Here is a 72,089-nt window from a genome sequence, read left to right on the forward strand (position 1 = left end):
TCAGCAGGCAAACACTCAAATCGTCATCCGCAAAGCAGTCCACTCTGTGCGTACAGGATATTTAGTAAGTGAATTAACATTTTTTTGTTTTCCATGTTTATGAATGATACCATTCGTAATAACGAGGGTGAGGCAATTATTATCGGCAATTTAGTTATATTTTTATTTTGGTAGTACTGTCGTTTTACGTTGATGACGCATGCTTTGTTTATTTGCAATTTTCAATCTGCTACGTTAGTTTCGTTATTACTGCCGTGCTGTTAATCATGGCAGCTCCCTGTCTGTTTGCACCAAAGAAGAGCAACGTTCGGTGAACCTTTTTTTGTGGTTGGAAGGGGTATCAACGGCCGAAGTTCATCGAAGACTTTCGCTACAGTACGGGAACAGTATTTTGCCACAACAGAGTGTCTACGAATGGACTGAAAAATTCCGAAAAGGTCGCACAAGTGTTACACACGATGAAGGAGCCGGACTACTGCAAATAAAGAAACCATTGAGCGTTCACGCGAAATGATTCTCTTAGACAGACGATTAACTATTGATGAAGTGGCACATCGTCTCCAAATTAGTCACAGTTCTGCCTACAAAATCATCCACAATAGACTTGGGTTTCATAAAGTTTGTGCAAGATGTGTCCCAAAACAACTCACACAGTTACATAAACAAACGCGCATGGACATCAGCAAAAAACATTTTGGATTCCTATGGTAACGAAGGGGACAACGTCCCACAGAGGACCATTACTGGTGACGAAACTTGGATCCATCATTACGAGCCGGAGAGCAAACGGCAGAGTATGGAATGGAAACATCCAAATTCGCCGTGCAAGAAAAAATTCAAGACCCAACAGTCCGTAGCAAAACTCGTGCTTACGGTATTTTGAGAGTCACAAGGTCCAGTACTGGAACAGTGTGGAGAAAGGGGCGCAGCAATAAACAGTGCACGTTACAGCGAGATGCTTATTGCCAGGCTAAAGCCTGCATTCGAAGCAAACCCCGATGATTGCTGTAAAAAGGTGTTGTAATGTTGCACGACAATGCTCGTTCGCATACTGCTGCCCCCACTGCTGAAACGCTCCACAAACTCAAATTTGAAGTACTGGATCAGCCTCCATATAGTCCCGATCTTGCCCCATCTATCACTTGTTTGGCCCACTCAAACAGGCATTAAGGGGCCATCGATTAGCCTTGGACGAAGCAGTGAAAGAAACGGTGAATTCCTGGCTCGCAGCTCAACCGAGAACCTTCTTGTATGAGGGCCTCAAGAAGCTTGTACAACGATGGACCAAGTGTGTTGAAACGCAAGGAGACTATGTCGAAAAATGATGTTCTTGTAAGTTTCCTACTTGATTACAATAAAATTTTATAACTACTCTGCGGATAATAATTAACTTACCCTCGTACTTTCAAGTTTATATTATACATTTATTCTTCGCTGCAGTCGTAGAGGCAAATAATATTCTTACACTCATACCTCCAGATGTCAGACACTCAGTTCGGTACCAAACGTTGTATGTCGATAGATTATCAACCAAAAGACCTATTTACTTCGTGCTATGTGCTGTCGTTTTGTAGAATATTCGCAAACGGCAATTAAAAGCAACACCAGAACTACGAAGCACAGGAAAAGCGTATTTGTGAGAAGTCATTTTGTAGATCTCTCGTAAGTGAGTTGGTTGAGCTTCATACCAAATGTCCTGCGTTTGAACGTCTGCAGACGACAACTTTTTTTAACAGTTTACGCATGAAACTCTTATATGGGAGAACATTTTCCTGGCATGTGAAAGAACTTTCGGAGTTTGTAGCAGTGTTCATTTGGCAGTCTGCTTTCACTTCGTTAGTTGAATGTAGCAAACCTGTAGAGTAAATTTGTATAGATAGGTGTGATGTTCTGTCGGACTTGTGGGACAGAACAGACACCATTCATGATGAAGCAAGTAGTGCATTTGCAGTTTCACAGAATAAACGTAAGGAATCGGAAAATTGGAAAAGTTGCATCACACATGCAGAAGTATGAATAATAATAATAATAATAATAATAGTAATAGTAATAATAAAAGACTGGAGATGGCAGCGCCGCCGTACATCAGATGCGCACGTTATGGCTAGAGTCCCGTGTTTGTGCACACAGACAAATGGGTCTGCAGTTGCTACCAGTTTGCACGCAACAGCTACAGTTGTTGTGCGACATGAATCCATGGAACGTTATTGACAGTCCGGTCGAACTGTTACAAAGCAACTGTTAGGTATGTTAGACAACGGAAATAACTCAGGATGAGAGAAACTGAACGGCATTCCTAATGGGCGTAGATGATCAACGAATGCGTCGAACGTCATCGAGGAGGAAACATTAGATACTGACGAGCTCACACCAGGTAAAGCGGAAACGTTCATTTGTGACCAAGTGAATGGACTAGAGTTGATGTCTTGGATATTGTCACTAGAAGGCTCCTCAGGCGATGGAAATGATGAAATACCACAGAAGGAGAAAATGGTAGTGTCTTACTCAAGAAACGATGAAGTTAAAATGCTCAGATATTGGCTTAACATCAAAATGCAGTCGAAGCCAAGCCAGAAATTGGCACATCACACTATTCTGCAATGAAAAGAAGATTTCGCAAAATATTTCCTTCCACGGTGTATGTTGTATGAATGGGAACAGCAGTGAGCAAGTGGACAATTAATGTGTGTGAAGGAGAAGTACAAACATTTTACAATGCATGTGATGGAGACCTTCGAACACCATCGCCAGGTAGATCGACGAGTTACGATGTAGACATCAAATTGCGGGCTAAAACAGAAGCAAGCCATTTACATTTCACAAGATTTGACACGCGTGACATTTGTGTCTTGAGCTGCAACGCTAAAAACAATATTGTAAGCCGTAAAGTCAAATCTTTTTTCCGCAGTGAACATGTGTCACAACTGAAACCACATGCAGAAAACGGTAGAGACATGGCAACAAGAATCTCGTGCACTCATGACTGCCTATACAGAGGCAAATATCTACAACGCCGAAGAAAGTGGATTCAAAAAGGAGATGGCTGTTGGCCGCACTCTTGCAACTAGATGTTCTACAGATATTGTACGAGTAGGTGTTGTACAGTCCGTTCACAAGTAAACGCATACGTACACAATTATTCATTGCTTCCACAGACGTAAAAAATTGCTCCAAAGCTGTTTTTGGTCCTTCACGACTCTCGTTCTTTGAGTACTCATACACATCAGTCCATGTTCCCAGCACCAGATTTAATCGTCGACTCTCTCTCCTCCGGAAAAATGACGAAAAAACTGTTCAGGACATTTCTGCAAGAAGTGATAGTGGAACAAACCAGTGGAGAGAAACTTCTACAAATGCTGGACTCTTACGGGGTACACACATACCCAAGTGTTCTTCAGGACCTGCACGCACAAAATAACCTACTGGAAGACAAAATCACAATTTACGTAATTCCAGCAAACAAAACTTCCATTTTTAAACCACTTGATCTTCATGTCTTCAGAATGTACAACCATATGACTCGTAAAATGTCCGTTGCTGCTCGAGATTCTTCGGAAAAGATTTGTCTATAACAATGGAATAACGTTCTTAAGCTACAGTCCCTCAGATGCAATCAGTTGTCTGCTCCAAGTTTCTATAACTGTCACCGTCACGGTTGGATAGTGGCTAAATCCGTTGATGAACTCAGAGCCTCTGAAACTTCGACTAAGTTCCATTTCAGACACGAGCTTTCACTCTGCAGCCTACAGGATGGATGCCCAAATGTGGGATTCTTCAAATGTGTTTGGTGTACGAAAGTAATTTGTTTCATACACTTTTTCGTATGCAACCATTATTGTGAAGCGTTTGTTGGTGAGTGAATGACAGTGTGTGTGAGTGTATTTGTCTGGTAGTGTTTGCGTTGATTTTTGAACCTTATGTTCTTATTATTCATCTTATTAGTTTGTTTATTATTACGAGTATTAGTTTTATTATGTGCATTATTGGTTCAAATGGTTCTGAGGATTATGGGACTTAACATCTGAGGTCATCAGTCCCCTAGAACTTAGAACTACTGAAACCTAACCTAAGGACATCACACACATCCATGCCCGGGGCAGGATTCGACACTGCGACCGTAGCAGTCGCGCGGTTCCGGACTAAAGCGCCTAGAGCCTCTCGGACACAGCGGCCGGCCTTTATGTGCATTATTATTAGTGTTATTATTACTATTACTTCCAGACAGCCGACCGCTGTCACCGAGCGGTTATAGGCGCTTCAGTCCGGAAACGCGCTGCTGCTACGGTCGCAGGCTCTAATCCTGCCTCGGACATGGATGTGTGTGATGTCCTTAGGTTAGTTAGGTTTAAGTAGTTCTAAGTGTAGGGAACTGATGACCTCAGGTGTTGAGTCCCATAATGCTTAGAGCCATTTGAACCATTTGAATTTCCGAACATATGATGCAATTGTTTTCTTATTTTTCTGTTCTGATTGTATATTGTGTGAAACTGCAAATGTACCCTATAGATCTTCTACTTTCAAGGAACGGAGCGAAAGCACACTGCCAAGAGAACATCGTCGCAAACTACAAACAGCCCTTTTACATGTCTTAAGCATGTTGTACCAAATAACGCTTTCATGCACAATACAGTAAACAAATTTTTTTTCACAGGGATTTGAACTTAGCGCCCCTGGTAGGACGATCTAACGCTCTACCAACTTCCCTACGGAGTCCCTACAGTTCAGTAATTCACAGATTCCCAGATATTGGAAAATTGATTATTCTGTTCATATCTGTTGTTGGGATTTGCACAATAGTATCCTATTTTCCTAATGTGATCTCCTGCTTATAGACTGGAAATTCTGTCCGTTACTGTCTCTGTATCTATTTCACGAGTAAAATTCCTCACCGTCAACTTAGAATTCTTGCAGTAAATTTTTAAAAGCCTCAATGTCACCTTTACAGCGGTCAGCCAAAATAATGGGTCGCAAGCGTGTCGGTAGTTTAATCAAACGAATTGTTATTAATTCTTGTGCATCATGTGCTGAAAATAGTCCACCAGTTTACAAAAGTCCGATTGTTCAAAATGCTGTAGCGCAATAATACTGTTCAAATGGTTCAAATGGCTCTGAGCACTATGGGACTCAACTGCTGTGGTCATCAGTCCCCTAGAACTTAGAACTACTTAAACCTAACTAACCTAAGGACATCACACACATCCATGCCCGAGGCAGGATTCGAACCTGCGACCGTAGCAGTCGCACGGTTCCGGACTGCGCGCCTAGAACCGCGAGACCACCGCGGCCGGCCAATAATACTGTTTTTGACTCTGTCTTGTGTTGTTTCAGATCGATATGCCGACAAAAATGCGTGATAAAATTCACCTTTCGTTTGGCCTACTTGTACGACTGCTCTCGTTCTTGTGACTGGCACAGATTCTAAAAAGCAACATACATAATCAAGTTTATGACCAATTGACCATGAAGTTGGGAGTCAATATTGAAACTGATGTAGCCATTCTTTGGCCTGCATGTCATTAGGACAATTTCGAAAAATTTTAAACTTTCTAACTGCAAGAAATAATTTGTAATCAAATGAATCATTCTGGTGGGAGGATAAGATATTTTTCGCTCTGTGTGAGACATCCGCACTATCTTGTCATAGGCGGAGGTTCGAGTCCTCCCTCGGGCATATGTGTGTGTATTAGTCCTTAGGATAATTTAGGTTAAGTAGTGTGTAAGCTTAGCGACTGATGACCTTGGCAGTTAAGTCCCATAAGATTTCACACACATTTGAACATTTTTTTATCTTGTCATAACGCACTGTGTTTACTTCACAGATCATCTACATAGCACAAATCAGAAAGTTCGTCAGGAGTATTAAAACACAAAGTATGGCAATCGGTATCATCATTCCCGTTACTGATTTTCCGTTCAGTGGGCGATAATCGGTCAACGAGTTTCTTTACAACAGACTTGTGCTCTTGATTAATGGTCATCTGTCACTGTTTAAAACGTTGAAGAGAAAGACATTCTTCTGAATCGGCTAAAGGAACAGGCAGTGTGACATCAGAATTTTTGTCCGCAGCTGTCTAGTTGGGTCACGGTTAAAGAAAGTTCGCCTACCTGTTGGGTAAATGTATTTACAGAGTGACCGTTATTTAACTACATGAAATATAATCTTCGTAACTTCTGAACGGCTTGCGTTAGGAATTTCAAACTGCACCGTTGGGCGAGGGGTATGATGGGAATTAGTATGAACTGTATGGTTTGGTTTAGCGACGAAGCTGACTTTCATTTAAATGGGTTCGTCAATAAGCAAAACTCGTGCGTTTGTGGCGCTGAGAACCTGCATTTCGTGATCGAGGAGTCTTTTCACCCTCAACGGGTGGCTGTGTGTTGTGCAATGTCCAGTCACGAAATAATCGGTGCGATATTCCTTGATGGTACGGTGACTACCCAACGATACGTGAAGGTTTTGGAAGATGATCTCATCCCCATTGTCCAAAGTAACTCTGATTTCAACACGATGTGGTTCATACAAGACGGAACTCGATCCTGTCGAAGCAGGAGAGTGTTTGATGTCCTGGAGGAGCACTCTGACGACCGCATTTCTGCTCTAGGGTTCCCAGAGGCCACTGGCATGGGCCTCGATTGTCCGCCACATTCTCCGTGACTCCTTTTTTTGAAGCTATATTAAAGACAAGATGTGCAGCAATAACCTCAAAACCGTTGCTGAGCTGAAAAGAGCCATTCAGGAGGTCATCGACAGCTTCGATGTTCCGACTCTGATAATACCTTCAGAATACCTTGCAAAAGATCACTGTTCCCATCTGTAGTATTACGTCAAGAATTGGGGAGATTGGATCCGTTTGGTCAATACAAAACCTAAATCTTTAACTCTCAGTTAGAAAGGTGGATCCTATACCACCAACACACAGTTGAAGTGCAGTACACTACACACCAATGCCTGCATCTATCCTGCCTCATTGATGTTCCGTACAAGACCACTACTACTTCGTTGTATTACGTTTCGTTTCTTTTTCACACTTTATTTTAGCTTTAGAACATTTTACAATGAACAAATTAAGTATTTTGACAACGTTTTACAATGAACAACTTATGTATCTGTACAACATTTGACAATGAACACATTAGCGCTTACATAATAAAACCAACACACACTAAACATCCAAGAATTAGAGAATTAGAGAGGAAGGTTTGGCCGATTTAAACGAGAAAACTAAACAGATTAAGCAAGATGTTCGTAAGGAGTTCAACCCTGTCAAGAGACGAACTCCCTGAAACGGCCGAAATTCCACAGTTGTAACGGCAAGACAGTCAGTTTGAAACTCACATATAATGTCTAGAAGAGCAGTGTCCATCGCTTAAGGCTAGAGAGGCAGAATTTGCTACCCAAGAACACTTACTGGGTGACAATTGTTGAACTGTACGAAAAAACAGATCTGTGTTCGTCCTTCGCTACAGTCCTGCCGTCAGTTGGCATGTGCTTCAGCTTCAAGGTCGCAGTAATAACAAAGGAAGATCATGTGTTCGGCGAGACAAATGTATTGACTACAGGTTTTGCATACATAGTTCGTCTTTCTGTCCTTCTTGCGGCCGCACATCCCAAACCTTGATTGAATTCTTCTTCGCCATATTTGGGGGAGGAGGTGTGACGGCTTGGTTGCTGGAACTAGGAAAGAAGTCCCAGTCCCTGAAGCGCTGCTGCAACGTTTTATAAGGTGCCTGGATGCATCCTGGTGCTTGTAAAGCTGCCCTCGAAGAAGGGTGAGGGCGAAGGTTTTGAGGAACTGAGGACGTGTAAAGGTTACCCGAGGCGAGTTTCAGAGATGGATTAATTGCGCATTGATTCCACTGACGTTGAGTATCGAGGAGAACTTCCTGAGTGGCCATCTTCTGCAAGTTTGGCTCACCTCAAGTTCCGCACAACTGTCGATACTGCCTTTGCTCTTATTGTAGCGGGCAGTCACCTCAGGCTTCTTCTTGTCCCCAGCCGATTCATCTATATGATCATAGTGGTGAAAGGTGGAGGGAAGAATCACAACCTTCTCCTTTTTTAGAAAGTAGGACGCCAAGATATCTGATTACTGAATCCGAACATGCTGCAGCAGACTGGGCGGTCAGTGGGGTTCCTTTTCTGTTTTTCCTAACCGCTCCAACCAGAGTCATCTTGTGCTTGCGTAGCAGTGTACTTCCAGATCCAGGTATTTTGGTTATGAAGTGTTCACACATCAGATGGGGAGTTTCTCTCGTGGAAAGCTCCGTCAGGTTGCTCTCCGATGTACACCTCCATGCATGAGGTGCAAAACACCTTTTACTCCCACAGGGCCTTGATGCCGTACCTGGCTGGCTTTGTCAGGAGGTATTAAATGAATATGCGTCGGCCACGGAACCTCTCCAGTTTCTCATCGATCGTAATGTTGCTAGTGAAGATGTAACTGTCCTGATAGTTCCTCTTGAACTGGTAGAAGACTTCACGGATTGGACAGAGCTTATACTGTTCCCTCCGAGTCTGTTGGGTACTGAGATCGTGAAACCTGAGACATCACAGGAGGAATCTGACTCGAGTCACCGTCATCGTCAGGGGGAAGATCTCAACACCATTTCCATCGGTGGTTCAGAAGCTTCCAAGCTCCTTTCGTCCAGCTTTGAATCCCCCAATTAGATCGAGAAGCACTAGGAGAACCATGACCTCAGGTTTGCCCGTCTCCCCACACAGGCTATCTGTCTTGTAGTTTTCGATACGCATCGCTATTTCCTTTTTGGTACAGTCGACGATGATCCGGACAGTAACTGGTGTAATTGAAAGTCTTCGCCCTCCTTGCGTTTCTCGTCGGTCCAGGAGCTTCTTTGGGGTGTTCCAACATCTGGTCCTAGCCTTCTGTGGGCCTGGGGGATTCTTCATCACTTGGTGGCCCCATCCGTTCCGACATAGATGTCGTCACATTTAATATGGCAGTCGATTCCATCGTCGCTGGCGTCCTCATGTGAGTCAGTGTCGTGTTCATTCTCTGCAGTTTCACCGTCAGACTCCTCGCACCTATCAACAGTTAGCGGTTCTTGTAGTTGGTGACGCTCCACTTTTTCGGCTTCCTCCTGCCCTTCCTCCACGTTTCGCAGTAGCCTCTTAATCCTAGCTCTTTCCCATCCATATGACGGCATCCAAGCCGGCCGCGGTGGTCTCGCGGTTCTAGGCGCGCAGTCCGGAACCGCGCGACTGCTACGGTCGCAGGTTCGAATCCTGCCTCGGGCATGGATGTGTGTGATGTCTTTAGGTTAGTTAGGTTTAAGTAGTTCTAAGTTCTAGGGGACTGATGACCACAGCTGTTAAGTCCCATAGTGCTCAGAGCCATTTGAACCATTTTTGAACGGCATCCAAAATACATATATTGTAATACACTACAATAAAGTAATTATAATATAATATTATACAACAGTGGCCCAGTTATAAAACAACAACTGTTATTTTCATCGGAAAGTATAAGACTGTTGCAATAATGTATTATAGTATTACAGGTCTGTAGAGTATCTGTCACTTATTCTAAACACAATATAACACTACAAATGCATAAAAAGAAAGAATATCACTTGCATTACACTCTGTAGTGTTTTAGTAGTTCACAATTGAGAATATAGTACTTTCCGTAACATTGGTGTTCAAAGATGCACAGAATACACAGTAGTTCTATTCCTACTCACCAAAACTTTAATTGTTCTTCAGAAAACTTAACTTAAGTTTGCCTGGTAATAAATATGTAAAGTGAACTGTGTTGCTGTAAAGGCACACAGTGTATAATTACATCAGTTGTCTCACGTATCTTGGAAGTAACTGCTAAGTCAAAGCCTATAATTGAAATTTTAGTATGTATAGTTGCAAAATAAAATTTTATCTGACTACAAAAATCAGCAGACTAACATGTAATTATGCATCCTGATCGGATAAACAGGTGAAGATTTCTTACATATTTTTAAGATGCGTGTTCATAAGTATCAGACTGGTATCTGAGGAACGCGTGAAAATTATTTTGAGAATTCAATTACGTAAATCTCGGTGCAGGACAGGAGAACTATGTGAAAATTTAATTTTAGGAGGAAATATGTCAACTCATGATACATGATGCGAAATCCTGACTAGCCAATACATCAAACAATTCCTCTGTGAGAAAGAAATCCATTTTTAATGTAATTTGTACGTGCCATCTACCTGCAAAAAATGACTCAGATTAAAATGTTGGCCCTGATTATTGCTAATCTCTATCTTTAGTCCTGCAAACGATCACTGTATCACGACTGTTAACGTTATTGCGTAGCAAATGAGCGTAAAATTTAATCCATCTGACTTTCTGATAAAGCTCCTTAAAAATTCACAAGGTTGCACATTCCTGAAATCTTCTACTGTATTAAGCATCTGAAAAATATGATACTTTTTTCACAAATACGCTCCGACAGTCACTGTGCCCTACAGTGGCCCTGAACTTTGATGATAAATTTATTGGTCTACGTCTGCGCACCGAAAGCTCCTCTGCTCTGTAACTCGTTGCCATTAGAAATAATGAGGTGACCATCAAACAATTAAATTTTATTTACCGTAATTCCCAAGTGCGATGCGAGACGGTATCTTACCAATTTTCATAAAATGCTTCTCATTACACAACCCGCGAAGTGCAATGCGAGTGCGCAAACAGAATCATGAAACTAAAAACGAAAATGGGAACTAATCTTAACGACTTATAAATGAGAATGACTCCGAGTTAAACTATGCTTCATGAAGCTATGAGAACAGTACACCTTTTCACAAAGTTCTCACACCTAGACAAGTTAGCAAAAATTTCCAAATAACTCTCCTGTGTGTAACTGCTTTCCTTGACACTTGTTTCAACTAAAAGACAACGACATATGCTACGTTACAGAATTTCTGCACCAAACTTCAATCATCCACAATGTTCTAACAATAAGAAGCTACACAGTTACAAATATTAAAAAAAAACTGGATTATCTTAAAAGCTGACATTTATCATTCTTCCATTAACATAACCTCATTTGCTCAATACCTTACCTCAAAACTACTATTACGAAATTCTTTTTAAATATTGCTGTCTCCGCTACATGGCATGCCAGCTTCCATCCTTTATAAACCAAATACATTCCCAGACTGCCCAACACACACTGCAGCTGTTCTCTGACCAACATCACTGTCGCAAACACAGGCTTACTAAGAATATGGTTATATCGACACTACAGAGACTGAGTACATTATCAAATTCTCAACTTCATTCTCCTTTATGAGCAAAACTTCCTGAACATCGTCGTGGCAAATAGGACAGCCCCCTTTCAAACTGTACTTCGATCCCGCGACAGAGGATGGTATCCTGTGGCTGCGAAATAGCAGAGTGATCTCCGTGATAAAAATAATTTTTTCGGCTCAGAAACCTTCATTCTTTGCCTTGTCCGCTCGTGTGTTTTCTGAGTTAGAAAGTGTAATGATATGCAAAGATTTTTAATGGAATCCATGGTCATTGCAGCAGCAAGGGTAAACGTTTTGGGTAAATACTCTTACTGCCTGCTGAGAGTAGTAGTCTTGTATATTTCAGTAAACCGACGGTTTCTGAAAATCACACGCAAAAATATTATTGCTTGACTTGAACGGAAGTAATGGCCTCAAACTGCTTACAGTTACTTTTTTATAGCGTATCTGGGTGATTTTGGCGATGGACGCAATGACAGTAATAGCTGAAAATAAAAGAATTCGAGAGGCAGAGAATATTCTCGGTTGTTACATCCTGACGGCGGGATACAAGATCTCGCGCGCTATTGCTCACGGAACCTATCGTAAATAAAGTGTGTTCATACGTCACAGGATAGAGTAATGATTTCTCAGATGTTACCCAAATTAACTTCGTAGTTTTCTTAACATCTTTCTCGTTGGAAGTTTCTAGAAGTTCCAACACAATGCAAATTCATAAGTGACGATATTTTTCGTTCCACAAGCAGAATAGTTTCAATCCTCTTACGGTATTTTATTTTCTACCTCGGAATGCTTTCACCTTTTCACGATAAAATATATATCTCACCGATCTACAAACTTGGAGAAGTATTTTTCTTCAAACTTGCTTGCAAAGTTAGTTTTTCTCCTTTTGGTAGCTACTGGCTAGACTGTTCTTTTGTAAAATTCTTCATCATATTCTAGACTGAACATACAGGTGTCTAGCATTCTTTACGCGATTTTTACTAACATTTTAATTAGTACTAACTGAGAATGCTGTAGGACGATGAAATGATCTCGAGATGACAGCAGCTAGAGTAGTGGTACAAGGTGCCTTCCACCATGCACCATACGGTTGCTTGCTGAGTGTGTACTTAAACGTAGACGTAGAGTCTCAGATCCCGTTTTATAACATGTAACTATCCCCGGAATGTTATATCAATGATGCAAGAATTATGTTACGTATATGATTCTCCAAATATGTTTCTTCTGTTGCAGGTGCACCTCCAGGACAGACTGACTCAAGAGTTGTGAACGGCACAGAGGCTGGAGATAATGAATTTCCTTTCATGGTAAAATGTCAGCGTTAATGGGCTATTTATTGCCTTCATTTAAGCGTTCAAATGCAAATCCCAAATGGCTGTACTTACAAAGCTACTGAGAGAGCACCCTGTAAGTGGCTAATTTAAACGTGATGGTCTGCTCACGTGACATTAGTGATAATCAAAATCACAGGGCAAGGTTAGAAGACTAGTCAGTCAGCAGAGTATCATCCTCTCAAACGACGCCACTGCAGGAGTGACTGCAGCTATCATAATTACATAGCCCATGAGTAGGTGCCAATCTTGATAGAAATTGAACGTCAGCACTATAATAATAATCCACATTTGACAGTTGGTACTAGAGGCGAACGTGCTATAATCAGTCATTACTACGATCGTTCAAACTGTATTTACTCCCTCTATAAATTGTGTAATCACGGGACCGTGCATTTACTACGCTCTGACACACCATCTCCTTAAACACTAACTCCCGAGTCTTCATAATATTTCTCACATTATCTGGTGTAATTATTGAATTGCGCTTATCCTGAGTGTCAGACTACCGTTTCCGAGACAGGGAGGTGCACCGGCCCTGGATAGAATCCACCCGGCGGACTAACCACGAGCGTCACTGAGCTGATCAGATTGGATGCGGTTTTTGAGGGGTTAGTCGCAACCCCCAAAAGATGATTACCTTGCTGGTACCTATGTCCTGCTTCAGTTACGCGATTAGCAAACATTTCGAAAACATTTGCTCACATTCCCACGAATTACACTACATGCAAACAGTTTGGGTACATATATTTCATCCCGCGGAGTACAAGGGTGACGACAGGAAGGACATATAGTCACCCATTAAACTAACCATCCCAGATCCGTTAATAATCACGCAGACCCTGCCCCAATGTGGGACAATGGCGAAAGAAAAATAAATCTATGAACCTATAGGAGTGGCATTCAATAAGTAATGCAACACATTTTCTCCTGAAAGTAGGTCTGTTTTATTCAGGATTCCAATACACCATACGATTTCTAGCTCTCTTGGCTACAAAACCCTATCTTTCAACACAATTTCCATCCAGTGCGACAGCCTTACGCCACCTTGCTGTGAGGGCCTGTATGCCCGCATGGCACCACTCCTGATTGATGTCGGAGCCAACGCGCCGCTGCTTCAATAACTTCCCCATCATTCACGTACGGCTTCCAACAGAGTGCATCCTTCATTGCACCAAACATATGGAACTTCTTCAGAAATAAAACTCTCAAATTGGCATGTCACGTATTAAACTATTTAATTGTTTGATTCTTAGTTTAATACGTGACATGCCTATTTGAGAATTCTATTTCTGAAAAAGGCATTCACAGCAGTGGCGAAACCTGGCTCAAAAGACTCCTTTTCGCAACCGAGGATTGCTGTTGCTGTTAATTTCACAGTGCTCTTGTTCACTGTCAGGTCTCCGCACACAGTCTGCAAGTGCCTATGAATATCTGCGATGCTCTGGTTTTGCGCCAAAAGAAACTCAATGACAGCAGTCTACTTAGAACACACCTCCGTCACAGACACCAATTTGAAGGCTACTCATAGCGCCGCTACCTATCGAAACTTCATGAAACTATAGAGGCCGAAGCGAAAATATTCCACGATGTCGCACAATAAATTCTGCATTTCTTAACGAAACTCGTCATGAAAATAATGTTTTGATTTACATATTGAACGCCCCTTGTATCCGCATGTACTTCCGTCAGTGCTTATTCATTATAAACTTCAGATTGCTGCTTAACATTTCTCTTCAGTGGTTTCTTCTACTTTGCTCCTTTTTCTAGGATTTCTTGCCCTTCGATAGACCTTGGCGATTCCTTTCCTTGGGTTTCACGTATTAGGCCGTTGTGTGATTTTGTCGACTTGCTTGTTCGAGGCAGGAGGGACTGATGACCTCGTAGTTTGGTCATTAAGTCAATTAATCAATTTTCGGTGGACTCACATTTCATTTCCATCCAGTTCCTGTTTTGCTGTTATCGATTGGCTTCAATGTCTTGCTGTGTTCCAGGATTATACGAGGTAAAAAGCGTGAGTCCCCCTCTACATATTCGCCGTTCAATAGGACAAATTTTACTCGATGAACGATGACTTGGTGGAAATCTTCGTGGTCGATGGATGCATTTCCGCTCCTCAATAAAAGTTTTACTTCAGAAAAGTCACCCGTCGTCATTTTGAAATTGTGGCACGGCAGGACTGTCATACCGTAGCCAAGGTAGCCTCTGAGGGCCGGCAACCCATATAACACCACAGAGGACGAGGTTGTCTATGCCCAAAGGCGTACCCAAAACAATCATGGTAAACACCGGCTACTTACTCACTAGTTAATGGAAACAAACATTCCGAGCACTACTTCCTGCAGGAGGAGCTCGAGCCACAGCCTGCAGGAAGTAATACTACACCGAAATCTGATTGGCTGGAGACAGCTATTTAAGGGCTAGAACCAGGCCTGAAGTTCAGTTCACTCCGGATGCCGGCCTCGAGTACTGCAACCGTCGAAGTTTGCGTCTTCGTCTCGGAATTGGACGGTTACTAGTGTGTGAGCGTGTTACCACCAACCTTTGTGGAAAATAAAAAGTGAACTTCTGTTTGCCTCAATTAGAAGACATTTTTCTTTATTGTTACCTATCGTTTGTATGTTCAGTCATCAACCTTGTGAACTTACATCAATAAAAGTTGTGTTGTGAAAAATTGCGAAATGTCAGTCACGACAAGGACAATACGGGAATGGGCGAAATTTGATATCCCAAACAAGAATAATATGACATCGTATCCTCTACAGAATGAAGTGGGGCGTTATAGTGGAGCAAATCCATCCCATATGACGGTTTTCTGCTAACCTTCGTGTTTACAGCCAACCGTTACCTTGTTAGTAGATTTCCAGAGTTTTCTCCTATGATAGTTCGTCACTTGAATGCATTATCTGTTAGCATCATACCGTGTCAATCCTCATCTTCGCACAAAAAAAAAGAAACAGAAATCACAGTATCAACTTGTCCGGACGGAGATTATTGCGCTTTCACGCTTTTAGGCAGTGATGAATAAACATGTTTTTACTCCTTGCTTTTTTCCTTTGTCTCGGGTCACAGTGACACACGCAACGTTTCCGCTGCCGCTTCGATTAGCCGGCGTTTTGGGTGGATGTGAAAAGGGCAGCGGGAGTGATCCCCGATTTGTTTGACGCATGGGAGAGTGTCATGACGGTCCAGAAGAGACTGAACTGACATACGCATGAAGACAGTCGCAAACTACCACATTAAAATCTAGTTGCAAAATGCAAAGAATCACCATTAAACCGTGAATCTATGTTTATGCTACAGCTTCTATTCTTGCTCTGTAGATATCGTGAGGACAAGGTTAGTATAATTCCAGCGCACACAGAGGCATTTCAGCAAACATTCGCGCGCTCCGTATATGGTTGGAAAGGAAACAAGAGCTAATTCGACAGCATTCAATAAATACTGTAACATTTCTTGCTCTTGGCCAGTTGCAATTGAAACAACGTGCTATTCACTGTAAGACATCGTCGGAAACTCCCGCTTCAGCATGTAGTTTAATGAAGCGCCGATAGGTGGCAGCGTCGTCAAAGCGGCGTCTGTGACGGAGGTGCGTTCCAAGCCGAGAGCTGATATCCATAGATGCTTTCAGACTGTCTACGGAAATCTGTCAGTGAACAAAAGCTCGGTGAATCGTTAGGTAAGGCGCCTGTCATCATCCCGACAAGTTCGCCAAAGTCTGTACGATCTCCCGCGTGCCAGCAGGCTGTATGCAGCTGAGACTCCTCAAATGCTGGAACGTGTGAACCGTCTCATTCCAGGTAATCGACGGATCACGATAAAACACCTCCTTGCACAAATGGACGTCTCTGTTGGTTCTAGAGATACACTCTTCCACAATTTGCGGTATCGAAGGCGTACACCCGCTGGGTTCCTGGCCGTCTAGCAGAGGACCATAAAGAGCAAAAAAGGAATATCTACGTGGAAATGCTTGCACGTTTCGAGGTGGATCGTGATAATTTTTTGTCTAATGTTGTCACAGGCGATGGGTTCACCACTTCGAAACGGAAACAAAACGACAGTCCTTGGATAGTCGCCACATTACACTCCTCGAAGTTCAAAACCCTTACCCTCAGCCGGTAATGTCATACGACCGTCTGCTGTCCTCCATCATGGAACAACGATCAGGTGGAAAATGCATTGTGCTGCCCTCAGGAAACTGAAGAAACGACTTCAGCATCTTCGTCGCCACAAAAATAAACCGACCTTCACCTTCTCCATGACAAGGCAAGGCCTCACACAAGTCTGAGCACCCGAGAAGAGCTCACAGAACTTCATTGGACTGCTTTCCTTCACCCACCCTGCGGCCCGGATTTCGCACTTTCCGACTATCATCTATTTGGCCGAATGAAGGTTGAACTATGCGGCGAGCAGTACGTTGATGATTTAGAGGTTATTGATGCACCAAGACGTTGGCTCCAACGTCTAGCAGAAGAGGAGAACTATGTGGACATACACCCCCTCCCACTAAGCTGGCGTAAGACCACTACTTTGAACGGAAATTATGTTGAAAAATACAGTTTTGTAGCCAAAAGGCTGAGGAATAATATGATGTATTAGAATCTGAATAAAACCAACCTGCCTTCAGAAAAGAATGTGTTGCATTACTTGTTGAACGCCCCTTGTAGTTTGTAAAGTGGGAAGTAACCTTTGTTATGGACTTCACGATGGTTAACGGAGTATGTACGTAGATGAAGACGTCGTTGTAGATCATTAGTTGTGGAAAGTAGTGTGTGGCGACCTTTATTGTCTTTAGAATGCCGTAAAAGTGGTTGAAAACGGACCCTTGACTGATTTTCACTTTCTCAACTATCACCTCGATTGTGATACATTGATCTAAGGGCATAATGGCCTCCACTTCTCTCGCGACTCCATGTTCTCTATGGAGGGACGGCCTGCCGTTCGTTCTTCGTTATTCACATTTGCCTGACAACACTGGAATGGTCTGCACAAGCTAACCACCGTGTCATATGATGATGCATTAGTGCCACACTCTTCCATCAGCTCAGCATGGGTCGATGCACCGTTGTTCCCCTTCAATGCGGGAAACGAATTACCACACAGTAGCGCATTTTGTTAGTGAGATGCACCATTTTTTCTTCTCTAACGCCATGCTACCGTCCTGTAGCGTGCGGATTTCAGTGCATACCAGGACCGCAGATACGTATCAACGAATAATTATTAACTTCATTTTATTCTTTCGATTATTAGACCTTTATTACATATCACTTGTATCGGTAGTCACCTGATGTTGGAAAACCAGCGAAAACGTAAATCTGTTTGACCAAACGACGATTCGAACCCTTGTCCTGCTGCGTGCATGCACAGCGCCGTAAGCTCTGCGTCACCGCGTTCAGCCACACTCCCTTTGTGAGGGTACAGGATCGATATCAATACATTTCTGAAAGTTTAAATCTCGATTCTGCGCTCATTTCTGAAGAACTAATGGGGCTTTCACTCATTACAACAAAGTTTTGTTTATTATATATAACGACCTGATTCATACGATAATTTTCGAAGGTGTGTCCCTAATTTCCGAGAGTTGCATTGCTAATATCGAAGTCTAATACCACCTGACAAAGATTAAAAATGATTCACGTCTACCTCTCCTGCCGATGCTGTTACTTCCTCTTCGAATTTGGTAATGATTCACTAGAAACTGACTTGTACGATGATCTGTCACGTTAATCATGCGTCCATACAGATAAGTGTAAATGTTGTCAAGGATTTAAAATAGTGATAAATAGCTGTATGCGTCTAGTGCACAATTTAAAATCAGCAATGGAGTGAAGGGTATGGCATACATTTCAACGACTGCAATACGAAGGAGCAGAACAGGTTACTTAATGTTTAACAATTTTTCTTAAATAAAGGAGCACATGCAAACACTTCTTAAAGGTATAAAAATCACCTTGTACTGTAACCTAACGCATCTTACTTGAAAATCACATGAAACTGCATCTTGTGAACTTTTACATTTTTTCAAAGAAATGTTTGCATATTTCCCGATATGTCACACCCATGGAACAGAATGGAGTAACGAAAGTTTTTGTGAAATTGTTGAATAACTGGTGAAATTATTAGGAATATCATTTTAATACTAAGATATGAATTTGTTTAATGACCTGTTTCGACTAAGCAATATGGAATCATAAAAAAAATCATTAACAATAATAAAATATTGTAAATTCATTTTAAAATGCACAATATTTTAATGTTTAATAGCAAGTTACTGTTACTGTTACTTTATTTAATACACTCCTGGAAATTGAAATAAGAACACCGTGAATTCATCGTCCCAGGAAGGGGAAACTTTATTGACACATTCCTGGGGTCAGATACATCACATGATCACACTGACAGAACCACAGGCACATAGACACAGGCAACAGAGCATGCACAATGTCGGCACTAGTACAGTGTATATCCACCTTTCGCAGCAATGCAGGCTGCTATTCTCCCATGGAGACGATCGTTGAGATGCTGGATGTAGTCCTGTGGAACGGCTTGCCATGCCATTTCCACCTGGCGCCTCAGTTGGACCAGCGTTCGTGCTGGATGTGCAGACCGCGTGAGACGACGCTTCATCCAGTCCCAAACATGCTCAATGGGGGACAGATCCGGAGATCTTGCTGGCCAGGGTAGTTGACTTACACCTTCTAGAGCACGTTGGGTGGCACGGGATACATGCGAACGTGCATTGTCCTGTTGGAACAGCAAGTTCCCTTGCCGGTCTAGGAATGGTAGAACGATGGGTTCGATGACGGTTTGGATGTACCGTGCACTATTCAGTGACCCCTCGACGATCCCCAGTGGTGTACGGCCAGTGTAGGAGATCGCTCCCCACACCATGATGCCGGGTGTTGGCCCTGTGTGCCTCGGTCGTATGCAGTCCTGATTGTGGCGCTCACCTGCACGGCGCCAAACACGCATACGACCATCATTGGCACCAAGGCAGAAGCGACTCTCATCGCTGAAGACGACACGTCTCCATTCGTCCCTCCATTCACGCCTGTCGCGACACCACTGGAGGCGGGTTGCACGATGTTGGGGCGTGAGCGGAAGACAGCCTAACGGTGTGCGGGACCGTAGCCCAGCTTCATGGAGACGGTTGCGAATGGTCCTCGCCGATACCCCAGGAGCAACAGTGTCCCTAATTTGCTGGGAAGTGGCGGTGCGGTCCCCTACGGCACTGCGTAGGATCCTACGGTCTTGGCGTGCATCCGTGCGTCGCTGCGGTCCGGTCCCTGGTCGACGGGCACGTGCACCTTCCGCCGACCACTGGCGACAACATCGATGTACTGTGGAGACCTCACGCCCCACGTGTTGAGCAATTCGGCGGTACGTTCACCCAGCCTCCCGCATGCCCACTATACGCCCTCGCTCAAAGTCCGTCAACTGCACATACGGTTCACGTCCACGCTGTCGCGGCATGCTACCAGTGTTAAAGACTGCGATGGAGCTCCGTATGCCACGGCAAACTGGCTGACACTGACGGCGGCGGTGCACAAATGCTGTGCAGCTAGCGCCATTCGACGGCCAACACCGCGGTTTCTGGTGTGTCCGCTGTGCCGTGCGTGTGATCATTGCTTGTACAGCCCTCTCGCAGTGTCCGGAGCAAGTATGGTGGGTCTGACACACCGGTGTCAATGTGTTCTTTTTTCCATTTCCAGGAGTGTATTTATTTTGTAGCTTACGTTTAGCAATGTGGGATCCCTAGTAATAGATCCTACAATCCAGTCCTGCCCAACTAGAGCAGTTTCGTTGACAAATCTGTGTGGTAAATTATTTCTTTCTCCTAGTTGATAGGCCAATCATCTGCCAATGAGATCGTTCACTGTTGGACTAATGAATCTGCTCCCCATTGACTACAGGTGTGCTAGCGGCTTGTCTTCCTGTTCTGCACTGAACACATTTTTAAATTTTCCACCTGATTCGTGAAGTCTGTAGTTGGCACTAGTCTTACCTTTCCGAACGTATCTTTCCATCGTTGATTTGAGTATGTTAAACGCATTAAGCGCCTTTAAAACTCCCATTTCAGAAGATGAAAAGGCTGAAACTCTCATTTTCATTGATTTAGTCTGTCATTTCTGTTTATCAGTATTTTTAATGTAAGTCCACACCATCTGGAAAAACAAGTAAAGAAAAGAGATACATAGTTCGAAATCTACTCGCATCAAAACAGGCTGGGCAGGACGGAACACTATTTTATTCTGCACCCTCCTGTTCTGCAGCAGGACTACGTTTCAGGTAAACAGCTGTTATGGAGCATAATAACTGATGCATTTAACCGTATTATTTAACTACCGAATGGTACATACTTTAAGATTACATTTTATTTAAGCGAGTTGCGTCGAGATTCACCAAAAGTTATAGAAATACAACTGGCAATATGTACGATAACCCTTCTCTCAGTAGCTGGACTCCAGACCGTCAAAATGGCTGTCACACCTTTCCATCAATTCATAGACGTAGTTGTATACCACTACAATAGGTTGCAGCACCCTTCAGTTTAGAAAGCAGTAAGATCCCCGTGTGTCCCGCTGTCCCGTTCTGCCCTGAGTTCCATATCTATCGTGTGGTTTTACAACCACACAAAAGTATCTACAATCACATGGAAATGTCCGAATTTGATAAACAATCTAGAGCCCACCCAGCTACCGTCAAACACTCGAAATGGTCACTTCATAGCAATGTGATCTACTTAAGACATCTCCGCACCACAGTCGCAGTCAGCAAATGGAGGGAAACTCCGTTCCTTTATGGTGCAATCATTTCTCCCTTGGCTTTCCTATTGCGGTTCGACTTCGACCAGATTTGGCAAAGTACTCTGATGGCTCAGTCTTATCTATTGCATCTTGGAGCACGTGACCATTGTTGAATGGTTCCTTCCAACGTTGTCACCGTCTTAAGCCACTTTGAAAGAAGTGATACTTTTTGAGTCATTCGAGGGTGGTTTCCTTGATATCAGACAAGTTATTAATGGCTCTTGTAGGGCAACGTACAAGGAAGAATTCTCATAAGAAGTGGTTTTCTTGAGCAAGTTTAACCTAGCTGCTTAGCAATTTTAGCTAGGACATGGTAATAGATCTAATACTGATTCTCATAGCTTCACTAAACTCCTGTTTTATTTGTTTCAGGCTCAATATGTTCGTTACGGTGTACCAGAATGCAGCGCTACAATCATCAACGAATACTGGGTGATGACTGCTGGTCACTGTGTGGATGGGTGAGTAAAACTAGAATACATCACCACCATAAAAGAAATTATGCACATGTGATTATTTCTACGTAGCTGTATTGAATAAAACATTGGTGTAATTCGAAACAAAGTTTTGAAACTGTTTACATGTTTTAAATACAACTGTGAAGTGATTATTAGGTTACGAGTAAGTTTCACTGTGTTTATGCCTGTAGCTTCACATTTGATCGATTTTTGAGTAGTGCAATATTTCAGTCATGTGAGAATGACATACGACAAGAAGCAAGGATAGAAGGCTAATATTTTGTCCAATCATTTCACTTGGAGTAATATATTAGAAGAATAGCTATGAGGGTAAAAACATCCATTGTCTATTTCAGGAACCATCTTGATATGCCCGACCGATGACCGGACGTTACTGAATCTCACTTCTTCAAAACACGAGTTTAACGTTCCGTTTGCGACAGACTGAATTAGAGCTTGGATGATCTAGAAATAAGGCAGAAAAGCGACAAAGACTTTCTCAAACGATTCATTCCAGAATTCGCCTTTATCTGTCGAAGGAAACAACAAACAACTTACATCCCAATGGCCAGATGGGACATTCAACTCTTTCGAAATGGATTCTATTAGTTAAAGCACTTTGACCAAGAGTAAACATGTACCATTGACCGGCGTTCCAGCCTGTCGTCCACAAGCAGGTTCTTTTATCTCTGCAGATACACTGTGAACTGTCATAAATGTTATAACAACATCTAAAGCGAAATTTAAGAACATAAGCATAGTCGATAATGGCAGACAGTCATGTTGCAAACTACTACACTTCATAGGCGGCAGCGATCTGCTCTGACGGCCGTGGTGCTAGGGTACTGAATGGGGCTGGATCCAATCATTTCATGTGCATGTTTCGGTCCTAGCGAGAAGAGGGAGCGCCACCTGCACGAGTCGATATATTTACAGTGTTTACGCTCTCCACAGAACGCGCATCCATATCACTTTTTAACGGGTATACAAGACAAATGAGTACCGAACTTGTGACACTGTAAGTCTGACAATCATTCTTTCATTTCCTAAGCAGCGTATCCTGAATGTGCTACTCTGATTACAGGTTGAGCCTCAGACATTGTCTTGCTGTCACCGCTGATGGCTGTATTTCCTATGGCTATGAATACATACTTAGCTTAAAAACGCTAAGAGTATAATAAAGCATCAATATAGAATTTAACGACACATACTCTCTTACATGTCCTCTTACATACTGTTGCACCGCAGGCAAATGAACTGAGTTGTTCTGGCTGCTGCCCAGTACTGATAAATATGTATCCTCCTCCTTAGTATGCATGTATGGTTCACGGACGGCTGTGTACAGTTCATTACATCCTGCACTTCATAACGTGATTACTAATTTTACGAAAGTTGAGAGGTGTGCAAGAGTTGGTAACACCTACCGTTAACCACAGATGGGATTAACTTGATAGTTCATTATTTACCTCTGCCCTATCATCCTTTATCCTCAGTATCTGTAATGCCCATCAGATGTTTCATTTCAAATATTTACGTTTCTCGTAGAGGTCAATTGAAAATGAACATGACAATTAGTTAGTTAGCTCGTTACATGTCTACAGATCATCTGAATGATACTTTTCCCAAAATAACCCGGAAAACGAGGGTATTCGACATATGTGTACATGATTAATGTTAATTTTAATGAACACGCCATTTTTAGTCCTACTCATTCAAATACACTTAAAAAAGTTATTAAATTTCTTTATATACAGGCTAACAGTTTTTAAATACAAATTCTTCCAAATTTAAAATGTGTCTTGACACTTGTCGGTTATATTATGTAATTGGGCAAATGATCAAAAAATTTTGTTGCCATATATTGATCTCTCTTATGAGCCACTGTCAGTATTAGCAATGGGAAATAAAGGTCACTTTTATCTCTACGGTTGTAGGTAAGGACAGCACTGCTCTTCTCAAATGAATGAATTACGTATGCCGAATTTAACTAGCATATGTATGTACTGTGACGGCACATTTAAAATGCCTACTCCTTGAAGAGTTACCTACGTGACTACTGCGGGGGAACAGCTATTATTCTTGGGGCCCGCATTTTTACAATCAATAATTTTCTTTTCCAAGTGATGAGTTAGCCCAGAAAATTGTTCCATAAGACATTATTGAGTATAAATATACAGAATACGTCTGGAGGTTGATTCGTTTGTCTCCAAGCCTAGCAGTTATAGGAAGGACAATAGCAGCTGTATTTGATGAGTTGAGGAGCTCAGTAATATGCTTCTTCCTGTTCAAGGTCTCAACAATACAAATTTGAAACATTCTACACTATTTACTAACTCCGGTTCATGTGCTGCATCAACTGTCGGTATGGCTCCGTTTGTTGTAGAGTACTTAATACTGTGTGCTTTTTCGAAATTATTGGAGAATTCATTTTCAGAGAACCACTTAGTAATTATTTCAGACACATCAATAATAATCTCTTTTGTCCCTGTCTGTCTAATGGAATTTATTACAACAATAGTATCGTCTGCAAAAAGTACCAATTCTACTTGTTGAATGTTAAGTGGAAGCTGATTCACATATATAAGGAATCGGAGTGGTCCATAAATTGAAGCCTATGGGATTCCCTTCGTGTTTTCTCCCCAGTCACTAAAATTTTCTACGTTCCCAAGATTTTCGGAATTATTCAACACCAATTTCAGCATTTTGTTGGTTAAGTATGACTCAAACCAGCTGTGTGTAAAGCTACGAATTCCAAATTTTTCCTAAGAGTGTCTGCACAATCAAACGCCTTGAAGACATCACCAAAAAATAACAGCTGGTAATATTTTATTATTTAAGGCTTCTAATATCTCATGAGTGAAAGAGTAAATAGGATCATCTGCCAAGCAACCATTTTGGATTCCGAACTGTTATAAGCTATGTAATTATTTCTACTTAAATGTGAGACTTCTCTCGAGTACACTACTTCTTAAAGTATTTTGTAAAACGATGTCAGTACGGAATTTTTTTTATGAAAACGTTTCAGAATTGCATATTTCGAACTGTTGGGAAAAGTTCCATGTGCCAGTATTACATTATATTCACTAAGGACATTATTTATTACGTTAGAAAAATTTTTCAAAGTTATGTTTGCAATTCCATCAACACCATAGCACCTTTCGTTTTTCAGAGTTTTTGTAATTCTGTTAATTTCAGTAAGGGATGCTGGTGATATGTCTAGTTGTTTAAAGTTCTGTGCAATGACATTTTCAATATATTCTCTGTCTCCTTCAACTGAACCATGTATTTTTGCTGCTACATTTAGAAAGTATTTTTTAAAAGCACTCACAGCTTGTGAATTGTCAGTGGCAACATTGTCATTTAGTTTAACTGTTACGGTGTCTTATACGCTGATTGGCCGGCCTGTCTCATGTCTGTCAGTGTGGCACACACTTTCAGTCTTCTTATCTGCATTATTTATCTGTCACGATGTGCATACTTCTTGAGGTTTTAATGGCTTTCTTAAAATACTATAATATATTTTTGAAGTATGCAAGTAACGTAGAAACTTGGATTATTCCGACTCTTATGTGTATTTTCCTCGTACATGAGATTTATTTTCTTAATGAATTTTCTGGATAATTTTTAGCAAAGCTACTTTCAAATATGGACACAAATTTACTATGGAATAAACTGAATCTGACATTAGCTTCTCTTTCTAAGACAGCTCACCCTGTAATACCTCTTTTATCTTACTCTTACAAAATTGTATCCCATTCTCATCAATAAGACTCACAGATTTTTATGAACCTGCCCCAGGGTTGCATGATGCTATATTGTTTATTTCCTGTAATTGTGCCTCATGAGTAGACAGTCCATTAATAACTGGGTACACGTAAATTGTTCCAACATGAGCAGTCTAGAAAAATATTATCTCAAGAATGCATCTAGATTTCCCATAGCTGAAAGTTCCGTATTGGGGGATATGTAGATTACTGAAATTACCACAGAATAAAGTTCTGTTTCACACAAAAACTATTTCTTTCCGTATTTTCAGCTTTTTGTCCAACATTTACAATTCTTGCAGCTCTCTTTCCCTCGTCAACTCTACACAAAACTAGTGCTAGTGTTTAATCCCTGATACTTAACTTCTCCATATCTGCGGCTATATGGCGTTCAGAGAGGCGCAGAACATTAACACCCCAGAAATTTTCACATCTTCTAGTCGTACAGAAGCTCATCTATCTTGTTTTCTCACCTCCTAATGTTTTGATGAAACAAATTTCAGTTTTCTGGATATCGTTACATATATAATGGTTCTGTTCTGCTATAACTTCTTTCAATACTTTATGTCTGTAAGCTAACCCTAACTTAGAAAATATGTCCCTCTGACTCCAGTAAGAACCGGAATTTTGTCTTCTGCACTTGTGGCTCCGTTCACATTTACTTCATGTTGCTCAGCTAATCCTTCCATCCCCCTGCTTTTCAGGTGCAGGCAATGATTTTTGCATCCAATTGCAGTACTAGACACGATACAAGTACCAGAGTTCCTCTGAAACAATCCACTCAGCTATTTGAATAAAAAGTTCTAGGGTTCCCAGCCGCGTCACGTGATTACAATACACGACCCTTCTGCCAGACACTTCTTTCACGCCATCAAGTGGTTTGGCTACCAGTACACCTTCACGTACACTCGCTGCCGACTGTGACGTCACTGATGTTCGCAGCATCGCTCATGTGTGCATACGATGACTTGGCGTTCGAAATATCCGCTGCAACCACGCGATAGCTGGATCCCATGCCGCTTTGAGCTCCAGGCCGCTGTCTCTATTACTGATTTTTGTGTCAATGGTTTTTATAACTTCACAGCCCCTAAAGTCGTCAGGGAGTGTCGTTAAATTTCATCCGGCTACCGCTTTCTAAATCATGCTCAGCTAAGGTGGATTTCTCGGCGTAGCGTGGGTGATAAAACCTTTCTTGTTTCTTCCTGCGTTATTCTATAGTGCGTACTGTTTGTCCGATGTTAGACTGACCACATTCTCAAGGCATCTTGTAAATCCCAGCTGTTTTGAGACTTGGTACATCTTTAGCTGGACTCAATAATTGCACGATTTTTGTCGGAGGTCTGAAGATTTGCTTGATCTTGTGTCTTTTCATCGAGCGGTTTATATTTCCCGACACGGAGCCACAGAACGGTAAGAATGCAAGTTTCTTTTCCTGCTTCTCGTCCGTGGTCTTACTTTGATTCTTGTCTGAAATCACTTCAGTTTTTGGATGAACTTTGTAGCTCTTGATCCTGAAGACCGTTCGTAGGTGTCTCAGCTCAAGGGGCTGGTTATCAACGTCTAATATCATTCTTGAACGATGAACAAGTGTTTTAACATAGCGTTCTTTTGTGCTGGGTGAGGTTTGCTTAACTCCACTACACATAATTACCACTGTTGCACTTTTGTTGGTCATCTTTTAAATTCTATTCAAGATAGTATCAGCTGCGTTCAACTGGTATTCCAAGTTCTTTGCCGTCCCAGACAACATCACCGTTTCGGTTATTCTCTCTGAAAGTTGTGGTTTTTCTGTCTGAACTTTATTTTTCAAATTTCTGCTCAGTTTCTTTCACAGCTTGCTTAGTGGGTAGATGGTTGTAGGAACGCCCATTTTGTTTTTCCTGATGATAACGCCTTCCTCAGGAATGGAAGACCTTTTTACTTGCGAAATATTTTACACCACAGTATTCCATCACCATTACAGCAAACAGCTGCACTACTAACCTCGAGGAATATAAAATCTATCGTTTCCCCTACATATAAGTCGTTCCCAGTATTAACACAGCAAGGTTATATTGGCTAACGTTTCAAGGCCAGGTCAGTCAGTTCTCTAAATTGTTGCTCCTGCAATGAAAAGATTGCTGTCGCTCTACGGTCACCAAATGTTAGCCTGGCCACTTCATTTCCATTTCTTTTATTGGGGGTGTTACTAGTTTTTTATCGTAAATTCCGCTAGTAGAGTTTCGTCCTTATACGTATTCCATACTGATAAATCTTCACTTCGTCTCCAGCATATTTTAATACATCGATAAAGCTATTGTCCATTCCTGTTAGTTTCTTGTTTCTCAAGTCTTTCTGCTCAATAACTACTGAATTCTGGTGTGATAACTGCTGTTCCTATGAATTAATTTTGTTACGTCTTGTACTATCTCACTATTTATTTGCCTCATCGAGCTACTTTTTCTGTCACAATTTGTGGTTATTTAGGTTTTTATTGGTTTTTATCGGTAAAAATGGAATTTCTAAATCACTCATAGTTCACGGAAGATTAGTAATTATGCGAAGTGACAAAGCACAACAACACCGAGGAACTTTTTCCTAGGTAGCTGTAAAGTTTCCCGAGAAGTCTTGTTGTTTCCGTTTCAGGAAGGAGATCCGCGTGTCCGACGTCCGAGCCGGTACCAACAGTGTGCGAAATGATACTGGTGTACTCATCCACGTCAGCGAATTCGTCTTCCACGAAAATTACCATTACGACTACATAAACGACGTAGCTCTGATTAAGGTAAATGCCAGAGTCCTGTATACGTATCAAGTGATGATGTATATTTCTGAGTACGGCAGAATATCAGTATGCGGCAATAATCAACAACTGTTATCATTTCAAGAATTTCTTATGTTCAGTGATGTATGACTTTTCATAGGATGAGGTTATGATACCTAGTAGCACGTATTTCCTCAACAGAAATTGCACTGGCGGAAAAAATAGCTACGCCAAATAATAATTAATATATAGTAATGAAATTTCAGGAATAATTTTCTAGGTAACACAATTAAGTGATTAACATTGCAACATCATAGTTTAAAGTAAGCAAGAGATAAGCCATTGAAAACGTGAAATGCTGGTGCATTAATAACTGGTGTAACCGCCAGAATGTTGAATGAAAACATGCGAATGTGCATATATAGTACGTAATGCTGGTTGAGGGGGATAGTGGAGTTGTCATCCCATAATGTCCCATATGTACTTGATTGGAGACAGATATGTGATGGAGCGGGCCAAGGCAACCTGTCGACACCGTGTACATGATGTTGGCTTGCAACTGCTGTATGAGGGCGATCATCATCCTGTTGGAAAACATCCCCTGGAATGCTCTTCTCGAACGGCAGCACAACAGATCGAGTCACCAACTGTCCGTATTTCGATACCATACAATGCTGTGCTCCGAACATACATTCTCAATAATTTCATCCTCAAATTAAGGTCTATATTTCATACTAGCACACTTCTCTTGGCCAGGAATGCCCTTTTTTCCAGTGCTAGTCTGCTATTTATGTGCTCCTTTCTTCGTCCATCATGGGTTATTTTGCTGTGTAGGTAGCAGAATTCCATAACTTCATTTACTTCGTGGTCGCCAATTATGGTGATAAGATTCGGTTACTTCTCATTTCTTTCGTCTTTCTTCGATTTACTCTTAATCCGTATTCTATATTCATAATAATGCTCATTCCATCCAAAAAAAACCTATAATTCTTCTTTACTTTATTCAATACTTCTTTTTGTAAGTAAAATCTAGACCAAAATTTTCCTACCACAATTACAGTGCGACAGCTAGCTTCAATTGCTACCTGCGAGCATCTTCAGATTTGTAACACATGGAGGAAATGTAGCTTAAGAAAATTATGCACAGTCAAGCAAAATACAAAAAAAAATGTAGAACAGCAAAGCAAAAATATGAATGTGGAGGCATTTCTAAAGTGAGTGTGAACATTTCACAAATCTATTTAACAGAGTAATACAAAATTTGTTAATGTTTTTAAAATAACACGCCATTCAAAATGTGGTAAAGCGGGAATAAGCACTGTAAAGCAATATTACGTGCAGTTATGTAAGGGCACAAAGTTAAAAATGTAAGCCAAAGATCTGTATTACATCCTTGAGTGGCAACAAGCCGTTTGCAGGAGGAAAATTCTACATAACAGGCATTAATTTAAGACTAAAATTCAAGAAGATTGTGCCTAAGTCCACCTAATTTTAAAATCATAAAAATGACTGGAGAATATAGTTGAAAACTATCAAACAGGGATGCTGCCTTTATAGCTAACTGGCAACGTGCCATATGTTAAAGACGGATCATACTTGAGAGTCAAATGATAAAAACATATAAGTAGCGCTAAGTAGGTCAATAAGAGGATAAAAAACATGTCATACGTGAGAGTCAAATGATAAAAACATCGAAGTACAGAGTAGCGGCAAAAATAAGAAAAAAACGTCATCTCGCAAACTGACAATAATATAGGAAAATTTCCAGTTGTATGAATAGAAGTTGCATCAAAAAATCATTATTTGCCATAGTTCAGCCGGTATTTTCTCGAGAAAAGTATATGCAACTGGTGCAAAAATTGTCAGCTGTTCCGTACCTGTAAATATACAAGCCAAAGAGGTCACTGTAATTTTATAAAGAAGATATGTGATCAACAGTTGTAGAATGAGAGGGTACTGTGATACCGCACCTTAAAGAAGAATGTTCCTGCGTGGTGTTCGAAGTCATCATCATTATAAATTGTGTACAGGGTGAAGGATGAAAGTAAAATACTGTACGCCCTACAACCTGAAAAGACACTTGAAAACTAACTGAGTTATGCAAGGACTCCTATTGGCCAGTCGAAATACTCGAAACGAGAGACAGGTGGCGCGGGAGTGCTTGCACTTTCAAAGATTGACACTATTGTTTCGCATGTGTACTGCAAAGGAACATAGCAATGACGACTAAAAATGACGTAATGTCTAATTTATACCTAACGTAATAATGCAAGTGAATAATAAACGACCAGAGATCGAATAGACATATAAAATATAAAGCATCCAAAACAGCAGGGACTTCAGTGTTGTTAATCATAGAATTTTGAGATGAAAGATTAGGCGACAGCTGATGGTGAAGCAGGAGGAATTCCGATAGCAGTATTACAGGCAGGCGCAGCTAGATGGCAGATAGCGCATATGTTCTGAGAGACGTGCGGTCGCAGATAAGCGACGGCTGATCGCTCTTTAACATTTTATGGAACATTTTGAAGAAATAATTCTGACTCAGTTCTTCTGGTCATTCGAAACTTTATCTGAGGCCTTCTTCACGGTGGAACAAATCCCTAACTCTTCGAGTAAATAAAGTCATCTTCCCACTGGAGCATAATGTAATATCTCTATCCCTTGATCAATGTCCTATACCGTACGTGTTTCAGAGGTAATACGCGAGCCAAAAGCTGATAAATTATGATAACAGTTATGCTCTCTGAAAAGTAAATCAAAAGATCGGCCTGTATGGCCAATATAGTGACTGTCGCAGTTGACAGAACTGAGCCTGTACTCACACAATTTAAGCTTTGGCTCTACACGGTGTCGTATGCATGCCTTCAGGGGGTTTCTAGTTTGCATACCAATCCTAACATCCGTTCTGCGGAAGCACTTCTCAATATTTTGTGACGCAAGACCATTGTGGGTCATTGCCGTAAATTTAATTTTATTTGTACGTTTACTATTGGCATAAGGAACGGTCTTATTCTGGCCTGGTTTGAGTATGTCAGGTTCAAACTGCTGTAAAGGAAGCCGTAGTAGGCAATGAATCATTCAACGGAAAATACATATTTTATACCACTAAGGGTGTGACGAGTGGGCGTTAATAATTACGTCAGAACAAGTAGGTATGTTGTAAATACCGAATATATGCTTATTGTTTCGTGTAGTAATAGGGAAGTCTAAGTAACTGATAGCACAGTTCTGCTCCAGTTCCAATATAAAACCGGTTATCGGATACATAGTATTTATTAATGATGCGAAGTTATTTATGTCGGCCTCGTCCTCATTAAATAAAAGAAGGACGTCTTCCACGTGTCACTTGTAGTATACTGTTTTTCTCTTATAGTACAGTGAATTCTTGGAAAAAAATTATTTTCACGATCATTGACAAAAATATCCACTTAAGTCCCGGCGAAGCTATTGCCCACTGCAGGCTCATCTTCGTCATAATAAATTTTTCCATTAAGGGAAAAGTAGTTGCAGAATAACTATATCTCTAGCAGCTCGATTATAATTTCACCTACATTCACTTTCTCATGTTAGTAAATTATTTTTATAATATCAAGGCACTCTTTTACCGAAGAAGTTGCTGTATCCAGCAATGCAAGTTTGGCGTTATTAGGTATTTTAACATGCTAGCAAGTTCGGAACTATTATCTATGAGATCTCAAAAATGAAGGCCTCTTTCAGTTTTCTCATTCAATACACGATTCATCTCGTAATTTGGGGATGTAGTATTTCTAACTACAGGTCTAGAAGATTTTTCCATTTTGGGCACCTTAATTTGTGAACCTATTGTGGAGTAGTACTATTTACAGATCTTTTTCCTGGATCCGAAAATAGGAAGATAGAACTATGGGTTCCTTTTTAATGTTTGTGTGACACGTGTTAACCTCAATGATACAACTGACTGCGACATTATCCTTGTATGCCCTACTGACTATAACTTTTCGGTTGTAAGTTTCCTTACTCGATGCGATGTTTGACTTTATCTGCGTAGGCAACGAATTTTTCGTTTTGATAGCAACATTAACGGGGTTAAACTTGTTAATTTTAGCTAGCTCAGTGACCATTTCAGTGTACACAGTTATTTCTTTTACCTTATTCTGCCTAAGTGCAGGGAGACATTGAAATTCAGACCTTCATCTAGCAATTCCTGTACATATTTATAAAAAACTATGTGGATTAAATTAACTACTCTATCATGAAATTTGAGTACGTTTTGGGCATCCTGTTGCTTAACAAATTTCTGTTCCATGCAAATATTATAAATATTTTTATAATGCTTATTAGGAATAGGATGTTGGTTTCCCTCACAACGTTAAGAATAACAAGACTGAAATTGCCACATGATATAGTGTTCTGTTATCGGAGTTCTAACTGTTTGTCTTTCTTGTTTAAGGTGTCTTCAATTCAATTCCTTATTTACACTCAGGATAGCAATGTCATGAGTGAATTTTATTATTGATATCCTTTCATCTTGAATTTTAACCACACTCTTGAAACTTTCTTTCGTTTACGTCATTGCTTCTTCGTTGCGTAGGTTGAACAGTAGCGGCGAAAGACTACGTTCTTGTCTTACACCCTTTTTAATCCGAGCACTTCGTTCTTGTTCTTCCACTCTTAATCTTCCCTCTTGACTCTTGTAAATATTATAGATTACCCGTCTTTTCCAGAAAGATTACCCCTATTTTTCACAGACATTCAAACATCTTGGAGCATTTTACATTGTTGAATAATTTTTCCAGATGGACACCTCCTAAGAACATGTCTTGATTATTCTTTAGTCTTGCTTTCATTATCAACCGCAACGCGAGAACTGCCTTTTTGGTGGCTTCACCTTTCCTAAAGCCATAGTGATCATCGTCTATCAGGTCTTCACTTCTCTTTTCAGTTTTTCTATATATTATTCTTGTCAGCAATTTTGGTGCATGAGCTGTTAAGTTAATCGTACGATAATTCTCGAACTTGTTGGCTTCTACAGTTTTGGGAATTGTGTGGATGATGTTTCGTCGAAGGTCAGATTGTGTATCGCAAGATTCATATATTCTATCCACCAACCTGAATAGTTGTTCTGTTTTCGCTTTCCCAAGCACTTTTAGAAATTGTGATGGAATGTTATCTATTATTTCTGCCTTATTCGATCTTAAGTCTTCCATAGTTCTTTTAATTTCTAATTCTGATACTGCATCCCCTATGTCTTTTACATCGACTCTTATTTCTCCTTCTATCACGTCATCATACAAGTCTTCTCCCTCATTGAAGCCTACAGTGTACTCTTTCCACCCATACACACTCTCCTCTGCATTTAACAGTGGAATTTAGAGGCGAGCTGCTAGATTTGTTACCATCTGGTTTCAGCGACACGTTAAGTGATACGGAGATGCTTCGGGAACTCAAATAGGAATCCCTGGAGGGAATGCGACGTTCTTTTCGAGAAACACTGTTGAAAAAATTTAGAGAACCGGCATTTGAAGCTGACTGCCCAACGATTCTACTGCCACCGACATACATTGTGCGTAAGGACCATGATGATACGATACGAGAAATTAGGTCTCATGCGGAGGCATATAGAGAGTAGTTTTTGCCTCGCTGTATTGGCGAGTGGAACGGAAAGGAATTGACTAGTGGTACAGGGTACCCTCCTCCGCGCACAGTATGGTGGCTTGAGGAGAATCTGTGGAGAAGTAGATGTAGGTTAGAATTCCCATTGCACGGCGACGCTAATTTCAATTATTCCTGTAGCGACAGCAACTATATTACAGCACTTTTGCGTCTTTGCATACGCCCCTACAAGAAAACGGACTGTTTCATGTTAGAACGGAAGATATTGGCCGTGTGAGATATTCCAGCACACCGAGTTGGAAGAGGATGTACAATGACAGAAAACAATCGCAACGCCAAATAATAATTAACGTAGAGTAATAACATTTCGGAATATATTTGTCTAGGTAACTTATTTAAGAGATTAACATTGTAAATGTGAAGTGCCGGTACATTAAAAACTGGTGTAACAACTGGAATGTTGAATGCGACCACGCAAACCTGTTTTCATTGCGGCTCCATAAACTTCCCCGGCGTGGTAATTTATGATATTCCTACTGCGTCTCCAGCCGGAATATAACGTCACCTTGACATTTACGGAGCCGCATAAAGAGCTTCTACGGGAAGGCGATGTTTAAACTTGTAAGGAATTTTGATAAACTTCGTAAGAAGAAGGGGAAGTTTCTGAGCGCCCTCTCTTTTCTGCTGAGAAGCCGGAAAGAATGTATAATACCTCATTTTGCCAGAACTGTTCATTACATTGGGACAAAAGTTACCAATAACATTAAGAACCGTGCTGGTTTTGCCTTAGTAAGGAAGCGCATTCGTTTTACACTCAGACAGCTGAATTTCTTATCGAAGGATTTATTTTGTTTGCATTTGGAAGTATTGGCACTGTTGTCCGTTGCATACTGGGAACAGGTTGACAGTCCGTTTTCGTCAATATCAGACTGGGTTGATACAACGCAGTCAGTAGGCAGTCTTCGAAGGTTCACCGGCTTTCTTCTCAGTCTAACGGATACACCGTCAACATGTTGTGATTAATCTCACAACCAAACAATTAGACGATGCTACGCCGGCAGTATTGGAAAAGAGATTAAATTTTGCCCCTACACGCAGGAATTTTCCCATCACTGAATTCATTTCAGAGGGCAAACAAGGGGTGTCAGGGTACCCCTTGGATCTAGATGATGAATTTAGGCAAGAGATCTCGCGTACGTTGCGCCGTGTGCCAACCCCGTGAAGTAACATCTTCTCACTTTAATAAGCCGCGATCCGGTCCACAAGAGATCAGGATTTAGTAATTCTACCAGCGTACAAGGCCAGTGTAATGGTTCTTCTTTCTCGAGACTATTAGTTCTACAAAATGTATCTTTTACTTGCAGACTCGGCATACCAACAATTTCAGAACCATCAAACTGAGCGTATAAAACGCAAGACGCTTCCACTTTTGAAGAAGAGTTCATTATTTGACGATCTTCTTAAAAAACTTCGACCTGCTGCTGCAGTCACGCCGAAATTATACGATTTGCCAAGGTTGACAAGCAAGAGTTTCTTCTACGGCTTATTTGCTAGCAGTTCGGATGCGTCTACCTACAACTTCGCCAAGTATTTAGCATCCATTCTCATTCCCCATGTCGGAAAATGCGAACGTCATATTTCCAATTCTCTTGAAGATTCGTTTCAGTTAATTGGAGAAAAATTGTACCAAGAAACAACTGAGCTTTGTCGCCATTTGTTGACGTTGGCGTATTTTTTATTTAATGACAAATACTTTGAATAAACTGACGTAGTGGCAATGCGGAGTCCATTATCCCCCATAGTCACCAATTTGTTTATGGAAGATTTTGAAGACACACCACTGAAGACGGCGATCTTAGTACTAACATGTATTTATATAGACGTCGGCGATACGTTTATGGTGTGGACACATGGGAGAGATGCTCTGGATCGTTTCCAAGATAATTTTAATTGTCTGCATCTCAATATTACACTCAAGATGGAAGTTGAAAAGGATGGAAAACTTCCATTTTTAGGCGTCTTGGTCTACTTGAGGGTGGTGGGACATTAGGACACAGTGTTTATCGTAAGACCACGCATACGGTCCGATATCTTTATGCAGCGTCATCTACGTCACCAACGCAAAGGGGCCCTACGTACACTGGTAAAAAGAGCTTATGCCATCTCAGATGCAAATAGTTTGACACAAGAACTGGATCATCTCAGAGCAGTTTCCTAGAAGGAATCAGCAGAAGATACAAGCAAATCGGCGCGTTCCTACCTTCCGCGGGAAGCGTATCTTCAAAAATAGGAAGAACGTTTAAGAGATTTGATATTAAAAGTGCATTCATTCCAGCAGCTAAAGTAGAACGCTGGTTGCCTCAGTGGAAGATGATTTGGGTTTGAGAAGCCCGATGTCCGTAAAATTCGCTGCTATTGCGGGAAAGCCCATATTGAATTCGTACGGTCGAGGATCTGTGCGTGGAGCACCGTCGCCACAGAAGGAAAAACCTGCGGTTGCGGAACTTGTCATACTGAAGGATGTAATACGTTGCACGACTGGTTGCCTCTGTGTCGCGTTCTTGGGACTGTGTAGTGAAGGACGCTATTGAAATCCGGATGACAATATTATGAACAGAGATAAGGGATATCCTTTAATTAAGAGTAGGAACCTTATTTTGTTTGGCATTAAAACACAACGGTCCTTGTTTCGGTCGTCTAAAGGTAGCAACAGTGTTTGACATCGATTTATCGTTTCCACGAGTTTTCAGCACCGGTGCGCTGTCGTACTTTGCGCTAGAGGGCAGTTACGTTCGCGTTGTTTGATTTCAGTTCCGGCGAATTTGTGGGACGCTGTTTTCATCTGAAGATGGCGGCCGGTGTGGCCGAACGGTTCTAGGCGCTTCAGTCTGGAACCGCGAGACCGCTACGGTCGCAGGTTCGAATCCTGCCTCGGGCATCTATGTGTGTGATGTCTTAGGTTAGTTAGGTTTAAGTAGTTCTAAGTTCCAGGGGACTGATGACCTCAAATGTTAAGTCCCGTAGTGTTCAGAGACATTTTTTCGACCGCCGAAGTACTGTGTCACGATGACGTTATGTTCCGGCTGGAGACTCGATATGAATATCGTGCATGTATTGTGTCGTACAGTTGGCGGTGTCAGTTTGTGGGATGTAGTTCCATGCCTATTGCACTTAGTCGGTCAATAGAGTGACGGTTAAAGCTGTTTGTGGATGATGATGGAGTTGTTGCCCCATGACATCCAATATGTGCTCCATTGGAGGTGGTGATCGAGCAGGCCAAGCCAACATGTCGAAAATCTATAGAGCATCTTCAGTTTCAACAGCGATATTGGGGCGAGGGTTATCCTGTTGGAAAACATCCACCGGAATTCTGTTCATGAATGGCAGCACAACAGGTCGAATCTCCAGGGTGACCTACAGTTTTCAGCGAGGGTACGTGAGACAACCGCGAGACTATTCCTGCTGTCATAGGAAACTGCACGCCAGACCATAGCTCCAGGTTGAGCTCCAACGTGTCTAAGCAAGCAGACAGGTTGGGTGCAGGTCCTCAACTGGCCTACTTCTAATCACCAGACGGGCACCACTGGCACCGGGCCACAATCAGCTTCCTTCAGAAAATACAACAGAGCTTCACCCTGCCTCCAGTGAACTCTCGCTTTGCACCAGTGAAGTCACAAATGGTTTTCGGTCAGTGAAACGCACGCCTCAGGGCTTCTGGCTCGGAGTTTTCCGTGAAGTAATCAATTTGTAACAATTCGTTGTATCATTGTGGTGCCAACTGCTGCTCAAATTGCTGCTTCAAAAGCAGTACGATGCCCCAGAGCCATACGCATAACATGGTGGTTCTTCCCAAACGGTAGTGCCACGTGGCCGTCCGGAGGCCAGTCTTCTTGCGACTGTACATTCTCGTGACCACCGATCCCAGCAGTAATGTACAGTGGATACATTCCTGCCACGAATCTCTGAAACATCGTAGAAAGAACGTGCAGCTTCTTGTAGTCCTATTACACGACCAGTTTCAAATTCAATGAGGTGTTGATAATGGCGTCTTTGTCGCCATGTAGTCGTTCTTGACTGACATCGCCTCATCACGTCCGATCTCAAGGGTAACTAATGCTCACGACCGTTCCAACGACATTTAAAGAAAACCTAATTTACATCCTCACAGGGGTGCTACTAGCACCAACCACTCTTATGCGAGTAGCGCGAAGTCTGAATTGACCTTTCAGGTACAGAAACACGCCTACCAATTTTCGTTTTTGCCACACAACTCCTTCTTGGTGTTGCGATTTTTTTTCGTCAGTGTATCAAAAGTAGTCGGAGCTTTATACAAGTTCTGAACACAGTCCACACAAATATTTTGAGAATTGTCCACGAACAACAAGACCTACCCACCTCATCCGACTTCTCGTGTAGGGTGAAGTTTGGAAGTTGGTTCATACAGCAGTGTGAGGAAAACCACAATTCTTATGCTTTCGCGTTGTCTCAGACGAAGCCGTTTTTACAAGACAGGGAAAGTTCTACATTGGAATAGCTATGCAGGGTGAATGTCAATAAAGCCGACAAACTGGAAGGACGAATTCCTGACTGGAAATGGAGGAAAAAAGATCCTATGAACATGTTTCCGGAAATGGATCGTTGCACAGTACACGGCGCTGACGAATGAAATTTCCTCTCACCACTTCCTCTTTGTTCCTTGTTTGTTGCAAGCTATTTAAATGACGCAACGTAATTTAAGCAGAAGAATGGACCTGTATTCATGTCTGAAACAAGCCGAGACGGTGTTTATGTACGGCCAAGCAGATGCAAAGGGTCTAGAGGCAGGACGGCTGCACCAGTATCCTGTAGAACTGGGTCCTCAATATCTGGTGTATGCACAGTCCGCCGCCTCTCTGCTCAGTCGTCTGTCTGAAAGGATTCATGATCACACAAACCCCCAAAAAGGGCTTGAGATGTTGCATGATGTGGCTGGTGTCTGTTACAGTACTTGTTTTGGTGTAGTCATGCTGCTTCTCGACCATTTACATCTGCTTGGCCCTACACAAACACTATCTCGGTTTGTTCCGGTCATGCTGCTTACAGTAGGCGGCGTCAGTCACACAGCCTGCAACACGCAAGTAACACAGGGGAAGTGGTCAGAGGAACTTCCGTTCGTCAGTGCCATCTACCGTGGTAACGATTCATTTCCGAACATATGTTGGCAGGACATTTTTTACAGGACATTTGTTCTCCATTTCCAGTCAGGAAACCGTTCCTGTAGTTTGTCTGTTTTATTAATGTTCACACCGTACATGGCATGACGAAAGCCCACACGCGATCACTATTAACGGTTATGGAAGTGAGCCTCACGTATTTCCCGATAAACGAGACGCAGTCGTGTGTAAAATGTTGCTTCAACATTTTATCACTGTTCCTAAAAGAAGTGCGCAGAGATTTTGTGAGTTTATGTGGTTCAAAAATCAACACATTTCGATCTCTATCTTAAACTTCTTCCGAAACAATTGGCATAAACTCAGATTTGTAACCAAGTCGTCATAAATTTTGAAGGTGCTCTTGCTGCCGATTGTAATTCATTGGCTAGGTGTGTCATACTCCTTATATGCTGATATTTCCAGAATAAATTTAGCAAAGAACCTAAATTGTTAGCTATATCAAGTGCTTGCAATCACCCGACAGGTCTTTTCCGGGATATTGTGATGCGCATGCCGAGCGATGCCACAGGTCGTTCTCCTCGAAAACTATCCATTGTGTTGCCGCTTCAACTGGACTGATTATTGGACAACGGCGTTTGCCATTTCTTTTCTAACCCATGTCCTGCTACAACCATGAACGGTTCATGGGACTGATTCGAATGACACTGAAATATAGTCATTGTTGACGTTGTGGTCTTCAGTCCGAAGATGGTTTTATACATTCTCACGCTACTCTGTCCAGTCCAACCTTCTTCGTTTCAAACTTCTTCATCTCCGAATAACTACTGCAACCAACATTCGTTTCAACCTGTTTTTTGTTTTCATCCCTTCGTCTCCCTCTGTCTCCCCTTTCCAAATACACAGTACCCTCGAATACTAAATTAGCGTTTCCCTCATGTCTCGGTAGGTGACCTATCGACCGATCCCCTCTGTTTATTTCCTTCCCAGTTGTCATCAGTACCTCCTCATTGGCCGTGGGATCTACACATCTGATCTTCAGCATTCTTCTGTAGCAGCAAATTACGGATGCTTTTATTCTCTTCTTCTCTGTACCGCTTATCACCCACGTTTCATTTCCGTACAAAACTCAATCCAGACTAATACTTAAATTTATATTCGATGTCAATAAATTTCTCTTCTTCACGAACGTACTTCGTTCCATTGCCAGTGCACGTTTCATACACTCTCTACCACGGCCATCTCCTCTGTTGTACTGTCCAAACAGCAAAACTCAGCTATTTCTTTTAGTGTCTCATTTCCTAATCTAATTCCCTCAACATTGCGTGATCCAATTCGACTACATTGAATTAGCCATTGCTTTTGTTGGTGCTCGTCTTACATCCTCCGTTCAAGACAATGTTCACTCCGTTCAACTGCTATTCCATGTCCTATGCTGTCAGTGAGAGGATTACAATTTCATCGGTAAACTTATTTCTTCTCCAAAATTTCTTTGGTTTTCTTTAATGCTTGCTGAGCGTACAGACTGAATAATATCGGGGGTGGGTTACAACCTTGTTTCACTCCCTTCTCAACCACCGTTTCTCTTTCACGCATTCCGATTGCTTTCATTGTCATCTGGTTTCTGTACGAGTTGTAAATAACATGTCACCCCCGCTGCTTTCGTAATTTCAAAGAGTGTATTCCAGTCAGCATTGTCAAAAGGTTTCTCTAAGCCTATAGTTGCCAAAAACGTACGTTTGCCTCTTTTTAACGTGTCTTGTCAGATAATTTGTAGGGTCAGTAAACCCCTAATACTTTTCGTATTACTACAGTTCTCCGGTACCCAAATTGATCTTCCCCGAGGATGACCTCTACCAGTTCTTCGACTTTTCTGTAAATAACTGCAAACATGATTTATTTAAGTGATAGTTCGGTAATATTCACATTATTCAGCATCTGTAGAGCCAATAACCCAACCCAAATAATAGCTTCCAGGTCAGAAGCAATCCCACAATTTTTTGAGAAGTTAAAGTCGTGAGTGTACGACGTTTCCACAGTTGTGGCACTGAGTAAAAATTTGATGTACCTATCTAGATTGTCCCCAATACATTTCAAAGGCCTATTTTATTTCGCCAATTGCTAAGGTGGGCTTGTGCAGTGACATTCAACTCAGATGTAGCTGGTTAGAACCCTGGTGATAGAAGAAACTATTATTACCAGTATATGGCTGAACACCAAATTTTGTGTCAAATCATTGCCTGATTTCCACAACTCTGGTCAATGACTCATGGTATGATTCTGCTGTTGGTAACCAGTCCGCCAGATGGGGACTTAAAGCCCAGAGGACCCAAAAGTTCTGTTCAGGACGTGCAGGCTACTTGCCGTATTGTCATCTTCATCACAATTGAAAACACAAATGCTCACTAATCACAATTTGCCACGCTAAAGGGATTTGAAATACCTATCTCTCTAATGCCGTCTGTTACAGATTGGCACTAGGTTAACAGCCAAACGAGTTTGTATTTTATGTATTATATTTCAAATATCCGTTTCATCTGATCACCAATTAACAATAAGATGGAAAATGTATCAACAGCGATTCTTTTCACTGATTCCAGCTGGTGCAGCCTCTCACTTTGGGTCCCAGAATACAGCCAGTGCCTCTACCGGAACAGGGACAGCAGACAGCCGGCGGGACCATAGCCACCGTGGTCGGATGGGGAGCTACAGAGGTGAGCCAACGCCAACTCACAACAGCAGAAAAACGCGATTATCAGTGAAAATCCTGTACATAAGAACAACACGGAATGAATTTCTATGAGCTGTACTGTTGCAGCGTATCTCAGCGTGCTGCTCTACAGATTATTATATGCATCAAAAACAGTAGTTTCTGTACAAACTGCTCATCAATACTATCACAGCTAATGATGATGATGATGAGCTTAGAGAGGGTAAACATCTTGGTTACGAGGCCTTAGTTCGACTGGAAACCGGCGTAAATGACGTGCAAAAGGAAAGGTAAATGGTTAGATCCAGGCTCTCTGACCTTTCCATCGTGTTTGAAAATCTGCATGACTCTAACTTCCGTCAGATGGTTAAAAGCGAGATATAACCCTGGCACCTAGAAATGTGACCAGTCACGACGATCGGATGCCAGTGCGGAAGCAACCGCTACTGAAGGCTCACCAACGGCAGACGTCTGTTGTGAAGAGCGCTCCCCCCCCCCCCCAATCCTATCCCCCCAACCCCCCCCCACCCCCACACACAGACCCACAGAATCCCATACCAACATCAATGAAGCGTACACTGGGAAGCCTCATCAGATTCATTACGACTAAAATGGGGTGATAGATAAAGATTTATGCGGGCTAGAAAGATTATTAGCTTAAACAGTTAAATTAATATAATTTGTACGTAAAAATTTAAAAGTGCGTGACGATACTGAAAAAAAAAAAAACAGCTGGAGGCCACGCAGGGTACATACCACAACGAAAACTGTAATCTGAAGAAAGGTATACAAGCTCAAAAATACCATGAAAACTCAGTATGCTAAAGTCAACTTCATGTTACAGAAAACAGTTCAATAACACCCACCCCCTATCCGCCTCCCCTTCCCCCCCCCCCACACACACACACACTCTCTCTCTTCAGGACACCGATTTGAGCAAGTGTGCCGAAAAGATCTATGCATCTCAGTACTATGTATGTATATCAGTACTAGCGTAGTGATTTTATTTCTCAAATGGAAAGCGCTATAAATATTCCAACTGAAGAGACAGTAATGTAAGAAATTCTCAGTATAATATAGCAATAAATTACAAGTGTTGCATTCCGCTGTATCTGTAGATCTGTAATGTCACAGTATATTCTGTTCTTACAACAAATGAGAAAAGACCATCGACAAATTCAGTATCTGGACAAAATTTCTGTGAAGAAGCTGGATTGATATTTCTTTGTGCGCGCTGATACGAAGTTGAACTGGAAAAAGCGTAAAGCTGTTGTAGAATATTCTAGTGACCCACTTAAGTAGCACATTGGTTGCTTTGGAGTGCTGCGGAGGGTACAGATCTTATACCCGGCAGTTATGTGACACTAAACCGCTGACTTAACTCGTGGCGTGTGTGTGACAGTCGGTTGTATGGAGCTACTGGAGTCACATGGGTCGAAGGGAAGACGTGAACTAGAATTAGAGACGCGAACTCCCACAGAGGCTAACCAAAAATCGCTCTTCCTTGGCATCATTCGCGACTGTAATAGGAGACGAGGGACGTGACAGTGGTACATCTACATCTACATCTACATACATACTCCGCAATCCACCACACGGTGCGTGGCGGAGGGTACCTCTTACCACAACTAGCACCTTCTCTCCCTGATCCACTCTCAAACACAACGAGGGAAAAATGACTGCCTATATGCCTCCGTACGAGCCCTAATCTCTCTTATCTCATCTTTGTGGTCTTTCCGCGAAATGTAAGTTGGCGGCAGTAAAATTGTACTGCAGTCAGCCTCAAATCCTGGTTCTCTAAATTTCCTCAGTAGTGATTCACGAAAAGAACGCCTCCTTTCCTCTAGAGATTCCCTCCCACCCGAGTTCCTGAAGCATTCCCGTAACACTCGCGTGATGATCAAACCTACCAGTAACAAATCTAGCAGCCCGCCTCTGCATTGCTTCTGGTCCTCCCTCCATCCGACCTGATAGCGATCCAAAACGCTCGAGCAGTACTCAAGAATAGGTCGTATTAGTGTTTTATAAGTGGTCTCCTGTACAGATGAACCACATCTTCCCAAAATTCTACCAATGAACCGAAGACGACAAACCGCCTTCCTCACAACTGCCATTACATGCTTGTCCCACTTCACATCGCTCTGCAATGCTACGCCCAAATATCTAATCGACGTGAATGTGTCAAGTATTCAAATGTTACAGTATTCTTTTTCCTATTCATCTGCATTAATTTACATTTATCTATATTTAGAGTTAGCTGCCATTCTGTACACCAATCAAAAATCCTGTCCAAGTCATCTTGTATCCTCCTACAGTCACTCAACGACGACACCTTCCCGTACAGCACAGCATCATCAGCAAACAGCCGCACATTTTGCTATCCACCCTATCCAAAAGATCATTTATGTAGATAGAAAACAACAGCGGACTTACCACACTTCCCTGGGGTACTCCAGATGATACCCTCAGCTCCGATGAACACTCACCATCGAGGACAACGTACTGGGTTCTATTACTTAAGAAGTCTTCGAGCCTCTCACATACTTCGGAACCAATCCCATACGCTCGTACCTTAGTTAGGAGTCTGCAGTGGGGCACCGAGTCAAACGCTTTCCGGAAGTCAAGGAATATGGCATCCGTCTGATACCCTTCATCCATGGTTCTCAAGATATCATGTGAAAAAAGGGCGAGTTTCGGTTCGCAGGAGCGATGTTTTCTAAAGCCGTGCTGATGCATGGACAGCAACTTCCCTGTCTCAAGGAAATTCATTATATTCGAACTGAGAATATGTTCGAGAATCCTGCAACAAACCGATGTTAAGGATATTGGTCTGTAATTTAGAGGATCCATCCTTCTACCCTTCTTATATACAGACGTCAACCGCGCTTTTTTCCAGTCGCTCGGGACTTTACGTTGGGCAAGAGTTTCGCGATAAAAGCAAGCTAAGTAAGGAGCCAGTGCAGTAGAGTACTCTCTGTAAAACCGAATTGGAATCCCATTCAGGACCTGGCGATTTATTTATTTTCAACCCATTCAGCTGCTTCACAACCCCAGGGGTGTCTATCACTACACAAAGTACCCTTCGCCACACTCCGTCAGATGGTTTGCGGAGCATAGATGTAGATGACCACATTGTGAAAGGAGATATCCGATTTGTTGGTGCATCGACACGGACTGTCCAACACCTCTAGAAGAGGATCGGACACGGGTGTAACACTTCGTCAACGACAATCGGTTTCTAACGCGATAGGAATTTTTGCTGTCAGTGATTATAGTTCCATCCAACTGATCTCTGAGGAAAGTTACGCGGGAAGTGCATTCAGTGGATATTTGAAGTCAGATACCTCGAAAATGTTCGTTGTTCACATTGGCACCAAAAGCTATACATCTTCAATGGCCAGCAGCTGACAGAATTTAAGTTGTGTGATTCTTATAACTGAGATTTTGCCTCTCACAGTTAGTGCGAGGCGATATCGCACCAATAGCAGAATGAGCCCTTTGAACCATTGTGTCTAAAGGCTGCAGTTCCAGTTGGAAATGGCTCTGTGGTCATATGGAGTAAACCAGGACGTTTATTTCAAATTTCTCATCCTTCAAGTATTGATCCCCTTCTAAATCTTCATAATTGAACGTGCTGTTGACTCATTCGTCTTTCAAAACAACAGCCTTGCCACAGACGTGCACGCATACGTTCTCACTTTGACGAACACTCAGGCATGTTATCACATCCCAGCTGCTCCGCTACACTAACCGATCTTTACCCCATAAAAATACCTCGGATTGTATGAAATAGCTGAGGAAACATAGCGACAGCCTCACAGTTTAGTGGCTCCACGGGATCTCATCAGTTGTGAGTAATTTTGGCTGGATGTAGAACACCTGAAGGGATTTGTGTACCCTCTTCCCCGCGCAATAGAGGACAATATGAGGGTTGCGGTCGGTGCTAGACGATGTTAGGGTGATATTGTAGTGTGTCGTACAACTTAGTGTTAACAATACTTGTAAGATCTGTATTTTCATAATAATAAAGGTAATCTTGGCTATCAGACTCGTAAATAAGGTGCACGGTCTAACTAGTGTCACTAAACAATCAAGTTCAAAAATGTTCAAATGCGTGTAAAATCTTATGGGACATAACTGCTAAGGTCACCAGTCCCTAAGCTTACACAGTAGTTAACCTAAATTATCCTAAGGACAAACACACACACACACCCATGCCCGAGGGAGGACTCGAACCACCGCCAGGATCAGCCGCACAGCCCATGACTGCACCGCTCGCCTAATCCCGCGCGGCAACAATCAAGTATTTTGTATATTTTACACACTATAATAATCTATATGCACCATTTTGTAAGATGTGCACAATCGGTAACTAACTATTTAAATGCAACTCTAAATAAATTGCAGTAGCTGTGCGTCTCCTGCAGGTGCTGGAAGCTACGAAGTCAGAATAATTCACCCTTTGATGTTGGAACGTTCTGTCGATCTGAAGTAGGCCTCCCTATGAATCTTTGTGCTTACCATCTCTTGCAGGGACACCTCTGAAGCACAGACTTTGCTACGCTACTAAGATACGTCGAAACCTAAGAAAAAATCACGGAAGAATTTATCAACAGCCCACAAGCAACAGTCTATTAAAATATGTTTTAAATGTAATTAATTCCTAAGAAAAGATGGACTGTAAACAGATTGCAAGTCAGAAAAGTAATATCATTGAGTTCCGTGTCTGGCATCATATTACAAAGTTATAAGAGTAAGCCGTATGAACGTGTTTTGTAGTACGCTACCAAACCCACTGATATGAGACTTATTCAGCCTTGAATGTTAGCATTTGTGAAAGGATACGGTGCTACACGAGTCGTTAAACCACTTCAGCGAAATTTTTGTAAGCCAGTGCTGAGGTTATATGCAGGAATGATAGCAGTTAGGTAGATTGTTAGAATAAACAGATCCAGTTAGAAGAGGAGATAACATTATCGGGTACAGCTCCGAGGCGACTTTCAGGAAGAGATAACGCTGTCGATTATCTCCACTGGAAACATATGAAATGAACCCGTAACAAGGTGAGAAGTAGCACAACTCCTACGTCGGCAAGCCAGTGTCCAACGAGAGTAAAAGTTCATCCAAGATCGGTGATGGACGGCTCTTATCGGGCGTTACACCCAATGTAGAACCATGGAGCAGCTGAAACAACTGCCCGCGATGACTCCCGACGATGACTAGCTTTCTCAAAGGCCGCGAGCCAACATACTTCCTGCTGAAGTGGAGGTATACAGTGTGGGCAATTCTGGCATGTGACCAACTGACGAAAACATTCCCACATAGGCTGCGCCTCCCGTCGTCGACTGGAACCCCGCAAATCGGCGAGAGTAGCTTGTATAGAGATTGCGTACTGTCTTTCCATTGATAACAAGCAAGGTTGCTATTGTTGCTTTCCTGCCGGCTTGCTACCCAAAACTGTTGTCATCGTAACTGGGCTGCAGATGCTGGTAGTGGAAGACACCTGAAACCACGCTACCCGAGGAACACGGGTGTGTGTGCGGTTGCAGGAAGGTTTGGCTTTATCATCCCGTCGACATCGAGGTCGTTAGATACAAAATACAAGCTTGGATTGCTTTAAGGATGGGGCAGGAATCATCCCAGCATTTGCCTGGATTGACTTAGAGAAATCACAGGAAACCTAAATGTGGATGGTTGGATGTGGATTTCAATAACCATCATCCGGAATGCGAGTCCAGTGTGCTAACCACCGTACCAATTCCCTCAGTGGTTGCAGTGCAGTCAGTGTGTAGGTGCAGGTACAACATGCTAGCATCCAAAGATCCTTTCACCTTGGAGAAAGAAGTAGTAAAGTCATTGAGTTCGTGCTACATAGCCTATACTCCCTCCCTCCGCTGGCGAGAGAGAAAGATGGCAGCACCCACTCGAAGCCCGAAGGTGTGGTATCGATGTATGTTCACACGAGAGTGGTGCCTCAACTGGATGACAAGGAATGTGTCTGCGGTACAGACCCAAGAACCTGAACCGAGGTTGAGAGACAACACCATTCAGACGTCGGAGAAGGCACTGTCACGGTGACGAACAGTGAAGAGGAAGGGAAGGCTCAACTGAAAAGTACGGGGCTTGCCCAGAAAGTAATGCACCGAATTTTGTCTTCAACTATTCTTTATTGAACATAATGAGAATGACACACACGAAAGAATGGCGTTTTATCTGCACTTTCTATTTTTCCACGTAATCTCCATCCCGTTCTATTGCCATGCTCAATCGCAAAATAAGAGGGTGTATGCCCTGTCGGTACCAATTCTTGTCATGGTTGCGGAGCCAGTGCTTCACTGTGTGAACTTCCTTTGCCGACTGACAGATGCAGCTCCAACTGCCGAGCTGTAACGCGTCTATCCTCGCAAATGATAACACCAGTTCGCTGGAACATGTCAAGTGTGACAGCCGTAGATGGTCTCACCGACTGCGCAAATGATGGAGCTCCGCCCAACCGCCTTCTGATGGCCTCACCCTCCGTGCCCAGCGACTAACTGTACTTCTGTCGGCAGAATGTGTTCCATAGACTTTGCACAAGCGTTTGTGAATAATCCCCACAGTTTCTTTCTCTGCAGTGACAAATTCAATTGTAACGTACATCACCTACAGACACCATTTTGAAACTGCCCTGCAGCTACGCTATCTGTCGGAAGTGACAGAAAGTTGGCGCGGTCACTCAGGAGACTTCAAATAATACATACTAGCGTTTCGCATTCTTAGCACTGTTTCCGGATGAGAAAAAAATGCGGTGCATTGCTTAATGGGCAATACTCGTAGAAACAAATGAAGGACAGGACATCATGGCAACAGCGATGGCACAGAACAGTCAGAAACAGAAAAGAGCAAGCATTGAATAGGCCGTGTAAAACCATGGAAAAGGAAGAATAGGTTTCATGGACGGAAAGAAGAATAGAGCGCCCTGTTCAGATGAGGAAACTGGTGGAGCCGGAGAGGCCAGGAGAAAGAGCACAGTGCACCTGAGGAGTTGGTTGCGTATGAAATTCCCACAGCTCGCCAAAGCCATGGAGGCAGTCGATGCCAGAGGCCAGACAACCCTTGCGATGGACGGCCCCCTGAGATAGCCAGCCCAGAAACGGACAATCGCACAAACAGAGGGCCCTGCAGACGGACGTTCTAGCGGCCGCATGACCACAGACTCAGATCCCGGTAATGGATGAACTTGGAGATGGAAATCCTCAGGAATGGACGTGCCAGTGAAAGGCGCAAGGCGTATGTGAAATTATGATACTGAGTGACAAAACGGAATCAGAAAGTTTGAGGACGGAATTTCTGAAGAAGAAATATTCACGATGACGGAAAAAGAGTAAGGAGCACAGAGACTACAACCCCAGTCAAGAAAAGAAGACATACTCAAGGAGACCTGGCCAAAAACATAGGCTCCATTAAGTACAGATCAAACCCGAAATGTCACAGTAAGGCCAGATGCAACAGGAGGCCTGATGCTAATGGCACGACAAGAACGGAAAAAGGTGGTACTGGTGCAAAACAGGAAATAGTGGCAGACCCGAGAGGTAAGGATAAGTTTCCCAAGCATGACTGAGACCGAGAAATGTGGTATCCTGTCAGCAAACCTGAGCTGGAACCAGATTCTGAGATGTAGTGTGATCTTATCGTCAAGTACTTTGCCTGTCGCAGTACCATCCTCGAAAAGAGGGCTTGCTGTGACTGCCACGGGCGGATGTAACAGGACGATTCCACTGGTCGACCAGAGGGGGCAGCCGGCTGGTGGTCAAGTTTGTAATTCCTTCCCAGTGCTGGTAGTGGACAACCCCCTGAAGCTAGGCCACCCACAGACCGTGCATGTGCGTACGGTTGCGTTCCGATCGGAGTGCTGGTGAGCATGCCGCAGTTTTTACCCTTAATGTTAAAAAATGGCTCTGAGCACTATGGGACTCAACTGCTGAGGTCATTAGTCCCCTAGAACTTAGAACTAGTTAAACCTAACTAACCTAAGGACATCACAAACATCCATGCCCGAGGCAGGATTCGAACCTGCGACCGTAGCGGTCTTGCGGTTCCAGACGGCAGCGCCTTTAACCGCACGGCCACTTCGGTCGGCACCCTTAATGTTAAACTCGGGGTTGTTTCTCACGAGTAGTATGAATAGTGTTAAAGACTAAAATGTTCTTTTCCGCAATAATACCTGAACAAGCTTTGTGCTTAACGAAGTGTAAATAGCTAATGTGTCACTAATCTGACAGGCACAAATCCTGAACACGTAACCTCTATACTGACGCATTGCACATCAGTGAGATGAAAATTCGGCTAATAGTCCACGGAATATAGAATTAAATGACTAAGATATTAAGGACGCAGGAACGCTACCAATAATTCGAAAGCATAAAATTTTATTCACAGTTCCATGATAATGTGAGTGAAGTTGTCGATTTAGGGAGTTTCCAATTGTTATTAGTTTCTATAACCCTTTGTGAAATCGATGCACATTATTGTTCCAGTCTGAATCTTCAGCTGAAACACTGCGGAAGGCTGACATCCCGGTGTGGTATGACGAGGACTGCCAGGAGGCGTACGCAGGCTACGAGTACCAGGTCCTGGAGGAGGACATCTGCGCCGGCATGCCCGAAGGAGGCAGGGGAGAATGTAGTGTGAGTTACGTTCTTCTGTTTATGTACATGTCTGAAGAATATACTGGCTGTTGTCCATGAAAATAAAATCTCGCGGGTGATCAGGTTACGTCATTTTATCCTCGCAACGGTCCGCCTCCATAGCGTAGCGGTAGCGTTACCACCTACCACACAGGGGGCCCTGGTTCGATTCCCGGCAGGGGACTAGGTGTTGTGTGTCCTCCATCATCATTGACTCGCAAGTTACCGAAATGGCGTCAACTAAAAAGAAAGTTACATAAGACAATGTTCAATACTAGTGTAATTCCGTCTTCTTCCCGTATGTAAGATATTTCTGCCTGCAGAAACCACTGAATATTTCATAGAGATTTTTTTATTACTATTGTGCCCGTCAGCTGCAACATGTTTCATATTTATCTACCTGCATCATCAGCTGCCGTGAAAAACATAGTTACTGTTAGTTGGGGTCTATACGTGGACCAGCTTCCGGCTGCCTTCTGGCACTAGTCAAAATATTGGTTATAGCATTTTGTTTTCTCTTGTGTTATGTAAGTTGCCATAAAATTAAGATACATAGGCGAGCCTCAGCGTTAGTTGCTGACATCCAATAACATCACTCATGCTAGCCTATTTAACTTGACGTTGGGGTAACTATATGCAATGCATCAGAAAGCTCACTGCCATAATGAACTTTTTTTATTGGTGCCAGAAGTTGGACAAGTGATATGACTGGTGGAGTAGAAGTGTCAGTCGAGGATACACAAAAAACGTATTTTGTTTATTTATTTAATGAGACACTCCACCCTGGTAGCATGCATAGAACAATTAAGGTTCAAAATGGCTCTGAGCACTATGGGACTCAACTGCTGAGATCATTAGTCCCCTAGAACTTAGAACTAGTTAAACCTAACTAACCTAAGAACATCACAAACATCCATGCCCGAGGCAGGATTCGAACCTGCGACCGTAGCGGTCTTGCGGTTCCAGACTGCAGCGCCTTTAACCGCACGGCCACTTCGGCCGGCGAACAATTAAGGAACTAGTGGTTTTACTGACAAGTTCCGCATGCTGATCAATAATAAGAAATTTCTGGACAGATGTTAATTAAGTCAAAAGTTATTGAAACGATTAAGCCAAATCTGTTTCTACAAGCAGATGATCAGCATTCTAAATAGTACACAGGTTCAATCCCAATGTTCAAAGAGAGGCTCAGTTAAAGCATATTAAAGCATAATTTAACTTGAAACAACCAAGCAAAATATTATTTTGCAGGCACACTTAGAAATTTCAGTACCAAAACAGACTCAAGTCCAAAAATCTTAATGGCAAAACAGACTCCTATCCAGTGTTAAAACAGAGCTTAATTAAAAAAGAATGTAACTGAGAATTTTCAGTGCAAAAAGGGAGGCAAAAATTTCAGATACTTGAAAATTACTTTTAGATACATCCGTAACTTAACTTAATATTTAGATGGAAGGCTACTTCCACACCATATTAAAAACAATATATGACGTGCTGGTCATGTGCCGGCCCCCTTAACTGACCTATGAGCCGGGCTATGCATGGAATATCTTCAGAAATGTTACACAAATGTGTTGAGGTGATCTAAATAAACTAAACAGGAATGAACACAGTCCATTCTACCAATCAACAAGTTCATTTCTGTCATAACCAATAACAAGAGCGCAAGAGAAACGTTAACATTTGATCTAAACTAATGATTACAAAGGTCAAAACGTGCACAAAAATCCTTTCCAAAATCAAGGTAAGAATTATTCTCATTTACCTGTAAACGGTGGATTAAAATAGAAGAATAAATTACCTTGAGACAACTCTAAAATTAACAGTTTCTCAGGCTTAAACAATTCTCAACAGAGACTTGTATCTTTAAATGAATGTATAGAATTGAAAATAGTGCGGTTGCAAAGAGCAGTCTTTCAACGAAGATAACAATTTTTCAGGCCTTAAACAAACAGTAGGATTACACTGATCCACTCTGAAACGGTGAACACTTTATCTTCAAGATCCCTCCCCCTCCTCCCCCCCCCCCCCCCCCCCCCCCTCTGTTCGGGAGCAGGAGCTCCACAATTACAATACCAGCAACCAATTAGCAAGCTGGTAATTCCGCAGAATGTGAGACGCTGCCTGGGGCTAAGAAGACGGGCACAGCCAAGCCATATTAAATAACAACTAAGGTGACGTGGTGGAGGAACACAATACATTGCGAGTAGCGGAGCTTTAATGGTAACCAGTAATGATGAAAACTGACGAACAACTAACATGCGGTAACATTCAAATAAAGCAGCTCATCAAGAACGGTAATGGCCAGCAGTGCAGCTCGCATCGACTCAATGCTGCAACAATCAATTTCGTGAGACGACACACATTGCCCCGCCGAGACTCAGTTGCGCCATACAACGTGAAGCTCCTGTGAAGCATTGCAGCAGCCACTAGCAGCTCGCAAGTCAGCACTCGCGCCTGGGTGCACCCTTCTTGCCCGCGACGCTCCGCCTTTAGTCTACTGCTCCTTCACACACGCGACCGTTCCACCGGCAGCCAAAACTGTCCTTCCTGTGTCGCTCGCGAACACAGGGTGACCACCAGCTCTCTCTACAGATTCTCCTTTCAGTTCTTCCATGGGTCCTATTGAAGACCTCAGTCAAACCAAAGACGCCAAAGCCAGAAGAATACCTGTGAGGTAAACCCCTCTGGCCAACGATACTGGGTTCTCGGAATGCACGTATTACCAGATATATAAGGCGAGCGAGACAAGTAATGAGTCTGACAACACAGAGACCTGGCAACGCCGCGTTTTAGTTACGAACATGGAACAGTGGAAATTGGAGCAACGTTATGCCATCAGCTTTTGTCATAAGCTTGGGGAATCTGCGAGTGTAACTTTCGAAAAGTTGAAATAGGCCTATGGGGAACATCATCAAAAGCACAAGTTTTTCGCTGGCAAAAATAATTTTTGGACGGCCGAGAACACGTTAAACATTATGCTCACTCAGGGAGACGAAAAGTCTAAAAATGTGCACGCTCTTGTGACATCAGACCGACATTTAACAATAAGGATGATGGGTGCCTTGTTAAACTTAAACATATTCACCAAACATCAAATTACGACCGAAATTTCGCACATTCCAAAGCTTTGTGACAAAACAGTGCCGAGAAACCTCAGAACTGAGCAGAAATAGAGTCGATGAAAAGTGTGCTGGACCTTCTTTGTAGAAACGTCAATGACCACGAATGGTTCAGTCGTGTGGTCCTGGATTTTTGAGTACGATCCTGATCAAAGCGGCAAAGTGAGGAGTGGCACACTGAGACATCTTCTCGACTGAAGAAAAGCTCGAATGTGCAGATCAAATATCGAAACAATACTGCTTTGATTTTTTGACAGTAGGGGCATCTTGTATGAGGAACCTGTCCTTTCAGGTAAAGCTTTCAGCCAAGTATTTCACAAATAGGTCCTTAAATGGCTTCGGAAAAGGGTGAATCGAGTGATACCGGACACTGCAAACAAGTGGATGCTACATCAAGACAACGTCCCATGTCACACGACCACTTCCATCACGGAACTTTTAACCTCGAAAGACGTTCCTGTGTTTCCGCTGCCACCCTATATACCTGATCTTAGTCCTTTAATATCAGTTAAAAATGTCTTAAAGTGATGTCATTTTGGGATTCTGGAAAACATTCACAGCATGTTAAGAGTCGTACGAGTTGAAGCCTTCCAGCGCTACTACCAAGACTAGTAACAACGACTCCGCCGGTATATAGCTGTCGAAGGGAAATACTTTGAAGCGCACAATATCGCCTTGTCAACAAAAAATGTTTAGTAGATAAAAAAACCAGTCTCATTGGTTTTCTCACACATCTCGTACACCGAAAGTAGTACCACCTTAACACAGGTTTTGACTCCAGCTGATGAGTTACATAAACAAGCATGTATTTCATCAGTCGCGTAGTCAAAGTACTTACTCACACTATAATAATCCATACAAAACCATAATCTCATTAGACAACACTTATGCGAAAATTGTACAGAGGGTACGGTATCAGAGCAAACCCTGGGGATTTCCCATTGAACCCCCAACCTTGTAGTGTCTGTACCATTCAGTATACATTCTTTTCCAAATAGCTATGGGAAAAAAGAAAGACGTTTTATGACTAACATAAGAGATATATAGTAAATATACTGCTGTCACAAATATGCAGAGACGATTAATTTGCCGGAATGAACAGAAGTCATAAAATTATCCAGTTCAGTTCCGGAGTCCTAGTTCCAGCAAAGTCTCTTCTTGACGTGTACTTGTAAATGCCCCGGTAAAGCCGTAGTACTTTCCCTCCCACTTTAATGTCTCTCGATTCTTTCAGCTCACCCTGCACTCTGTCACTCTGAACAGAGGGTGCACATTCGCACTTCAGGTGTTCACCATTGACACGTTCTTAGGATGTTAGCGAAGGCTAGGCAGCAAGGTACTTGACGTAAGTTTATCGTATTCGATTTTACGGCCATAAATTTTAGAAAGGCATACTAATTTTTCACTAGTGATTTACATATTAGCAAATAACTAACGTATGTATGATCACTTTTGGCCGATTTCGGCTCTAAACTATTTTCGAGAGCATGTATTCACCAACAGTCATTTTTCTCCTCATTTACGCAAATGTATCAGAAGTAACAGTCGACATTTGTGATAAAAGGCAAATCACAGAATCATTATGACCTGATAAAAACATTTGCACTCATCAGAAAATAGAGTAGCCATTACCGTACGATAAATAAACGTAACATAATATATAATAACAGGAAACTGTTCACAGTGCGAGTTAACGCAGCTCGCTTTCCTAAAATGTATCGATACTGACACAAAAGCCTCTAAAATGGATCAAGTGCAAATCCTGCGAATGGTACCAGAGTACAGATTACTGTTGAAGCCTTAAATTGTTTTCTGACATCAAGTTTTGCCTTCCTTGAAATAGCGTCAGATATCTCGCTATTGAATTTCTAACATAGTAACCCTACATCTGTTTCTTTTAATTTCCTTGTGATTACGTTCCTTCGCAATTCGTACAGGTTCCTTTCATTTCGTATCTTCTGCATTCTAGTAGTTGCTTCTTACAGTCATAGACTGATTTATTTCTTTAGTTACCCATTCTCTTCAAAGACAATTTTTTGCATATATAGCATATTAGCTGGTATTAATTGTTTGCTTCTTATGTGCTTATCATGTCAGGTGCAGTGAACACAGGATGCGGAAGCCTGTTGGAGGAGCGACGGTGACATAGCACGGACAGGACGTGTTTACAGTTTACGTTACACTCCAATTAATTTCGCATTTTCACATTTTAAATTGATAGAAGCAGCAGCGCACCACTTTAACGTCTCCGTCACTCGTCGCTGCCGAGCGTCAATCGTGGCTATAAACAACAAATCCTACGGATAACGAAGCAACGTGCCGTGTCGCCACACACCTCTCCTGTGTGTATTGCACCTCAACTATGAGCAATTCTTTTACTTAGCCCATCTGTCTCCACTTTTCAGAATTTCAGTGTGATTTAATAAGTGATATTTTGCTTGATTCCTTTTGCTGCGGCTTATTCTTCATCTTTCTTAAATTTTGATCCAAGACAACGGTAGCCAAGAGTTATGGCATCCGTCCCTACACATTTGTGTTACTCTTATAGTCTTTTTGTATTTAATCATCTTTCCTAAGTCTTCTCTTGTTGTGGTTTACAAAACTTACCCCTGTTGAAACTTTTATAATTAATCACAAAATTTCTTACCCTTTCTCCTACACATCTCCCTAACTTAATTCTCTTTTCTTACTCCAACTACGAAGGTGTTCCTAGTTTCAATTACTGTGCAACGTCCACCTCATTTAACGTATTTGTTCCTACCACTAAATTTCATCAAATTTCACTCGTCGTTGTTGCATGTAAACCTGTACGATATTCGCTGTAGGTAATTTCTTTATATTCCATATCAGTGGGTTCTGGAAACTCAGTCGCACCTTCTATTAGTTAATCGTATTGATTCCATTACCTATTAATCAAATGCACGTACTGTTTGCGATTACCCCATTGCTCTCCGGTCAGAAGTGTTTACTTGTTAAATTTATTTTTCTCAGTTACGTTCTAAAACTTTTATTTGTGGTGACTATATCCGGATTACATTGTCCACTCTCAAAGCGTAGCCTTCGTTGAAAATGTTAACTTACATTTCCACCAGTGTACACACAGACAATAGCCAAAACTGGTATTTTCACACATGTGGAATAGTAACTCTTTTTCAGGATACAGTAGCTTCACAAAGACAAGTAATGAAAGGACCCTCCAAAAGTATATGGTATTATTGCCTGCACGTTTCATTGAGCCCTATCAATTCTGCAACAAGATATTTCGCTTTCAGTATATTTACTGTTCCTAGAAATTAAAACTGCCATTAGGAAATGAGGATTTACTTGGAAGATGTCAGCAAGTTTGCTGCAACATATTGTCACATAAAGGTTTAAAATTGCTCCAGATACGTTGCGTTGTTTAGAGTGTGGCCTTTGAACTATAACAATGCCTTTTTTATGACTTAATGCATTGTTAAACGAATGCAGCTTTATGACGCATGAAGACAACAGCAGAAAAGAGCACATAAATGAAGCAGAAATTGTTGACAAGACTGCACGACGAGCTGCAGTCACAATCGGACTGAGAAGGTTTAAAATCGTGGTCCTCTCTCCGGATCAGTTTTCCTTGATTTCCCAAAACTATTCAGACATTGGTCCTCTTTGGAGATATATCCCGACTTAGGTTTGTAAAGCACAATGTCCAGCAACATCGACGTCAAGTAATAATAAAAATAAAACTTACATTTTTCTTCAAGTGGTCAAAGAGTTTTAGTTCAATGGATATTTTCTTCGCTGAAACAATAAATAAAGTCATTAACATTTGTCATCAGTCAGGTAATAGTGTTTGTAAAATGTTCCTCATTGATTAGAAGTATCCTAAAAGATAACTAAAATTACAAACTTACCTGAAATTTCTGATTGATCTGCGTGTGAGCGACGTTAAAGCGCTGAAATGGATGCTTCGAATCATATCAAATGTAGCATTACACTTTTTGCATGTTCAATTATCGAGTTCTCTGTTTCCCTTTTTCAGGGGGATGGAGGTGGACCGCTGTTAGTGAACGGCACTCAGATCGGTATAGTATCGTGGTCCAGGAAGCCTTGCGTTACAGAGGGATCTCCTGGGGTCTACGTCGAAGTTTCGTACTACATAGACTGGATCAAAGAGACGACTGGCAGATCTTAAAGAATTCTCACCACTGAAAAAACAGGCATCCGCTTTAGTGCGATTAACATGTGATATCTGCACATATGTAATTTCCGGATTTCTTTATGTGATTACAAAATATGAGCTATATACTGTGAAATTGGTATTAGTTTCTCCTGCAGGTTTATGAAATTGCAATCAGCCTCAGCATCTTGTGAACATTAAATCGTTTCAAATGTCCGATCTGAAAGCATTTACAAAAAACGGTATTAGATTGCTGGCTACGTAATTCGAGGTAGAGTAGTGTGTAACACTTGAAAGGAACAACTATCTCTCTCTCTCTCTCTCTCTCTCTCTCTCTCTCTCTCTCTCTCTCTTTCCATTCATCATTCATCGTTAAGTAAAGGGTGTATGTGAAAATTGGCGACATATGTACTGTGTAAGAGCTTTTCGTTCTCTAACTTCTTATCATGACAATTAAGGTCATCTTCGCTTCCATAGGGATTGCTATCTGCATCCGACGAGAAACATCTGTTAATTTTTCAAGGAAGTTTATAACACTTTCTGTACAATATGTTTGAATGTTACTTTCATCATATTAAACAATTTGCATATTTTTGCTTTCAGAACTGCATTGCAAAAGCAATAAAGCTCATACATCAATTACTGTTTCAAGAGAGCATCTACAGATCATTTTAGACTAATTATATGAACACAATGGTGCTGAGAATGCTACGTCATCACTTGTCAAATGTGTGATATTTTTAGCCCAACATGTTTCGCGACTACGTGATCCAATTAAAAAGTGCTTAATGGTTGGCGTAGCAGCTCTAAGCATTTGATAGTTGGGCATCGTAGTCGCGAAACATTATGTGCTAAAAACATCACACATTTAACAACTGGTGGTGTAGCACTCTCAGCACTGATTCATGAGACAGTTGTATGGAGGCCTCACAACAGATAATATGGACATGGAGGTAACGCCTTAGGAATTTCAGATATCTGTCTTGTGAACACGTTGTGCTTTCACGAGTATGAACTGTTGGTTAAGAGAAGAAGTGCAAAATATTTTTTGACCTGGATGTGTAATACGGAATATCATTGTAAGTTAAAACACTATAGTGTGAAGAATAAATGAAATCTGAGATGTTAACTGTCAATGACACAAGTTGTACAGAACAAACGTACTGCTTCATCCAATATAAGTCTCGTGTAATGTCTATGGCAGTGAAATGTCAGTATTTTATTTATCCGCAGATCACTTCACAAATTATATATGTCACATTAGCACAACAACAGGGTACACAGTAGCAAAAGGTGGATAATATTTGTTCTTATTTGCATGATAAACATAGCAACAATGAAACATAACTGAAATCATATGTGTGTGTGTGTGTGTGTGTGTGTGTGTGTGTGTGTGTGTGTGTGTGTGATAACCTGTAGCTCTAGTTTCACAAGGATTCACACAGTGAGTACAATGCGGTTTTGTATATACGTATTCTTATATACTTATTTGCAAATAAATTAGTTTATAATGCCAAAACCAGAATTACACTAAAGTCAGTCTAACACTCGGCAGCGGAGCAAGCTGTTTCCGCAACTTTCTCGCAGATTGAAACTCCCCGATGGGTCAGGAAACTAACCCCAAATCCTGCCTTTATATTGGTCATTGCTGTTACCCACCAAACTACTTTATTGTTTGATTGTTTTTAGATTTTGGACGTTATGTTCATCATACCTACCTTTGGGTCAGCATTTCAAATTTTACTTCACCTATTTTCGTTGCCGTAGCCTAATACAGGATGCTCTTCACGTTATCAATAGAACACTTTGCCCTTAGCGTACGTCGTAGTGTGAATTACGTCCCACGAATAATTCACTGATTAATCCTAAACCAATTCTTTAATGTCTGTGGTAGATAAAAAACATTAGAGTTTGGCTAAAATTAATATTACGTGAAATGCATGTTTGATCATCGGCAGATTTATTGAGAACTGAACATCAACCTTTCCGGACTTAGACCATCATCAACGGATATCTATTTAAAGCTACAAACATCGAAATACGTTAAGAAATTATAAACAGCTAGAAGACAAATGTGAATAGTTAAAAGTTAAGAACAGTTTAAGTAAGTACATTCCCCATGTTATTTTTTACAGTGGATACGTCACAGGTGTTGTAATATCTAATACATTCCAGTATATTAAGTTCTACACAGGACATATAGGGTGTTCTGAGTAGGGATATCAGTTAACAGAACAGTCCCCTAATGAGAAGGCTAGAGAAGTAAGTACTCTTGTGGTAAAAACACTGAAAAATTAGTCAAAGACTTTCAGTAAACCTTTCCATCATATGATACAAACATATCGGTCATGAATTAAGTGCTGATTGCCAGAGACTATATCATGTGTGCGAACTTCTTTGCTAGTTTCTCATGTAAACAGAAAGTGAAAAACGAAAAGGTTCAGTTACAAGTATAGAAAAACACCTCTCCCACTGTAAGAAGGTACAGACCTGGGCAAAATCTAGATGCTAAACAGTAGCGTAATTATTGGATAATAATCCATGAGGTGTGTAAAAAGAAACATCATTCACAACATAAACTTAACGTATATGGTGTGCATAATATAAAATTGGTTAAAAAACAAAGTTCATAAAAATGGGTGCAAATTGTCAGTCTCTGGTTTACAACAATAGTGAAGTATAAGCTTCTTCTTTCTACTGTAATATGTACCAGTAAAAGTTAATGACATTTTAAATTTTTAATGATACTCTCTCGTATTATATGTGTGTGTTTTATTTTTAACATTATATAAGTCTCTGGAGTACAACAATAGTGTGGTATCAGCCACTTGTTTTTACAGTAATACGTACGTATCATAAAAAGTTGGGTTTGTATTGTAAATCTGATTACTTTTATTCAGAAATAGCAAGATTTATGTTATGGTACATAGTCTGAACGTTAATGTGTCATTAGAAGTAGAAGTGTACAGCGTTTTTCAATAATTACGTATCTTCTCTTCTGTTAGTTTACATTAATTATGTCATCTATTTAACAATACTGTTAAAAATTTTCATCTGTATTATTCAGACAAAATTGTAGTCAGTCGGCTGTCCTTTGTATGTCCCTATTGTTTATGATGCAGTTTCTTTGTATCTCAATGAAAAATATGTCATATGTCTCTCCACCAAAAGCATACTGTCAAATTATTATGTACATATCGTAATGACTTGTAAACACTAGCATATACACATGCTAGTAAGTGATCACATATTTGCTTTAGACATTGTGTTAATTTGGCACTTCCTTATTCTTCTAGGACATTGTTTTAACATATTGATTAGCAAACCCTAATTTTTTGATGCAATGTAATATCTGTTGGATAAATCAACTATAGCCCAAACTCTGCATTCCTTGTAGTGTTTTTGGGTCAATGTGCCTACAAGTACATACGTTGTTTGATAATTATCTAATGGATATTAGATATGATTTTTTACTAGTGTGTTAAATATTCCAGTGGATAATTATTCAATGTCTTATAGCAGCGTTACATTTTTAAAGGAAAATTGTGTGATCTTTATTACTGTTATGTACATTGCTACGAGCAGTCCGTAAAGCCAAATTTGATCACTCGTTTGATTATGCTGTGGTTAGTTTCATATTCGTGATGGTCACGTTATTCTGGCTTCTAAAATAAACAATCTAGCTGGTATAAAAGTCACATGTGATGTGGTCCTTCATACGTAATCATTACATTAGGGTTATCGTCGATTAATGTAAGTAGTGTGTACATGAATGGTAGCTGACGATTTGTGTCTGTTTTTAAGGACTTCGATTTTTTAACCACTTTCATGTTATGAACACGATGCGTTTTACGTTTATGCTGTGACTGGTGTTTGTTTTTACATACCTCATGAATTATTATACAATAATTATCTTACTGTTTAGCATCTAGGTCAGGGGCAGGAAAGATTTTGGCTCGCAGGTCGTGCTTTGCCACTCGTGTCCACGAGTGGCAAAGCACTCAGCCCCGCTGCACTTTTCCCCTAACGCCACGCCACGCTGTCTGAGTGCAAGGAGAAGAAAGGGGCGAAAACTGCAAACGTGCCGCCTTTAAATGGCGGTACTCGTTGGACGTCATGTTATCCCCTTATTTAACGGTCGAGGATATGGGCGCCACGAACTTGTACGTTTGGAGAATGCCTCTCAATATCGACTGTTTGCCTATGTTTCCACGAATGATCTTTATTAATTTCTGATTTGATCCATGTTTTCCTATGACTTATGTGGTGTACTGACGCACTCCTTGCTTAAGATCAGTCATGTTTCGAGCATGTGTACGGTTACTTGCAAGAGAATGTCTCATTGTTGCAGTTGTTTTTGCTGTAACCAGTCTTATGCATACGCTATCATCGGATAGTTGGACAGGTCCTTTGCATAGATCCTACTACCAAGTCAAATAGAACTAAAAGATGTACTAACACCATATGAGAGAGGCTTTTGCGTAACTGGGAATACCGTTTCCAAGATGAGGCTTGACTTACTCGGTCCATCATATCGTCCTCGAAGACTACGTGACTTACATACGTAGGAAGCTGTTATATATAACGGTTTCTCCTTGGAGTTCATCTTCCTTTTCCATCGAACAACTGACCTGCTAATTTCTTGATCACCAGAAAGTTTTCTTGTGTTGATGCTTAGCAAACATGCCATAAGCATAATGATAAAAATTCAGAGGTAACATATCTAAATTAGTTCCATTAAACTTAAAAGCATTATTAATGTAAAAATTTTCCATAGGGGCGGCGGAGGTACCTGCCTCATTTTCAGCACCACTGTAACTATATGTGTTGAATAGGGAGGAATGGCTTCATTGTGGTATCATCTACAAAACAATCTAAGAAAACTCGCACATGCATGTCCATGGGGTGAAGATCTTCATATAACAATGGATGCTTTAATGATGCGACTGTGACTTCGGAATCTGTGGCATATGAACACTCTATAAAGGCAATAGACGATTTTTATTCCTAAGTTCTCCAAAAATTTTAATTCTAAATTTCTCCCCAGAGAGTTGTAGAACTATTTTTAATGAATTTTTAATCTGTAAAGTTCATAATTAACGTAATTATGCAACAAATTGTTTCTTTGTTCACAATAATGGGCTGTAAAATTATTTTTAATTTTAAGTTTTCCACAGAGATTTTTTCTAATCTTTCATTCCTACTAATGACAATCGGGTTAGCTACTATAGATTATAAACTATTATCGCAGTTTATTTGGAGTAGGGTAAAGCCCCCTAATTGGAAATATTTGGGACGGAATAAATAACCAGCAAGTGCGACAATGCGAGGAACGAATGTGGATTGTAGTGTCGCGTGTAGTCAGAGTAGAGAACATAGAAAAGAATTTAAGAAGAAATTCTTGGAATCGTACTGGAGCTTCTCGGCACCTGTTTTTCCGTGGCTAGTAAGAAACGCAGTTATGGCGGTCTATTGCTACATAAAGATAATACTTAAAGCTCGCTTCTAGGGTACCTAAATAGCAAAACTGTCTGTTATAGTGTGCTGCCATGAGTTCGCATTTTCCAACACAAACAATGTGCGAACTTTTTAGCGTAAATTTCACTGAACGTTTATGAAAATACATAGATTTCTGGACACTTTGGAACAGGTTACATGTCAGCAACATCTACATCTACATCTACATGACTACTCTACAATTCACACTTAAGTGCTTGGCAGAGGGTTCATCGATCCACAATCATACTATCTCTCTACCATTCCATTCCCGAACAGCGCGCGGGAAAAACGAACACCTAAACCTTTCTGTTCGAGCTCTGATTTCTCTTATTTTATTTTGATGATCATTCCTACCTATGTAGGTTGGACTCAACAAAATATTTTCGCATTCGGAAGAGAAAGTTGGTGACTGAAATTTCGTAAATAGATCTCGCTGCGACGAAAAACGTCTTTGCTTTAAAGACTTACATCCCAATTCGCGTATCATATCTGCCACACTCTCTCCCCTATTACGTGATAATACAAAACGAGCTGCCCTTTTTTGCACCCTTTCGATGTCCTCCGTCAATCCCACCTGATAAGGATCCCACACCGCGCAGCAATATTCTAACAGAGGACGAACGAGTGCAGTGTAAGCTGTCTCTTTAGTGGACTTGTTGCATCATCTAAGTGTCCTGCCAATGAAACGCAACCTTTGGCTCGCCTTCCCCACAATATTATCTATGTGGTCTTTCCAACTGAAGTTGTTCGTAATGTTAACACCCAGTTATTTAGTTGAATTGATAGCCTTGAGAATTGTACTATTTATCGAGTAATCGAATTTCAACGGATTTCTTTTGGAACTCATGTGGATCACCTCACACTTTTCGTTATTTAGCGTCAACTGCCCCTGCAACACCACACAGCAATCTTTTCTAAATCGCTTTGCAACTGATACTGGTCTTCGAATGTCCTTACTAGACGGTAAATTACAGCATCATCTGCGAACAACCTAAGAGAACTGCTCAGATTGTCACCCAGGTCATTTATATAGATCAGGAACAATAGAGGTCCCAGGACGCTTCCCTGGGGAACACCTGATATCACTTCAGTTTTACTCGATGATTTGCCGTCTATTACTACGAACTGCAACCTTCCTGACAGAAAATCACGAATCCAGTCGCACAACTGAGACGATAGCCTATAGGCCCGCAGCTTGATTAGAAGTTGCTTGTGAGGAACGGTGTCAAAAGCTTTCCGGAAATCTAGAAATACGGACTCAACTTGAGATCCCCTGTCGATAGCGGCCATTACTTCGTGCGAATGAAAAGCTAGCTGCGTTGCACAAGAACGATGTTTTCTGAAACCATGCTGATTACGTATCAATAGATCGTTCCCTTCGAGGTGATTCATAATGTTTGAATACAATATATGCTCCAAAACCCTACTGCAAACCGACGTCAATGATACAGGTCTTTAGTTCGATGGATTATTCCTACTACCCTTCTTAAACACTGGTGCGACCTGCGCAATTTTCCAATCTGTAGGTACAGATCTATCAGTGAGCAAGCGGTTGTATATGATTGCTAAGTAGGGAGCTATTGTATCAGCGTAATCTGAAAGGAACCTAATCGGTATACAATCTGGACCTGAAGACTTGCCCGTATCAAGCGATTTGAGTTGCTTCGCAACCCCTACGGTATCTACGAGGGTTATTCCAAAAGTAAGGTCCGATTGATTGCCAAATTGAAACCACAGTGAACATCAGAAATGTTTTACTTGTAACAATTAGCTACACCTTTCAGCTACTTCTCTACGTAGTCGCCGTTCTGACTTAGACTTTTGTCATAGCGTTGTACCAACTTTTCAATAGCCTCATCATAGAAGGCAGCCGCCAGTGCTCTCCGCCAATTCTCCACGCTGGCCTACACCTCGTTGTCTGTGTCAAAATGTTGTCTTAAAAGACAGCGGTTCATGTGACCAGAGATGAAACTCAGGGGGAGGCAATTGCGGACTGTATTGTGGGTAATCTCACATTTCCATTTGAAAACGATGCAGGAGCATCTTCATTGCCCCTGCAGAATGCGGCTGAGAATTGTCGTGAAGACGAAACAGCACGACAGTTATGTAATGTTGGCTGCATAGCTTCAGGCGAAATTTCTGACCAGGCCCTCGTACTTGGCGGCAGACACTATTTTCTAGACATCTTTACGCACTCACTGCGAGCTCAGAAATGAGAAGAGCGACGTGATGCTAACTGGGGTTATACTAGAGACACTACCCAACACATCTGTGCAAAGCTTTATCGGATTTTCATAGTCGTTTCCATTTCGCGACCGATCGGACCTTACTTTTGGAATAACCCTCGTACTTCTAAGAAACTCATGTTAGCAGCTGTTCGTGTTTCAAATTCTGGAATATTCCATTCGTCTTCCCTGGTGAAGGAATTTCGGAAAACTGCGTTCAACAACTCCGCTTGAGCGGCACAGTCGTCGGTAACAGTACCATCGGCACTGCGCAGCGAAGGTATTGACTGCGTCTTGCCGCTTGTGTACTTTACATACGACCAGAATTTCTTCGGATTTTCTACCAAATTTCGAGACAATGTTCCGTTTTGGACCCTATTAAGGGCATCTCGCATTGAAGTCCGAGCCAAATTTCGCGCGTCTGTAAATTTTAGCCAATCTTCGGCATTTCGCGTTCTTCTGAAACTTCGCATGCTTTTTCCGTGGCCTCTGCAACAGCGTTCGGACCTGTTTTGTGTACCACGGGGGATCAGTTCCATCTCTTACCAATTTATGAGGTATGAATCTCTCAATTGCTGTTGCTACTATATCTTTGAATTTGAGCCACATCTCGTCTACATTTGCATAGTCAGTTCGGAAGGAATGGAGATTGTCTCTTAGGAAAGCGTCTAGTGACACTTTATCCGCTTTTTTAAATAAAATTATTTTGCGTTTGTTTCTGGTGGATTTGGAAGAAACGGTATTGAGCCTAGCTACAACGACCTTGTGATCACTAATCCCTGTATCAGTCATGATGCTCTCTGTCAGCTCTGGATTGTTTGTGGCTAAGAGGTCAAGTGTGTTTTCGCAACAATTTACAATTCGCGTAGGTTCGTGGACTAACTACTCCAAATAATTTTCGGAGAAAGCATTTAGGACAATCTCGGAAGATATTTTCTGTCTACCACCGGTTTTGAACAATTATTTTTGCCAACATATCGAGGGAAGGTTGAAGTCCCAACCAACTATAACCGTATGAGTGGGGTATTTATTTGTTACGAGACTCAAATTCTCTCTGAACCGTTCAGCAACTATATCATCGGAGTCTGGGGGTCGGTAGAAGGAGCCAGTTATTAACTTAGTTCGGCTTTTAAGTATAACTTCCACCAATACCAATTCGCAAGGAGTATCTACTTCGACTTCACTACAAGATAAACCACTACTGACAGACACAAACACTCCACCACCAATTCTGCCTAATCTATCTTTCCTGAACACCGTCTGAGATTTCGTAAAAATTTCTGCAGAACTTATTTCAGGCTTTAGCCAGCTTTCTGTACCTATAATGATTTCAGCTTCTGTGCTTTCTATTAGCGCTTGAAGCTCAGGGACTTTCCCAGCACAACTACAACAATTTAAAACTACAATTCCGACTGTTCCTTGATCCAAGCACGTCCTGTATTTGCCATGCACCCTTTGAGATTGCAGCCCACCCCGTACTTTCCCGAGGCCTTCTAACCTAAAAAACCGCCCAGTCCACGCCTTACAGCCTTCGCTACCCGTGTAGCCGCCAGCTGAGTGTAGTGAACTCCTGACCTATTCAGCGGAACCCGAAACCCCACCACCCTATGGCGCAAGTCAAGGAATCTGCAGCCAACACGGTCGCAAAACCGTCTGAGCCTCTGATTCAGACCCTCCACCCGGCTCTGCAGGAAAGGTCCGCAGTCGGTTCTGTCAACGATGCTGCAGATGGTGAGCTCTGCCTTCATCTCGTAAGCAAGACCGGCAGCCTTCACCAAATCAGATAGCCGCTGGAATCCAGAGAGAATTTCCTCAGATCCAAAGCGACACACGTCATTAGTGCCGACATGTTCCACCACCTGCAGCTGGCTGATCCCTGTGCTCTTCATGGCATCCGGAAGGACCCTTTCCACATCAGGAATGACTCCACCCGGAATGCACACGGAGTGCACACTTGATTTCTTCCCCTCCTTAGCAGCCATATCCCTAAGGGGCCCCATTACGCGCCTAACACTGGAGCTCCCAACTACCAATAAGCCCACCCTCTGCGATTGCCCGGACCTTGAAGGCTGAGAATCATCCTCTGAAATAGGGCAGTTAGCTGCATCTGGCTCAGCCAGAGACAGTGCCAGAAAACTGTTTGTCAGACGCACCGGGGAGGCTTTCTGATCAGCCTCCGGGGACGTCTTTCGCTGCCTGCCACGCCTTGCAACGACCTCCCAATCAACAACAGGCGAGGGCTCAGCCCCACTGCGGGCAGCAACCGGGGCAACCACAGCGGCAGACCGATCTGGGGACAGACGGGACGAGGTTGACATCCCCGTGATACCCAAGTCCGGCTCCCCACAGTGGTGCCCATTGGCAACAGCTTCAAGCTGCGCGACCGAAGTCAGCGCCGCTTGCAGCTGTGAGCGAAGGGATGCTAACTGCGAAATTACGATGCTTATTAACAGAGTATTAAGCGACAGGAATTCACAGTCGCCAATAACAACAATCGTCAATTTATCACACCATTCTACTAAAGTTAGTGTATCGATTTATCCAGTAAAGCTAAGTGAAGGCTGCAGATAACGAACCAGTCTGGGCAGAAATCGGCTGCTGATGAAAGTGGAACTAACAAGGTAATGACTGAAATCACAGATCCCGTTACATAATCGATATTTCAGCATTAATCTTGATTCTGTTAACTACAACCAACTTTATGCACTGAGATAGGAAGCTGTTTAAAGACATTTACATTACGAAATTGTGGTTCTCGTTGAATCATTTCATAAATTGATAACTGTGGTTGCAGTATTATCAAAAATACACATGTGTCCTTTGTCAAACATGCAAACTGTTCAAGTCCGCTGTGTTTTCATTAAATCACTATATCTCCTCATTCTCACAACGATAACGGATAAGGGAAGAATATACGGGAACAGAGTAACTTGTGTTTTGGAAAATATGTTTTTTCTGCTAATATTGCATGTGTTAACATATATTAACGAACGTGTACAAAGAAGGGCTGCATGAAATGTAACAGGTTTGTTTGACGCCTGAGAGAGCGTCACGGAGACGCTGGAGTCATTGCACTGGCAGATGCTTCAAGATATACGCTAATTATGAAGGCGAGCTCACAAGGTTCCAAGGCCCAAGTTTAAGAGAGAAATTTAGGAATATACTACTTCCTATGTATTGGTCCCTGAGGGACTGCGAAAACAAGATTAGACTAGTCACAGCCGTTTAAGCAACCACTCTTACCGCGGTCCACGTGTGAACAGGCGCAGGACGCACGCCTCCCGTAACCAGGCAGCAGTAGCCATGCATCCGGAACAAGTCTAACACTCAGCGCGCAGTAGCCCTGAGCACTGTGAGCCTCCTCAGAGTGGTAGTTTTGGGGCTCATGTTTCAGCCTATGGCAGATCATTGTTAATAGTGAACATGTCCTTCGTTGCGATTGCAAATACAATGGGTAGAATGGGAAGGAAAATACTGCTTGAGGAATGTCAGAAATGTTAAGTTTCCATGTTTCAAAAAACCTTCGAAGGTGGTGCAGCGTGATATACCTGAAACATTATAGTTACGGAAGTTTTATTAATACTGCTTTCACTGAATAGAGGGATGCGATCGAGAATCAAGACGACCACAAGCACACAGAAATAGCTGCTGACAAAATTCAGAGGCCGAAAATAGTAGGTCTTCTGAAGGGGTGTGCTCAAAAGAAAAGACGCGAAACGATTCTGTGGGTCTAACGGAAGTCTTTATCCAGAATTAATCACCAGAGGTTTGAGCACGAGTATCCCACTGTTTCACGAGGCGAAGGATTCCCTGTTCCCAGAATTCCTGTGGCTGTGACGGGAGCCAGTTCGTGGTCGGAGTTGAAGCACTTCCCTCTGAAATGGTGTTTTAGCGGACCAAACACATGGAAGTCTCAGAGCGACATGTCCGGCCTGTAGGGCGATCGCTCAAGCTGCTCCCACTTGAACTTGGCCATTACATTTTGTGTGACCACGCAGACATGTGCACGCGCCTTATTGTGGAGGAGAATCACTCCCTCCGTGAGCAGCCCAGGCCGTTCCCTCCGCATGGACTTGCGCAGGCCACTGAGTGTCTCACAGTACACGTCACTGTTACAGCACTTGGCATCAAACACACAGCCAGCAGCACACAAGGAAAACATGCCACGTGCTCAGAGGAACCATCATTTTCCAGCGCCATTTAGCCGGCCGAAGTGGCCGTGCGGTTAAAGGCGCTGCAGTCTGGAACCGCAAGATCGCTACGGTCGCAGGTTCGAATCCTGCCTCGGGCATGGATGTTTGTGATGTCCTTAGGTTAGTTAGGTTTAACTAGTTCTAAGTTCTAGGGGACTAATGACCTCAGCAGTTGAGTCCCATAGTGCTCAGAGCCATTTGAGCCAGCGCCATTTACCGTGGAAAACATGCATTTCCGGACACGTGTTCATAGGAACGTTTTTTCCACCATTTCTAGTCAGAAACCAGTCCCTTCGGTTTGTCGGTTTTATTAATGTTCACCCTGCACAGCCGCAAACTCACTCTTTCCCCCATCCAAGTGGACAGAGCTAACTTGTAAATAAGCACCAACGGTCGCGAAAATGTCCACTGCAGGTACAATAGTCAGTTCGATGCCTGAGGTCCAGATGTACACAGATCTTTTAGGTACTGAGGTAATGAAGCATATTCTACTCGACAAAATTGTAATCAATTACTCAAAAGTTAAGGAAGAGGGAAGGTGAAGCTTGGCTTCAAAATTCGTAATTAGAAAGTGCCGAAGATTTAAGATAGAAAAATTACTAGAGTTTAATATATGAAATTAGTTTCATATAAAATAAAACCTGGTAGTACAAACTAAAATTAGAAATATGGCCGGTTCTAAAGTTGTGCATACAGTCTTGGGTTGGCACCCATACTGGCAAGACATTCGTAGTCATTTGTGTAACATTTAAGACACAACTATGAAGAGGCAAATAAATGAATGAACTGATTTTTTTATTCTCCTGCGTTATTATTCCTACTCTAGTTCCCATATACTCAGATTCGCAGAGGGTTGGGACAAGTTTAGTAGTGTGTTTAACGAAAGAGAACTTTTAATAAGAAGTAGAACCAGTGTTGTATAACGAATAAAGATGAAGCAAGTGTTAACAAAAAAGAGAACGTTTTATACCTCAAGAGTGTTTAATACCTTTTGTATATTACCCTGCGTGTTCTTTGACTTATGTAAGATTAAACTGGGCTGAAAAGTCTGCGCTGCAGGTATAAAACGTCAACAACTTAAATTTAAGTAAAAGGGTGAAAACCGTAGCTGCTGGCCTTTTGAGGTTTCCGTCTGAGTTCGGCTATAAATTTGGCCATATGACCCATGAGACTACATAGACAAATAGATCAGAACTAGTTTTACATAATTTGTCTTTTGCACTGACGTATATCTACTTTTCTTTTTGCCTGAGAGTATAGATTTAGCGTTGAGACTAATGAACAGTTATCTGCAGTTTCACTAATGTTAGACAGATACATGCCAGTAATATGTACGCAATACGAGTCGGAAGAAAAAAAAATCGACCATCCTACGGTTGTGGCATATTCTGCTGTATCTGTCAAGGCAACATGCTATTAATATAAATACGACGCAGTCATTTGAGTGACGTTAATTTTATTTTTTCTGATGGCGGAACTTCAGGGACTTTGGCGCCAGATGATCTAAAATAAGTATCATAAAAAAAATAACAAACGCTTTCCGATAGGCTTCTGGATATTTACGACTATAGATAACAGGAATGTCTCATATTTATGAAGATGTGTGTGTGTGTGTGTGTGTGTGTGTGTGTGTGTGTGTGTTTTGTGAAAGTCTATTTGCGTGAATGAGCGCGCGTCATAATTCAGCGTGATGAGTCAAAACAACCTACAAGTTGCCGAATTTAATCAGTAATAATGTTGCTTGATTACTGTTTTTGTTCTTATGGTAATCACCATTGGCTGCTAATTGTCTCATGGCAATCAGACCAAACATACTTGACGAAGATAAATACTGTTGTAGTATTTTAGTGACCTACGACACATACGATTACTTCATGGTTACTTACAAGACCCATTCTCTTTCACGCCGCAAGATAAAAATCCATAAACTGACAAGGAGTGATTTATAATCTTATTTAGTAACACGTCTGACAATGTTCCAAAAGGTTGTAAGGAGTCTCGACATGAACTTTTCTTTTGACGATGACGTTCAGAATTCAAAATGAAATAATTTCCGTGACAGAATATGATAGCTTCTTGAGTAAAAGTCTTTACTGCACTTTAGGCAAGTTCATTTTATATTGAAAATGAACCAACAGCAATGCTATTACAGAACTCAGCATTTCCGAGTTCGAAAACAACTAGTGATTATTAACCAATTGTGGAAAATTGCTGTAAGTCCGTTATTCGCAACGAAACGGTGAATTTGTCCAACCTTACTTAACTTCTTCTGTCACTCAATGGGCCGTTGCTGGATTGTATCGAGAAGAACCCAGGTGGGAGAGAGGTCCGCACTTTTTCTCTATGAATATCAGAAAGACACCCTTTCCAAGAACAATGTATGATTAACAAACACTGTGGCTGTGTTATCTCCAAATTAAGT

At 41.8% G+C, this 72,089-nt stretch overlaps 1 protein-coding gene across 1 annotated transcript; it reads left to right on the forward strand.

Moving 5' to 3' along the window:
* Window positions 1-2,979: 2,979 nt before the first annotated feature.
* LOC126482042 (trypsin-1-like) lies at window positions 2,980-57,765 on the forward strand. Its single transcript, XM_050106015.1, has 8 exons — window positions 2,980-3,090; window positions 8,330-8,522; window positions 12,485-12,558; window positions 21,762-21,850; window positions 28,237-28,375; window positions 41,700-41,813; window positions 50,326-50,475; window positions 57,613-57,765. Exons 1-8 carry the CDS (start codon window positions 2,980-2,982, stop codon window positions 57,763-57,765), a joined length of 1,023 nt encoding a protein of 340 aa, XP_049961972.1.
* The last annotated feature ends 14,324 nt before the right edge of the window (window positions 57,766-72,089 follow it).

Source organism: Schistocerca serialis, chromosome 5, assembly GCF_023864345.2.
Source record: "Schistocerca serialis cubense isolate TAMUIC-IGC-003099 chromosome 5, iqSchSeri2.2, whole genome shotgun sequence".
Taxonomy (NCBI): Eukaryota; Metazoa; Arthropoda; class Insecta; order Orthoptera; family Acrididae; genus Schistocerca; species Schistocerca serialis.

What these genes read in the sequence shown, in the direction of transcription:
- LOC126482042 (XM_050106015.1), top strand. Translation starts at nt 2,980, where the DNA reads ATGACTGCCTATACAGAGGCAAATATCTACAACGCCGAAGAAAGTGGA. An exon ending in GTTCTACAGATATTGTACGA is followed by an intron (nt 3,091 to 8,329) that starts GTAGGTGTTGTA and finishes TTACTCCCACAG; the next exon opens with GGCCTTGATGCCGTACCTGG. An exon ending in GCTGGTCACTGTGTGGATGG is followed by an intron (nt 21,851 to 28,236) that starts GTGAGTAAAACT and finishes TTTCCGTTTCAG; the next exon opens with GAAGGAGATCCGCGTGTCCG.